We start from the raw sequence: 70,323 nt of genomic DNA on the forward strand, positions 1-70,323 counted from the left end.
CGTCACTGATGGGCCCAGAGGGTGAAAGTACCAGACACCACTGCAAGTTACACAATTGCTGCAAGGGTTTGCCCCGCCACGTTGGGCGTCGGAATGGTTCCGATGCCATTAGCTTTGTGTGTGGGCCAAGGGTAGGTTGCCAGTCTTGGCAGCAGGCCAGGAAGTCTGGCTGCAGGTGAATCTCCATTGTTCAGTCCAGGAGTTCCTCTGGTGCGTTTTGTCACCGGTCCCTACAAGCTGCTTTTGTTGGAGGTCGTCCCATTTGGCCAAGGGCCGTTCCCTTGTGGAAGATCTCAGGGACCACATTTCCCCTTGAGGGTGAATCCATTGTGTGGAAGCGTATGCGCCAGGAGTGGTTTGGTTCCCCAGAGGGCAGTGGCTCTTACGCTGAGTAATCCCAGTTCCCCTGAGGGTGTCTCAGCAGTTCAGGATGACATCCTTATGCTGTGTCGGCGGGGAGGTGGCTCAGGCAGGAAAGTTCAAGGCCCATACCGGGGGGTTGATGGACGGCCGTGCTCTTTGTGCTGATGCCCGTGCGCTCTGAAGGCATCTGTGCCACGATGCATTCACGTTTGGCTGTGGACACACAGACATGATGGACTGCAAATGAAATGTTGTGGGGAGATATAGCGCACATCGGTGGGCGGTATCACCCTTTGCCTCTGTGCGCCCGTTCACTTTTCTCAAACATCCCTGTGTTCTGTCACCCTGAGGCATGTGGTGGAGTGCCAGGGAACAAACACCTGCAGCAGCATTGGGCCCTCTGTATAGTCCATGATACCTGGCGAAGTGAGGAGAGTGCGGCAAGGTGAGGCAAGTCAAGGCAAAAGAGTCTCAGCGTGGTTTTGGCGTGAAGTCCTTGAGGATCCTCGTAGGAACCTTGTGGTGGTGAGTGGAACTTCTTTGCAGAAACCTAGATGATTGGCCATGGGGACTTGTGCACTGAGACTACACCCTCACCTTCTTGGCTCTTGCAGGGGAACCCCAGATCTGATGCCATGATCCTTAGCTCCATTTGCAGCCCCGTGGGTCGCCTCTGGCCACTGCTGACTGCTGACATGATTGAGATCGGTGGCTGCCCCGCGGTGGAGCCTGTGACTTTGAACGTGCAGCCTTTGAGCAGGTGGATTGATGATGACTCCCATAAATGCACTGCTTGGAACTCTGAACAAATGAATGGGTCTCAGGTTTCTCCGCGGTCATGTCACTGACGGGCCTGGGGGCGAAAATACAAGGCGCCAGGGCAAGTAACCCAGTTGCTGCAAGGGTTTGCCCTGCCAGTTTGGGCATCGGAATATCTCCAATGCCCATAGCTTTCTGTGTGATCCAAGGGCATCGCCTCTGGCTCGACAAGGTTCCTGGTAGAAACCTTGTGGGGGTAAACGGAACTTCTTTGAAGAAACCTAGAAGTTTGGCCACGGGGACTTGTGCCGCGAGACTACACCGTCACATTCTGGGCTCTTCCTGGGGCACCCGAGCTCCGATGCCCTGAGACGTGGGTGCACTTCCTGCCCCGTGGCTCGAGTCTGGCCGCTCCCTACTGCTGAGAGGATTGAGCTTGCTGACAGTCCGCGACTTTGCACGTCCAGCCTTTGAGCAGGAGCGTGGATCAGTGAGGACTCCCATAAATGCATTCCTTGGAAATCTAAACAAAATGAATGAGCAATACCTACCGTCTTCTCATCCTAACTGAGGTCCAGCACGTGGCTCCCAAAGGAAAATTAGGGAGAGGTCCATGTTGCATTTGCTACTGTGGGCGTGCGCAGCAACATTGTTCAAGTGGAGGGTGGCGGGCTTCTCGTGCAGAAAGAGCCATGTGGAAAGGAGCCAGGGATGTCCATCTACGTGGGAAGGCTAAGGACAACTTGACGTCTCTGGGCACCTGAGTCTAGCCAGTACTGCTATCCCCTGCCGCGGTCAGCGTGCGGGTGCGAAAGGAAGTGTGCGCCACTGGTACTCCTCTGGCTTGCCATTGAGATCTACAGGCCACCCTCAAGCTCAGGTCGTTGCCTTGTTCCCGCAAGGAAACAGAAGTCTCTGCACTCAGGGTCAGAGAAGGAGTCCTGGCCAGGCCAGGCGTCTATGTCAGGTTCAGCTTGGGAGGTGGGATATAGTTCAGGTTTGCCCTGATGTTCGGGGGAAATCAAATGGGCCACTGTCCCCGGGATTTGGGCGACGCTGATGGCGCCTCCTTGGGTTGTGTCCTGCTTGTGTGTTGTGTGTGGAGAGTTTGCAAAGTGCCTTAGGCAAATCCAGGGGATATCAAGCTACTTAGGTGAGGGGTGGATTCGTTTGGATCCTGGTGGAGAGAGCAAGGCAAGGCGAGTGGGAAATACACGGGAGAGTGTTGGCTAAGCCCACAGGCTTACTGTTGGGTGGATAGATCGGTATGGGTGGATATGTCGGTGGACATAGGGTTCCCGGAACTCTTTTGGGATATCTTCAGGAGCATTTGGAGCCCCGTGTAGGGAAGGAATACAGGTGCACATTCGTGGACCATCCCAAACTTTTCCTCTCCTTTCTCAATGTGCTTCACGGCGGGTCCTTGTTCCAGCGAATGGTGCCTTCACGGCACAGTATGGTGTCTTCTCACTGGGACCGATTTGGAGCCGTTGGGATGTTTTGTCCCTGTGTGGCCTCATTGCCCCTATGTTGAGGATGTTAAGGTGTTCCTTAGGACAGCCCAGCGTCATTGCTATACCAGGTCGGCATAGCATTCCCTGAGGTTTGGAGCTCTTCCCGGAGGTCTTTGGGCCCAACCATGCAGAAAGAAGGGAGTCGGCTGCCAAGGCAACGCTACAGGTTTAAGGGCTGGAGTGAATGTGTGCTGCAGCGGTCATTTTGTCCTGCCACCTTCTGGTGCTGCGAGCCTGTGATCTCCAGCATGCATGGCTTCAAGCCAGAGAAGCCATGCCGGTTCAAGGGTCCAGGATGTTGGGTGCGTTCTCTCATTGCACGGCTGTGGGTGACACGTTGGTTCTGGAGGACCTGGGTCTCATGGTTTCTCCAAGGTCTTGTCCTTGAAGGGAAGAATGCGAATGTGCAAGGTGCTACGATAAGTTACCCAGTTGCTGCAAGTGTTTGGCCCGCCATTTTGGGCATTGGAATGGCTCCCTTGCCATTAGCTTTGGTTGCGGTCCTAGGGAAGTTCCTCTGGCTTGGCAGGAGACCAGGAAGTATGCCTGCTGGTGAGTCTCCCTTGATCAGTCCAGGGGTTCTTCAGGTGCCCTTTGTCACGGGTCCCTACGAGCCGCTTTTGATGGAGGTCGTCTTATTCAGCCAAGGGCCCTTCCCTTATGGAAGATCTCTCCCCTTGAGGGCGTGTCCACTGTGTTTAATCATAAGGGCCAAACGCGTGTTTGTTCCCATAGAGGGCACTTGCTCTTAGGCTGAGGGGGCACAGTTGTCCTGAGGGTGTCTCAGGGGATCAGGAAGACATCCTTTTGCTGTGATGGATGGTAGATTGCTCAGGAGAGGAATTTCAGGGCCCGAGACCAGGGGGTTGTTGGTCGGTGGCACTCTTTGTCCTGATGGCCGCACGCTCTGAAGGCGCCAGTGCCACGATGCTTTCACGTTTGCCTGCGGACACACAGGCAAGATGGACAGTAAATGAAATGTTGAGGAGAGATAGAACACACAATGCTGGGTGGTATCGCCCTTCCCCTCGGTGCGCCTGTGCACCCTCCTCAAGCATGCGTGTGTTCTCTCACCCCGAGCCAGGTGGAATGCCAGGGAAGGAATGCCAGCAGCAGCCTGGGGCCATCCGTATAATCCCTGATACCTGTTGAAGTGAGGACGGTGTGGCAAGGCGAGGCCAGCCGAAGGAGTCTCAGAGGGGTGTTGGCGTGCATTCCATGAGGATCCTGCTTTAACCCTTGTTGCGGTAAGCGACACTTCTTTGCTAAACCTAAAGGTTTGGCGATGGGAATGTGTGCACCGGGGCTACACCCTCACCTTCTGGTCTTTTCTCGGGGAACACGAGCTTTGATGCCCTGAGAACTGGCTGCATTTCCTGACCCGTGGCTCGGCTCTGGCCACTTCCGTACGCTGATATGATTCAGCTCGCTGGCCGTCCCATGGTGGAATCTGCAACTTTGCATGTCCACCGTTTGAGCATGTACTTGGATCGATGATGACTCCCACAAATGCATTCCTTGGAAATCTGAACAAAATGAGTGAGAAATCCCTACCGTCTCCTCGTTGGAACTGAGGTCCAGCACGTGGCTCCCAAAAGGAAAGTAGGGAGAGGTTCACGTTGCATTTGCGGCCGTGGGTGTCTACAGCCACGTTGTTCAAGTTGAGGGTTGTGGTCATCTCCTGGGGAGAAGAGCCATTGGGAAAGGAGCCTGGGATGCCAATCCAGGTGGGAAGGCTTGGGACAGCGTGCCGTCTCTGGGTTCCTTGGTCTAGCCAGGACTGCTGTCCCCTGCCACGGTTCAGCATGCAGGTAGGAGAGGAAGCGTGAGCCATTGCTCGTCCTGCCACCTGCACTTGAGTTCTACAGGCTGCCCCACCTGCTGGTCATTGCCTTGTGGCCTCAAAGAAACAGAGGTCTGTAGGCTCAGGGTCAGAACAGGATTCCAGGCCTAGGGCAGGCTTCTTTGTCATGTTCTGCTTGGGAGACCAGATGCAGTTTAGGTTTCTCCTGATGAGGGGAGAAATCAAATGGACCACTGTTCCTGGGAGTTTGGCCAATCTGATGGCTCCTCCTCGGGTTGTGTCCTTCTTGTGTGTGCTGTGTGAAGGGGCTGGAAAATGCCTTAGTCAAACTTGGTCACGGCAAGCTTCTTTGGTGAGGGGTGGCTCTGGCATCTTGCCGTGACACGTTGGGATCCCGGTGGAGAGAGAGTAAGGCAAGGCGAGTGAAAGAGACACGTGAGATGGCTGGCTAAGCCCACAGGTTTACTGGTGGGTGGATAGATCGACGGTGGCCATGGGGTTCCCGGAACACATTTGGGATTCCCTCAGGAGCATCTGGAGGCACGTGTAGGGAGGGAATACGGGAGCACATTTGTGGACGGTCCCGCCTCTTTCCTCTCCTTGGTCGATTTGCTTCATGGCGGGTTCTTGTGCCAGCAAATGGTTGCCTTCATGGCACAGTATGGTGTCTCCTCATGGGGGCCGATTTGGAGGCCTTGGGGTGTTTTGTCCCTGTCTGACCACGTTCCCCCTGTGTTGAAGATGTGAAGGTGTTCCTGAGGACAGCCAGGCATCGTTTCTATACCCGGCCCACATAGCGTTCCCTGAGGATTGGAGCTCTACCCGGAGGTCATTGGGTGCAACCGTGCAGAAACAAGGGAGTTGGCTGCCAAGGAAAGGCTGCAGGTTTAAGGGCAGGAGAGGATGTGTGGTGTGGGTGTCATTTTTCCTGCCACCCGCTGGTGCGTCGAGACTGTGGTAACCGGCGAGCCTGGCCACAGGCTAGACAAGTCATACCGGTTCAAGTGTCTAGGCTGTTGTCTGGGTTCTGTCGTTGCATGGCTGTGGGTAACAAGTTGCTTGTAGAGGACCTGGGCCTCAGGGTTTCCCCAATGTCACGTCACTGATGGGCCCAGAGGGTGAAAGTACCAGACACCACTGCAAGTTACACAATTGCTGCAAGGGTTTGCCCCGCCACGTTGGGCGTCGGAATGGTTCCGATGCCATTAGCTTTGTGTGTGGGCCAAGGGTAGGTTGCCAGTCTTGGCAGCAGGCCAGGAAGTCTGGCTGCAGGTGAATCTCCATTGTTCAGTCCAGGAGTTCCTCTGGTGCGTTTTGTCACCGGTCCCTACAAGCTGCTTTTGTTGGAGGTCGTCCCATTTGGCCAAGGGCCGTTCCCTTGTGGAAGATCTCAGGGACCACATTTCCCCTTGCGGGTGAATCCATTGTGTGGAAGCGTATGCGCCAGGAGTGGTTTGGTTCCCCAGAGGGCAGTGGCTTTTACGCTGAGTAATCCCAGTTCCCCTGAGGGTGTCTCAGCAGTTCAGGATGACATCCTTATGCTGTGTCGGCGGGGAGGTGGCTCAGGCAGGAAAGTTCAAGGCCCATACCAGGGGGTTGATGGACGGCCGTGCTCTTTGTGCTGATGCCCGTGCGCTCTGAAGGCATCTGTGCCACGATGCATTCACGTTTGGCTGTGGACACACAGACATGATGGACTGCAAATGAAATGTTGAGGGGAGATATAGCGCACATCGGTGGGTGGTATCACCCTTTGCCTCTGTGCGCCCGTTCACTTTTCTCAAACATCCCTGTGTTCTGTCACCCTGAGGCATGTGGTGGAGTGCCAGGGAACAAACACCTGCAGCAGCATTGGGCCCTCTGTATAGTCCATGATACCTGGCGAAGTGAGGAGAGTGTGGCAAGGTGAGGCAAGTCAAGGCAAAAGAGTCTCAGCGTGGTTTTGGCGTGAAGTCCTTGAGGATCCTCGTAGGAACCTTGTGGTGGTGAGTGGAACTTCTTTGCAGAAACCTAGATGTTTGGCCATGGGGACTTGTGCACTGAGACTACACCCTCACCTTCTTGGCTCTTGCAGGGGAACCCCAGATCTGATGCCATGATCCTTAGCTCCATTTGCAGCCCCGTGGGTCGCCTCTGGCCACTCCTGACTGCTGACATGATTGAGATCGGTGGCTGCCCCGCGCTGGAGCCTGTGACTTTGAACGTGCAGCCTTTGAGCAGGTGGATTGATGATGACTCCCATAAATGCACTGCTTGGAACTCTGAACAAATGAATGGGTCTCAGGTTTCTCCGCGGTCATGTCACTGACGTGCCTGGGGGCGAAAATACAAGGCGCCAGGGCAAGTAACCCAGTTGCTGCAAGGGTTTGCCCTGCCAGTTTGGACATTGGAATATCTCCGATGCCAATAGCTTTCTGTGTGATCCAAGGGCATCGCCTCTGGCTCGACAAGGTTCCTGGTAGAAACCTTGTGGGGGTAAACGGAACTTCTTTGAAGAAACCTAGAAGTTTGGCCACGGGGACTTGTGCCGCGAGACTACACCGTCACATTCTGGGCTCTTCCTGGGGCACCCGAGCTCCGATGCCCTGAGACGTGGGTGCACTTCCTGCCCCGTGGCTCGAGTCTGGCCGCTCCCTACTGCTGAGAGGATTGAGCTTGCTGACAGTCCGCGACTTTGCACGTCCAGCCTTTGAGCAGGAGCGTGGATCAGTGAGGACTCCCATAAATGCATTCCTTGGAAATCTAAACAAAATGAATGAGCAATACCTACCGTCTTCTCATCCTAACTGAGGTCCAGCATGTGGCTCCCAAAGGAAAATTAGGGAGAGGTCCATGTTGCATTTGCTACTGTGGGCGTGCGCAGCAACATTGTTCAAGTGGAGGGTGGCGGGCTTCTCGTGCAGAAAGAGCCATGTGGAAAGGAGCCTGGGATGTCCATCTACGTGGGAAGGCTAAGGACAACTTGACGTCTCTGGGCACCTGAGTCTAGCCAGAACTGCTATCCCCTGCCGCGGTCAGCGTGCGGGTGCGAAAGGAAGCGTGAGCCACTGGTACTCCTCTGGCTTGCCATTGAGATCTACAGGCCACCCTCAAGCTCAGGTCGTTGCCTTGTTCCCGCAAGGAAACAGAAGTCTCTGCACTCAGGGTCAGAGAAGGAGTCCTGGCCAGGCCAGGCGTCTATGTCAGGTTCAGCTTGGGAGGTGGGATATAGTTCAGGTTTGCCCTGATGTTCGGGGGAAATCAAATGGGCCACTGTCCCCGGGATTTGGGCGACGCTGATGGCGCCTCCTTGGGTTGTGTCCTGCTTGTGTGTTGTGTGTGGAGAGTTTGCAAAGTGCCTTAGGCAAATCCAGGGGATATCAAGCTACTTAGATGAGGGGTGGATTCGTTTGGATCCTGGTGGAGAGAGCAAGGCAAGGCGAGTGGGAAATACACGGGAGAGTGTTGGCTAAGCCCACAGGCTTACTGTTGGGTGGATAGATCGGTATGGGTGGATATGTCGGTGGACATAGGGTTCCCGGAACTCTTTTGGGATATCTTCAGGAGCACTTGGAGCCCCGTGTAGGGAAGGAATACAGGTGCACATTCGTGGACCATCCCAACCTTTTCCTCTCCTTTCTCAATGTGCTTCACGGCGGGTCCTTGTTCCAGCGAATGGTGCCTTCACGGCACAGTATGGTGTTTTCTCACTGGGACCGATTTGGAGCCGTTGGGATGTTTTGTCCCTGTGTGGCCTCATTGCCCCTATGTTGAGGATGTTAAGGTGTTCCTTAGGACAGCCCAGCGTCATTGCTATACCAGGTCGGCATAGCATTCCCTGAGGTTTGGAGCTCTTCCCGGAGGTCTTTGGGCCCATCCATGCAGAAAGAAGGGAGTCGGCCGCCAAGGAAACGCTACAGGTTTAAGGGCTGGAGTGAATGTGTGCTGCAGGGGTCATTTTGTCCTGCCACCTTCTGGTGCTGCGAGCCTGTGATCTCCAGCATGCATGGCTTCAAGCCAGAGAAGCCATGCCGGTTCAAGGGTCCAGGATGTTGGGTGCGTTCTCTCATTGCACGGCTGTGGGTGACACGTTGGTTCTGGAGGACCTGGGTCTCATGGTTTCTCCAAGGTCTTGTCCTTGAAGGGAAGAATGCGAATGTGCAAGGTGCTACGATAAGTTACCCAGTTGCTGCAAGTGTTTGGCCCGCCATTTTGGGCATTGGAATGGCTCCCTTGCCATTAGCTTTGGTTGCGGTCCTAGGGAAGTTCCTCTGGCTTGGCAGGAGACCAGGAAGTATGCCTGCTGGTGAGTCTCCCTTGATCAGTCCAGGGGTTCTTCAGGTGCCCTTTGTCACGGGTCCCTACGAGCCGCTTTTGATGGAGGTCGTCTTATTCAGCCAAGGGCCCTTCCCTTATGGAAGATCTCTCCCCTTGAGGGCGTGTCCACTGTGTTTAATCATAAGGGCCAAACGCGTGTTTGTTCCCATAGAGGGCACTTGCTCTTAGGCTGAGGGGGCACAGTTGTCCTGAGGGTGTCTCAGGGGATCAGGAAGACATCCTTTTGCTGTGATGGATGGTAGATTGCTCAGGAGAGGAATTTCAGGGCCCGAGACCAGGGGGTTGTTGGTCGGTGGCACTCTTTGTCCTGATGGCCGCACGCTCTGAAGGCGCCAGTGCCACGATGCTTTCACGTTTGCCTGCGGACACACAGGCAAGATGGACAGTAAATGAAATGTTGAGGAGAGATAGAACACACAATGCTGGGTGGTATCGCCCTTCCCCTCGGTGCGCCTGTGCACCCTCCTCAAGCATGCGTGTGTTCTCTCACCCCGAGCCAGGTGGAATGCCAGGGAAGGAATGCCAGCAGCAGCCTGGGGCCATCCGTATAATCCCTGATACCTGTTGAAGTGAGGACGGTGTGGCAAGGCGAGGCCAGCCGAAGGAGTCTCAGAGGGGTGTTGGCGTGCATTCCATGAGGATCCTGCTTTAACCCTTGTTGCGGTAAGCGACACTTCTTTGCTAAACCTAAAGGTTTGGCGATGGGAATGTGTGCACCGGGGCTACACCCTCACCTTCTGGTCTTTTCTCGGGGAACACGAGCTTTGATGCCCTGAGAACTGGCTGCATTTCCTGACCCGTGGCTCGGCTCTGGCCACTTCCGTACGCTGATATGATTCAGCTCGCTGGCCGTCCCATGGTGGAATCTGCAACTTTGCATGTCCACCGTTTGAGCATGTACTTGGATCGATGATGACTCCCACAAATGCATTCCTTGGAAATCTGAACAAAATGAGTGAGAAATCCCTACCGTCTCCTCGTTGGAACTGAGGTCCAGCACGTGGCTCCCAAAAGGAAAGTAGGGAGAGGTTCACGTTGCATTTGCGGCCGTGGGTGTCTACAGCCACGTTGTTCAAGTTGAGGGTTGTGGTCATCTCCTGGGGAGAAGAGCCATTGGGAAAGGAGCCTGGGATGCCAATCCAGGTGGGAAGGCTTGGGACAGCGTGCCGTCTCTGGGTTCCTTGGTCTAGCCAGGACTGCTGTCCCCTGCCACGGTTCAGCATGCAGGTAGGAGAGGAAGCGTGAGCCATTGCTCGTCCTGCCACCTGCACTTGAGTTCTACAGGCTGCCCCACCTGCTGGTCATTGCCTTGTGGCCTCAAAGAAACAGAGGTCTGTAGGCTCAGGGTCAGAACAGGATTCCAGGCCTAGGGCAGGCTTCTTTGTCATGTTCTGCTTGGGAGACCAGATGCAGTTTAGGTTTCTCCTGATGAGGGGAGAAATCAAATGGACCACTGTTCCTGGGAGTTTGGCCAATCTGATGGCTCCTCCTCGGGTTGTGTCCTTCTTGTGTGTGCTGTGTGAAGGGGCTGGAAAATGCCTTAGTCAAACTTGGTCACGGCAAGCTTCTTTGGTGAGGGGTGGCTCTGGCATCTTGCCGTGACACGTTGGGATCCCGGTGGAGAGAGAGTAAGGCAAGGCGAGTGAAAGAGCCACGTGAGATGGCTGGCTAAGCCCACAGGTTTACTGGTGGGTGGATAGATCGACGGTGGCCATGGGGTTCCCGGAACACATTTGGGATTCCCTCAGGAGCATCTGGAGGCACGTGTAGGGAGGGAATACGGGAGCACATTTGTGGACGGTCCCGCCTCTTTCCTCTCCTTGGTCGATTTGCTTCATGGCGGGTTCTTGTGCCAGCAAATGGTTGCCTTCATGGCACAGTATGGTGTCTCCTCATGGGGGCCGATTTGGAGGCCTTGGGGTGTTTTGTCCCTGTCTGACCACGTTCCCCCTGTGTTGAAGATGTGAAGGTGTTCCTGAGGACAGCCAGGCATCGTTTCTATACCCGGCCCACATAGCGTTCCCTGAGGATTGGAGCTCTACCCGGAGGTCATTGGGTGCAACCGTGCAGAAACAAGGGAGTTAGCTGCCAAGGAAAGGCTGCAGGTTTAAGGGCAGGAGAGGATGTGTGGTGTGGGTGTCATTTTTCCTGCCACCCGCTGGTGCGTCGAGACTGTGGTAACCGGCGAGCCTGGCCACAGGCTAGACAAGTCATACCGGTTCAAGTGTCTAGGCTGTTGTCTGGGTTCTGTCGTTGCATGGCTGTGGGTAACAAGTTGCTTGTAGAGGACCTGGGCCTCAGGGTTTCCCCAATGTCATGTCACTGATGGGCCCAGAGGGTGAAAGTACCAGACACCACTGCAAGTTACACAATTGCTGCAAGGGTTTGCCCCGCCACGTTGGGCGTCGGAATGGTTCCGATGCCATTAGCTTTGTGTGTGGGCCAAGGGTAGGTTGCCAGTCTTGGCAGCAGGCCAGGAAGTCTGGCTGCAGGTGAATCTCCATTGTTCAGTCCAGGAGTTCCTCTGGTGCGTTTTGTCACCGGTCCCTACAAGCTGCTTTTGTTGGAGGTCGTCCCATTTGGCCAAGGGCCGTTCCCTTGTGGAAGATCTCAGGGACCACATTTCCCCTTGCGGGTGAATCCATTGTGTGGAAGCGTATGCGCCAGGAGTGGTTTGGTTCCCCAGAGGGCAGTGGCTTTTACGCTGAGTAATCCCAGTTCCCCTGAGGGTGTCTCAGCAGTTCAGGATGACATCCTTATGCTGTGTCGGCAGGGAGGTGGCTCACGCAGGAAAGTTCAAGGCCCATACCAGGGGGTTGATGGACGGCCGTGCTCTTTGTGCTGATGCCCGTGCGCTCTGAAGGCATCTGTGCCACGATGCATTCACGTTTGGCTGTGGACACACAGACATGATGGACTGCAAATGAAATGTTGAGGAGAGATAGAACACACAATGCCGGGTGGTATCGCCCTTTCCCTCGGTGCGCCTGTGCACCCTCATCAAGCATGCGTGTGTTCTCTCACCCCGAGCCAGGTGGAATGCCAGGGAAGGAATGCCAGCAGCAGCCTGGGGCCATCCGTATAATCCCTGATACCCGTTGAAGTGAGGACGGTGTGGCAAGGCGAGGCCAGCCGAAGGAGTCTCAGAGGGGTGTTGGCGTGCATTCCATGAGGATCCTGCTTTAACCCTTGTTGCGGTAAGCGACACTTCTTTGCTAAAACTAAAGGTTTGGCGATGGGAACGTGTGCACCGGGGCTACACCCTCACCTTCTGGTCTTTTCTCGGGGAACACGAGCTTTGATGTCCTGAGAACTGGCTGCATTTCCTGACCTGTGGCTCGGCTCTGCTGGCCACTTCCGTACGCTGATATGATTCAGCTCACTGGCCGTCCCATGGTGGAATCTGCAACTTTGCATGTCCACCGTTTGAGCATGTGCTTGGATCGATGATGACTCCCACAAATGCATTCCTTGGAAACCTGAACAAAATGAGTGAGAAATCCCTACCGTCTCCTCGTTGGAACTGAGGTCCAGCACGTGGCTCCCAAAAGATAAGTAAGGAGAGGTTCACGTTGCATTTGCGGCCGTGGGTGTCTACAGCCACGTTGTTCAAGTTGAGGGTTGTGGTCATCTCCTGGGGAGAAGAGCCATTGGGAGAGGAGCCTGGGATGCCAATCCAGGTGGGAAGGCTTGGGACAGCGTGCCGTCTCTGGGTTCCTTGGCCTAGCCAGGACTGCTGTCCCCTGCCACGGTTCAGCATGCAGGTAGGAGAGGAAGCGTGAGCCATTGCTCGTCCTGCCACCTGCACTTGAGTTCTACAGGCTGCCCCCACCTGCTGGTCATTGCCTTGTGGCCTCAAAGAAACAGAAGTCTGTAGGCTCAGGGTCAGAACAGGATTCCAGGCCTGGGGCAGGCTTCTTTGTCATGTTCTGCTTGGGAGACCAGATGCAGTTTAGGTTTCTCCTGATGAGGGGAGAAATCAAATGGGCCACTGTTCCTGGGAGTTTGGCCAATCTGATGGCTCCTCCTCGGGTTGTGTCCTGCTTGTGTGTGCTGTGTGAAGGGGCTGGAAAATGCCTTAGTCAAACTTGGTCACGGCAAGCTTCTTTGGTGAGGGGTGGCTCTGGCATCTTGCCGTGACACGTTGGGATCCCGGTGGAGAGAGAGTAAGGCAAGGCGAGTGAAAGAGCCACGTGAGATGGCTGGCTAAGCCCACAGGTTTACTGGTGGGTGGATAGATCGACGGTGGCCATGGGGTTCCCGGAACACATTTGGGATTCCCTCAGGAGCATCTGGAGGCACGTGTAGGGAGGGAATACGGGAGCACATTTGTGGACTGTCCCGCCTCTTTCCTCTCCCTGGTCGATTTGCTTCATGGCGGGTTCCTGTGCCAGCGAATGGTTGCCTTCATGGCACAGTATGGTGTCTCCTCATGGGGGCCGATTTGGAGGCCTTGGGGTGTTTTGTCCCTGTCTGACCACGTTCCCCCTGTGTTGAAGATGTGAAGGTGTTCCTGAGGACAGCCAGGCATCGTTTCTATACCCGGCCCACATAGCGTTCCCTGAGGATTGGAGCTCTACCCGGAGGTCATTGGGTGCAACCGTGCAGAAACAAGGGAGTTGGCTGCCAAGGAAAGGCTGCAGGTTTAAGGGCAGGAGAGGATGTGTGGTGTGGGTGTCATTTTTCCTGCCACCCGCTGGTGCGTCGAGACTGTGGTAACCGGCGAGCCTGGCCACAGGCTAGACAAGTCATACCGGTTCAAGTGTCTAGGCTGTTGTCTGGGTTCTGTCGTTGCATGGCTGTGGGTAACAAGTTGCTTGTAGAGGACCTGGGCCTCAGGGTTTCCCCAATGTCACGTCACTGATGGGCCCAGAGGGTGAAAGTACCAGACACCACTGCAAGTTACACAATTGCTGCAAGGGTTTGCCCCGCCACGTTGGGCGTCGGAATGGTTCCGATGCCATTAGCTTTGTGTGTGGGCCAAGGGTAGGTTGCCAGTCTTGGCAGCAGGCCAGGAAGTCTGGCTGCAGGTGAATCTCCATTGTTCAGTCCAGGAGTTCCTCTGGTGCGTTTTGTCACCGGTCCCTACAAGCTGCTTTTGTTGGAGGTCGTCCCATTTGGCCAAGGGCCGTTCCCTTGTGGAAGATCTCAGGGACCACATTTCCCCTTGCGGGTGAATCCATTGTGTGGAAGCGTATGCGCCAGGAGTGGTTTGGTTCCCCAGAGGGCAGTGGCTCTTACGCTGAGTAATCCCAGTTCCCCTGAGGGTGTCTCAGCAGTTCAGGATGACATCCTTATGCTGTGTCGGCGGGGAGGTGGCTCAGGCAGGAAAGTTCAAGGCCCATACCGGGGGGTTGATGGACGGCCGTGCTCTTTGTGCTGATGCCCGTGCGCTCTGAAGGCATCTGTGCCACGATGCATTCACGTTTGGCTGTGGACACACAGACATGATGGACTGCAAATGAAATGTTGAGGGGAGATATAGCGCACATCGGTGGGCGGTATCACCCTTTGCCTCTCTGCGCCCGTTCACTTTTCTCAAACATCCCTGTGTTCTGTCACCCTGAGGCATGTGGTGGAGTGCCAGGGAACAAACACCTGCAGCAGCATTGGGCCCTCTGTATAGTCCATGATACCTGGCGAAGTGAGGAGAGTGCGGCAAGGTGAGGCAAGTCAAGGCAAAAGAGTCTCAGCGTGGTTTTGGCGTGAAGTCCTTGAGGATCCTCGTAGGAACCTTGTGGTGGTGAGTGGAACTTCTTTGCAGAAACCTAGATGTTTGGCCACGGGGACTTGTGCACTGAGACTACACCCTCACCTTCTTGGCTCTTGCAGGGGAACCCCAGATCTGATGCCATGATCCTTAGCTCCATTTGCAGCCCCGTGGGTCGCCTCTGGCCACTGCTGACTGCTGACATGATTGAGATCGGTGGCTGCCCCGCGGTGGAGCCTGTGACTTTGAACGTGCAGCCTTTGAGCAGGTGGATTGATGATGACTCCCATAAATGCACTGCTTGGAACTCTGAACAAATGAATGGGTCTCAGGTTTCTCCGCGGTCATGTCACTGACGGGGCTGGGGGCGAAAATACAAGGCGCCAGGGCAAGTAACCCAGTTGCTGCAAGGGTTTGCCCTGCCAGTTTGGGCATCGGAATATCTCCGATGCCCATAGCTTTCTGTGTGATCCAAGGGCATCGCCTCTGGCTCGACAAGGTTCCTGGTAGAAACCTTGTGGGGGTAAACGGAACTTCTTTGAAGAAACCTAGAAGTTTGGCCACGGGGACTTGTGCCGCGAGACTACACCGTCACATTCTGGGCTCTTCCTGGGGCACCCGAGCTCCGATGCCCTGAGACGTGGGTGCACTTCCTGCCCCGTGGCTCGAGTCTGGCCGCTCCCTACTGCTGAGAGGATTGAGCTTGCTGACAGTCCGCGACTTTGCACGTCCAGCCTTTGAGCAGGAGCGTGGATCAGTGAGGACTCCCATAAATGCATTCCTTGGAAATCTAAACAAAATGAATGAGCAATACCTACCGTCTTCTCATCCTAACTGAGGTCCAGCACGTGGCTCCCAAAGGAAAATTAGGGAGAGGTCCATGTTGCATTTGCTACTGTGGGCGTGCGCAGCAACATTGTTCAAGTGGAGGGTGGCGGGCTTCTCGTGCAGAAAGAGCCATGTGGAAAGGAGCCTGGGATGTCCATCTATGTGGGAAGGCTAAGGACAACTTGACGTCTCTGGGCACCTGAGTCTAGCCAGTACTGCTATCCCCTGCCGCGGTCAGCGTGCGGGTGCGAAAGGAAGTGTGTGCCACTGGTACTCCTCTGGCTTGCCATTGAGATCTACAGGCCACCCTCAAGCTCAGGTCGTTGCCTTGTTCCCGCAAGGAAACAGAAGTCTCTGCACTCAGGGTCAGAGAAGGAGTCCTGGCCAGGCCAGGCGTCTATGTCAGGTTCAGCTTGGGAGGTGGGATATAGTTCAGGTTTGCCCTGATGTTCGGGGGAAATCAAATGGGCCACTGTCCCCGGGATTTGGGCGACGCTGATGGCGCCTCCTTGGGTTGTGTCCTGCTTGTGTGTTGTGTGTGGAGAGTTTGCAAAGTGCCTTAGGCAAATCCAGGGGATATCAAGCTACTTAGGTGAGGGGTGGATTCGTTTGGATCCTGGTGGAGAGAGCAAGGCAAGGCGAGTGGGAAATACACGGGAGAGTGTTGGCTAAGCCCACAGGCTTACTGTTGGGTGGATAGATCGGTATGGGTGGATATGTCGGTGGACATAGGGTTCCCGGAACTCTTTTGGGATATCTTCAGGAGCACTTGGAGCCCCGTGTAGGGAAGGAATACAGGTGCACATTCGTGGACCATCCCAACCTTTTCCTCTCCTTTCTCAATGTGCTTCACGGCGGGTCCTTGTTCCAGCGAATGGTGCCTTCATGGCACAGTATGGTGTTTTCTCACTGGGACCGATTTGGAGCCGTTGGGATGTTTTGTCCCTGTGTGGCCTCATTGCCCCTATGTTGAGGATGTTAAGGTGTTCCTTAGGACAGCCCAGCGTCATTGCTATACCAGGTCGGCATAGCATTCCCTGAGGTTTGGAGCTCTTCCCGGAGGTCTTTGGGCCCATCCATGCAGAAAGAAGGGAGTCGGCCGCCAAGGAAACGCTACAGGTTTAAGGGCTGGAGTGAATGTGTGCTGCAGGGGTCATTTTGTCCTGCCACCTTCTGGTGCTGCGAGCCTGTGATCTCCAGCATGCATGGCTTCAAGCCAGAGAAGCCATGCCGGTTCAAGGGTCCAGGATGTTGGGTGCGTTCTCTCATTGCACGGCTGTGGGTGACACGTTGGTTCTGGTGGACCTGGGTCTCATGGTTTCTCCAAGGTCTTGTCCTTGAAGGGGAGAATGCGAATGTGCAAGGTGCTACGATAAGTTACCCAGTTGCTGCAAGTGTTTGGCCCGCCATTTTGGGCATTGGAATGGCTCCCTTGCCATTAGCTTTGGTTGCAGTCCTAGGGAAGTTCCTCTGGCTTGGCAGGAGACCAGGAAGTATGCCTGCTGGTGAGTCTCCCTTGATCAGTCCAGGGGTTCTTCAGGTGCCCTTTGTCACGGGTCCCTACGAGCCGCTTTTGATGGAGGTCGTCTTATTCAGCCAAGGGCCCTTCCCTTATGGAAGATCTCTCCCCTTGAGGGCGTGTCCACTGTGTTTAATCATAAGGGCCAAACGCGTGTTTGTTCCCATAGAGGGCACTTGCTCTTAGGCTGAGGGGGCACAGTTGTCCTGAGGGTGTCTCAGGGGATCAGGAAGACATCCTTTTGCTGTGATGGAGGGCAGATTGCTCAGGAGAGGAATTTCAGGGCCCGAGACCAGGGGGTTGTTGGTCGGTGGCACTCTTTGTCCTGATGGCCGCACGCTCTGAAGGCGCCACTGCCACGATGCTTTCACGTTTGCCTGCGGACACACAGGCAAGATGGACAGTAAATGAAATGTTGAGGAGAGATAGAACACACAATGCTGGGTGGTATCACCCTTTCCCTCGGTGTGCCTGTGCACCCTCCTCAAGCATGCGTGTGTTCTCTCACCCCGAGCCAGGTGGAATGCCAGGGAAGGAATGCCAGCAGCAGCCTGGGGCCATCCGTATAATCCCTGATACCCGTTGAAGTGAGGACGGTGTGGCAAGGCGAGGCCAGCCGAAGGAGTCTCAGAGGGGTGTTGGCGTGCATTCCATGAGGATCCTGCTTTAACCCTTGTTGCGGTAAGCGACACTTCTTTGCTAAACCTAAAGGTTTGGCGATGGGAACGTGTGCACCGGGGCTACACCCTCACCTTCTGGTCTTTTCTCGGGGAACACGAGCTTTGATGCCCTGAGAACTGGCTGCATTTCCTGACCCGTGGCTCGGCTCTGCTGGCCACTTCCGTACGCTGATATGATTCAGCTCGCTGGCCGTCCCATGGTGGAATCTGCAACTTTGCATGTCCACCGTTTGAGCATGTGCTTGGATCGATCATGACTCCCACAAATGCATTCCTTGGAAACCTGAACAAAATGAGTGAGAAATCCCTACCGTCTCCTCGTTGGAACTGAGGTCCAGCACGTGGCTCCCCAAAGGAAAGTAGGGAGAGGTTCAGGTTGCATTTGCGGCCGTGGGTGTCTACAGCCACGTTGTTCAAGTTGAGGGTTGTGGTCATCTCCTGGGGAGAAGAGCCATTGGGAGAGGAGCCTGGGATGCCAATCCAGGTGGGAAGGCTTGGGACAGCGTGCCGTCTCTGGGTTCCTTGGTCTAGCCAGGACTGCTGTCCCCTGCCACGGTTCAGCATGCAGGTAGGAGAGGAAGCGTGAGCCATTGCTCGTCCTGCCACCTGCACTTGAGTTCTACAGGCTGCCCCCACCTGCTGGTCATTGCCTTGTGGCCTCAAAGAAACAGAAGTCTGTAGGCTCAGGGTCAGAACAGGATTCCAGGCCTGGGGCAGGCTTCTTTGTCATGTTCTGCTTGGGAGACCAGATGCAGTTTAGGTTTCTCCTGATGAGGGGAGAAATCAAATGGACCACTGTTCCTGGGAGTTTGGCCAATCTGATGGCTCCTCCTCGGGTTGTGTCCTGCTTGTGTGTGCTGTGTGAAGGGGCTGGAAAATGCCTTAGTCAAACTTGGTCACGGCAAGCTTCTTTGGTGAGGGGTGGCTCTGGCATCTTGCCGTGACACGTTGGGATCCCGGTGGAGAGAGAGTAAGGCAAGGCGAGTGAAAGAGACACGTGAGATGGCTGGCTAAGCCCACAGGTTTACTGGTGGGTGGATAGATCGACGGTGGCCATGGGGTTCCCGGAACACATTTGGGATTCCCTCAGGAGCATCTGGAGGCACGTGTAGGGAGGGAATACGGGGGCACATTTGTGGACTGTCCCGCCTCTTTCCTCTCCCTGGTCGATTTGCTTCATGGCGGGTTCTTGTGCCAGCGAATGGTTGCCTTCATGGCACAGTATGGTGTCTCCTCATGGGGGCCGATTTGGAGGCCTTGGGGTGTTTTGTCCCTGTCTGACCACGTTCCCCCTGTGTTGAAGATGTGAAGGTGTTCCTGAGGACAGCCAGGCATCGTTTCTATACCCGGCCCACATAGCGTTCCCTGAGGATTGGAGCTCTACCCGGAGGTCATTGGGTGCAACCGTGCAGAAACAAGGGAGTTGGCTGCCAAGGAAAGGCTGCAGGTTTAAGGGCAGGAGAGGATGTGTGGTGTGGGTGTCATTTTTCCTGCCACCCGCTGGTGCGTCGAGACTGTGGTAACCGGCGAGCCTGGCCACAGGCTAGACAAGTCATACCGGTTCAAGTGTCTAGGCTGTTGTCTGGGTTCTGTCGTTGCATGGCTGTGGGTAACAAGTTGCTTGTAGAGGACCTGGGCCTCAGGGTTTCCCCAATGTCACGTCACTGATGGGCCCAGAGGGTGAAAGTACCAGACACCACTGCAAGTTACACAATTGCTGCAAGGGTTTGCCCCGCCACGTTGGGCGTCGGAATGGTTCCGATGCCATTAGCTTTGTGTGTGGGCCAAGGGTAGGTTGCCAGTCTTGGCAGCAGGCCAGGAAGTCTGGCTGCAGGTGAATCTCCATTGTTCAGTCCAGGAGTTCCTCTGGTGCGTTTTGTCACCGGTCCCTACAAGCTGCTTTTGTTGGAGGTCGTCCCATTTGGCCAAGGGCCGTTCCCTTGTGGAAGATCTCAGGGACCACATTTCCCCTTGCGGGTGAATCCATTGTGTGGAAGCGTATGCGCCAGGAGTGGTTTGGTTCCCCAGAGGGCAGTGGCTCTTACGCTGAGTAATCCCAGTTCCCCTGAGGGTGTCTCAGCAGTTCAGGATGACATCCTTATGCTGTGTCGGCGGGGAGGTGGCTCAGGCAGGAAAGTTCAAGGCCCATACCGGGGGGTTGATGGACGGCCGTGCTCTTTGTGCTGATGCCCGTGCGCTCTGAAGGCATCTGTGCCACGATGCATTCACGTTTGGCTGTGGACACACAGACATGATGGACTGCAAATGAAATGTTGAGGGGAGATATAGCGCACATCGGTGGGCGGTATCACCCTTTGCCTCTGTGCGCCCGTTCACTTTTCTCAAACATCCCTGTGTTCTGTCACCCTGAGGCATGTGGTGGAGTGCCAGGGAACAAACACCTGCAGCAGCATTGGGCCCTCTGTATAGTCCATGATACCTGGCGAAGTGAGGAGAGTGCGGCAAGGTGAGGCAAGTCAAGGCAAAAGAGTCTCAGCGTGGTTTTGGCGTGAAGTCCTTGAGGATCCTCGTAGGAACCTTGTGGTGGTGAGTGGAACTTCTTTGCAGAAACCTAGATGTTTGGCCACGGGGACTTGTGCACTGAGACTACACCCTCACCTTCTTGGCTCTTGCAGGGGAACCCCAGATCTGATGCCATGATCCTTAGCTCCATTTGCAGCCCCGTGGGTCGCCTCTGGCCACTGCTGACTGCTGACATGATTGAGATCGGTGGCTGCCCCGCGGTGGAGCCTGTGACTTTGAACGTGCAGCCTTTGAGCAGGTGGATTGATGATGACTCCCATAAATGCACTGCTTGGAACTCTGAACAAATGAATGGGTCTCAGGTTTCTCCGCGGTCATGTCACTGACGGGCCTGGGGGCGAAAATACAAGGCGCCAGGGCAAGTAACCCAGTTGCTGCAAGGGTTTGCCCTGCCAGTTTGGGCATTGGAATATCTCCGATGCCCATAGCTTTCTGTGTGATCCAAGGGCATCGCCTCTGGCTCGACAAGGTTCCTGGTAGAAACCTTGTGGGGGTAAACGGAACTTCTTTGAAGAAACCTAGAAGTTTGGCCACGGGGACTTGTGCCGCGAGACTACACCGTCACATTCTGGGCTCTTCCTGGGGCACCCGAGCTCCGATGCCCTGAGACGTGGGTGCACTTCCTGCCCCGTGGCTCGAGTCTGGCCGCTCCCTACTGCTGAGAGGATTGAGCTTGCTGACAGTCCGCGACTTTGCACGTCCAGCCTTTGAGCAGGAGCGTGGATCAGTGAGGACTCCCATAAATGCATTCCTTGGAAATCTAAACAAAATGAATGAGCAATACCTACCGTCTTCTCATCCTAACTGAGGTCCAGCACGTGGCTCCCAAAGGAAAATTAGGGAGAGGTCCATGTTGCATTTGCTACTGTGGGCGTGCGCAGCAACATTGTTCAAGTGGAGGGTGGCGGGCTTCTCGTGCAGAAAGAGCCATGTGGAAAGGAGCCTGGGATGTCCATCTACGTGGGAAGGCTAAGGACAACTTGACGTCTCTGGGCACCTGAGTCTAGCCAGTACTGCTATCCCCTGCCGCGGTCAGCGTGCGGGTGCGAAAGGAAGTGTGCGCCACTGGTACTCCTCTGGCTTGCCATTGAGATCTACAGGCCACCCTCAAGCTCAGGTCGTTGCCTTGTTCCCGCAAGGAAACAGAAGTCTCTGCACTCAGGGTCAGAGAAGGAGTCCTGGCCAGGCCAGGCGTCTATGTCAGGTTCAGCTTGGGAGGTGGGATATAGTTCAGGTTTGCCCTGATGTTCGGGGGAAATCAAATGGGCCACTGTCCCCGGGATTTGGGCGACGCTGATGGCGCCTCCTTGGGTTGTGTCCTGCTTGTGTGTTGTGTGTGGAGAGTTTGCAAAGTGCCTTAGGCAAATCCAGGGGATATCAAGCTACTTAGGTGAGGGGTGGATTCGTTTGGATCCTGGTGGAGAGAGCAAGGCAAGGCGAGTGGGAAATACACGGGAGAGTGTTGGCTAAGCCCACAGGCTTACTGTTGGGTGGATAGATCGGTATGGGTGGATATGTCGGTGGACATAGGGTTCCCGGAACTCTTTTGGGATATCTTCAGGAGCACTTGGAGCCCCGTGTAGGGAAGGAATACAGGTGCACATTCGTGGACCATCCCAACCTTTTCCTCTCCTTTCTCAATGTGCTTCACGGCGGGTCCTTGTTCCAGCGAATGGTGCCTTCACGGCACAGTATGGTGTTTTCTCACTGGGACCGATTTGGAGCCGTTGGGATGTTTTGTCCCTGTGTGGCCTCATTGCCCCTATGTTGAGGATGTTAAGGTGTTCCTTAGGACAGCCCAGCGTCATTGCTATACCAGGTCGGCATAGCATTCCCTGAGGTTTGGAGCTCTTCCCGGAGGTCTTTGGGCCCATCCATGCAGAAAGAAGGGAGTCGGCCGCCAAGGAAACGCTACAGGTTTAAGGGCTGGAGTGAATGTGTGCTGCAGGGGTCATTTTGTCCTGCCACCTTCTGGTGCTGCGAGCCTGTGATCTCCAGCATGCATGGCTTCAAGCCAGAGAAGCCATGCCGGTTCAAGGGTCCAGGATGTTGGGTGCGTTCTCTCATTGCACGGCTGTGGGTGACACGTTGGTTCTGGAGGACCTGGGTCTCATGGTTTCTCCAAGGTCTTGTCCTTGAAGGGAAGAATGCGAATGTGCAAGGTGCTACGATAAGTTACCCAGTTGCTGCAAGTGTTTGGCCCGCCATTTTGGGCATTGGAATGGCTCCCTTGCCATTAGCTTTGGTTGCGGTCCTAGGGAAGTTCCTCTGGCTTGGCAGGAGACCAGGAAGTATGCCTGCTGGTGAGTCTCCCTTGATCAGTCCAGGGGTTCTTCAGGTGCCCTTTGTCACGGGTCCCTACGAGCCGCTTTTGATGGAGGTCGTCTTATTCAGCCAAGGGCCCTTCCCTTATGGAAGATCTCTCCCCTTGAGGGCGTGTCCACTGTGTTTAATCATAAGGGCCAAACGCGTGTTTGTTCCCATAGAGGGCACTTGCTCTTAGGCTGAGGGGGCACAGTTGTCCTGAGGGTGTCTCAGGGGATCAGGAAGACATCCTTTTGCTGTGATGGATGGTAGATTGCTCAGGAGAGGAATTTCAGGGCCCGAGACCAGGGGGTTGTTGGTCGGTGGCACTCTTTGTCCTGATGGCCGCACGCTCTGAAGGCGCCAGTGCCACGATGCTTTCACGTTTGCCTGCGGACACACAGGCAAGATGGACAGTAAATGAAATGTTGAGGAGAGATAGAACACACAATGCTGGGTGGTATCGCCCTTCCCCTCGGTGCGCCTGTGCACCCTCCTCAAGCATGCGTGTGTTCTCTCACCCCGAGCCAGGTGGAATGCCAGGGAAGGAATGCCAGCAGCAGCCTGGGGCCATCCGTATAATCCCTGATACCCGTTGAAGTGAGGACGGTGTGGCAAGGCGAGGCCAGCCGAAGGAGTCTCAGAGGGGTGTTGGCGTGCATTCCATGAGGATCCTGCTTTAACCCTTGTTGCGGTAAGCGACACTTCTTTGCTAAACCTAAAGGTTTGGCGATGGGAACGTGTGCACCGGGGCTACACCCTCACCTTCTGGTCTTTTCTCGGGGAACACGAGCTTTGATGCCCTGAGAACTGGCTGCATTTCCTGACCCGTGGCTCGGCTCTGCTGGCCACTTCCGTACGCTGATATGATTCAGCTCGCTGGCCGTCCCATGGTGGAATCTGCAACTTTGCATGTCCACCGTTTGAGCATGTGCTTGGATCGATCATGACTCCCACAAATGCATTCCTTGGAAACCTGAACAAAATGAGTGAGAAATCCCTACCGTCTCCTCGTTGGAACTGAGGTCCAGCACGTGGCTCCCCAAAGGAAAGTAGGGAGAGGTTCAGGTTGCATTTGCGGCCGTGGGTGTCTACAGCCACGTTGTTCAAGTTGAGGGTTGTGGTCATCTCCTGGGGAGAAGAGCCATTGGGAGAGGAGCCTGGGATGCCAATCCAGGTGGGAAGGCTTGGGACAGCGTGCCGTCTCTGGGTTCCTTGGTCTAGCCAGGACTGCTGTCCCCTGCCACGGTTCAGCATGCAGGTAGGAGAGGAAGCGTGAGCCATTGCTCGTCCTGCCACCTGCACTTGAGTTCTACAGGCTGCCCCCACCTGCTGGTCATTGCCTTGTGGCCTCAAAGAAACAGAAGTCTGTAGGCTCAGGGTCAGAACAGGATTCCAGGCCTGGGGCAGGCTTCTTTGTCATGTTCTGCTTGGGAGACCAGATGCAGTTTAGGTTTCTCCTGATGAGGGGAGAAATCAAATGGGCCACTGTTCCTGGGAGTTTGGCCAATCTGATGGCTCCTCCTCGGGTTGTGTCCTGCTTGTGTGTGCTGTGTGAAGGGGCTGGAAAATGCCTTAGTCAAACTTGGTCACGGCAAGCTTCTTTGGTGAGGGGTGGCTCTGGCATCTTGCCGTGACACGTTGGGATCCCGGTGGAGAGAGAGTAAGGCAAGGCGAGTGAAAGAGCCACGTGAGATGGCTGGCTAAGCCCACAGGTTTACTGGTGGGTGGATAGATCGACGGTGGCCATGGGGTTCCCGGAACACATTTGGGATTCCCTCAGGAGCATCTGGAGGCACGTGTAGGGAGGGAATACGGGGGCACATTTGTGGACTGTCCCGCCTCTTTCCTCTCCCTGGTCGATTTGCTTCATGGCGGGTTCTTGTGCCAGCGAATGGTTGCCTTCATGGCACAGTATGGTGTCTCCTCATGGGGGCCGATTTGGAGGCCTTGGGGTGTTTTGTCCCTGTCTGACCACGTTCCCCCTGTGTTGAAGATGTGAAGGTGTTCCTGAGGACAGCCAGGCATCGTTTCTATACCCGGCCCACATAGCGTTCCCGGAGGATTGGAGCTCTACCCGGAGGTCATTGGGTGCAACCGTGCAGAAACAAGGGAGTTGGCTGCCAAGGAAAGGCTGCAGGTTTAAGGGCAGGAGAGGATGTGTGGTGTGGGTGTCATTTTTCCTGCCACCCGCTGGTGCGTCGAGACTGTGGTAACCGGCGAGCCTGGCCACAGGCTAGACAAGTCATACCGGTTCAAGTGTCTAGGCTGTTGTCTGGGTTCTGTCGTTGCATGGCTGTGGGTAACAAGTTGCTTGTAGAGGACCTGGGCCTCAGGGTTTCCCCAATGTCACGTCACTGATGGGCCCAGAGGGTGAAAGTACCAGACACCACTGCAAGTTACACAATTGCTGCAAGGGTTTGCCCCGCCACGTTGGGCGTCGGAATGGTTCTGATGCCATTAGCTTTGTGTGTGGGCCAAGGGTAGGTTGCCAGTCTTGGCAGCAGGCCAGGAAGTCTGGCTGCAGGTGAATCTCCATTGTTCAGTCCAGGAGTTCCTCTGGTGCGTTTTGTCACCGGTCCCTACAAGCTGCTTTTGTTGGAGGTCGTCCCATTTGGCCAAGGGCCGTTCCCTTGTGGAAGATCTCAGGGACCACATTTCCCCTTGCGGGTGAATCCATTGTGTGGAAGCGTATGCGCCAGGAGTGGTTTGGTTCCCCAGAGGGCAGTGGCTCTTACGCTGAGTAATCCCAGTTCCCCTGAGGGTGTCTCAGCAGTTCAGGATGACATCCTTATGCTGTGTCGGCGGGGAGGTGGCTCAGGCAGGAAAGTTCAAGGCCCATACCGGGGGGTTGATGGACGGCCGTGCTCTTTGTGCTGATGCCCGTGCGCTCTGAAGGCATCTGTGCCACGATGCATTCACGTTTGGCTGTGGACACACAGACATGATGGACTGCAAATGAAATGTTGAGGGGAGATATAGCGCACATCGGTGGGCGGTATCACCCTTTGCCTCTGTGCGCCCGTTCACTTTTCTCAAACATCCCTGTGTTCTGTCACCCTGAGGCATGTGGTGGAGTGCCAGGGAACAAACACCTGCAGCAGCATTGGGCCCTCTGTATAGTCCATGATACCTGGCGAAGTGAGGAGAGTGCGGCAAGGTGAGGCAAGTCAAGGCAAAAGAGTCTCAGCGTGGTTTTGGCGTGAAGTCCTTGAGGATCCTCGTAGGAACCTTGTGGTGGTGAGTGGAACTTCTTTGCAGAAACCTAGATGTTTGGCCACGGGGACTTGTGCACTGAGACTACACCCTCACCTTCTTGGCTCTTGCAGGGGAACCCCAGATCTGATGCCATGATCCTTAGCTCCATTTGCAGCCCCGTGGGTCGCCTCTGGCCACTGCTGACTGCTGACATGATTGAGATCGGTGGCTGCCCCGCGGTGGAGCCTGTGACTTTGAACGTGCAGCCTTTGAGCAGGTGGATTGATGATGACTCCCATAAATGCACTGCTTGGAACTCTGAACAAATGAATGGGTCTCAGGTTTCTCCGCGGTCATGTCACTGACGGGCCTGGGGGCGAAAATACAAGGCGCCAGGGCAAGTAACCCAGTTGCTGCAAGGGTTTGCCCTGCCAGTTTGGGCATCGGAATATCTCCGATGCCCATAGCTTTCTGTGTGATCCAAGGGCATCGCCTCTGGCTCGACAAGGTTCCTGGTAGAAACCTTGTGGGGGTAAACGGAACTTCTTTGAAGAAACCTAGAAGTTTGGCCACGGGGACTTGTGCCGCGAGACTACACCGTCACATTCTGGGCTCTTCCTGGGGCACCCGAGCTCCGATGCCCTGAGACGTGGGTGCACTTCCTGCCCCGTGGCTCGAGTCTGGCCGCTCCCTACTGCTGAGAGGATTGAGCTTGCTGACAGTCCGCGACTTTGCACGTCCAGCCTTTGAGCAGGAGCGTGGATCAGTGAGGACTCCCATAAATGCATTCCTTGGAAATCTAAACAAAATGAATGAGCAATACCTACCGTCTTCTCATCCTAACTGAGGTCCAGCACGTGGCTCCCAAAGGAAAATTAGGGAGAGGTCCATGTTGCATTTGCTACTGTGGGCGTGCGCAGCAACATTGTTCAAGTGGAGGGTGGCGGGCTTCTCGTGCAGAAAGAGCCATGTGGAAAGGAGCCTGGGATGTCCATCTACGTGGGAAGGCTAAGGACAACTTGACGTCTCTGGGCACCTGAGTCTAGCCAGTACTGCTATCCCCTGCCGCGGTCAGCGTGCGGGTGCGAAAGGAAGTGTGCGCCACTGGTACTCCTCTGGCTTGCCATTGAGATCTACAGGCCACCCTCAAGCTCAGGTCGTTGCCTTGTTCCCGCAAGGAAACAGAAGTCTCTGCACTCAGGGTCAGAGAAGGAGTCCTGGCCAGGCCAGGCGTCTATGTCAGGTTCAGCTTGGGAGGTGGGATATAGTTCAGGTTTGCCCTGATGTTCGGGGGAAATCAAATGGGCCACTGTCCCCGGGATTTGGGCGACGCTGATGGCGCCTCCTTGGGTTGTGTCCTGCTTGTGTGTTGTGTGTGGAGAGTTTGCAAAGTGCCTTAGGCAAATCCAGGGGATATCAAGCTACTTAGGTGAGGGGTGGATTCGTTTGGATCCTGGTGGAGAGAGCAAGGCAAGGCGAGCGGGAAATACACGGGAGAGTGTTGGCTAAGCCCACAGGCTTACTGTTGGGTGGATAGATCGGTATGGGTGGATATGTCGGTGGACATAGGGTTCCCGGAACTCTTTTGGGATATCTTCAGGAGCACTTGGAGCCCCGTGTAGGGAAGGAATACAGGTGCACATTCGTGGACCATCCCAACCTTTTCCTCTCCTTTCTCAATGTGCTTCACGGCGGGTCCTTGTTCCAGCGAATGGTGCCTTCACGGCACAGTATGGTGTTTTCTCACTGGGACCGATTTGGAGCCGTTGGGATGTTTTGTCCCTGTGTGGCCTCATTGCCCCTATGTTGAGGATGTTAAGGTGTTCCTTAGGACAGCCCAGCGTCATTGCTATACCAGGTCGGCATAGCATTCCCTGAGGTTTGGAGCTCTTCCCGGAGGTCTTTGGGCCCATCCATGCAGAAAGAAGGGAGTCGGCCGCCAAGGAAACGCTACAGGTTTAAGGGCTGGAGTGAATGTGTGCTGCAGGGGTCATTTTGTCCTGCCACCTTCTGGTGCTGCGAGCCTGTGATCTCCAGCATGCATGGCTTCAAGCCAGAGAAGCCATGCCGGTTCAAGGGTCCAGGATGTTGGGTGCATTCTCTCATTGCACGGCTGTGGGTGACACGTTGGTTCTGGAGGACCTGGGTCTCATGGTTTCTCCAAGGTCTTGTCCTTGAAGGGGAGAATGCGAATGTGCAAGGTGCTACGATAAGTTACCCAGTTGCTGCAAGTGTTTGGCCCGCCATTTTGGGCATTGGAATGGCTCCCTTGCCATTAGCTTTGGTTGCAGTCCTAGGGAAGTTCCTCTGGCTTGGCAGGAGACCAGGAAGTATGCCTGCTGGTGAGTCTCCCTTGATCAGTCCAGGGGTTCTTCAGGTGCCCTTTGTCACGGGTCCCTACGAGCCGCTTTTGATGGAGGTCGTCTTATTCAGCCAAGGGCCCTTCCCTTATGGAAGATCTCTCCCCTTGAGGGCGTGTCCACTGTGTTTAATCATAAGGGCCAAACGCGTGTTTGTTCCCATAGAGGGCACTTGCTCTTAGGCTGAGGGGGCACAGTTGTCCTGAGGGTGTCTCAGGGGATCAGGAAGACATGCTTTTGCTGTGATGGAGGGCAGATTGCTCAGGAGAGGAATTTCAGGGCCCGAGACCAGGGGGTTGTTGGTCGGTGGCACTCTTTGTCCTGATGGCCGCACGCTCTGAAGGCGCCACTGCCACGATGCTTTCACGTTTGCCTGCGGACACACAGGCAAGATGGACAGTAAATGAAATGTTGAGGAGAGATAGAACACACAATGCTGGGTGGTATCACCCTTTCCCTCGGTGTGCCTGTGCACCCTCCTCAAGCATGCGTGTGTTCTCTCACCCCGAGCCAGGTGGAATGCCAGGGAAGGAATGCCAGCAGCAGCCTGGGGCCATCCGTATAATCCCTGATACCCGTTGAAGTGAGGACGGTGTGGCAAGGCGAGGCCAGCCGAAGGAGTCTCAGAGGGGTGTTGGCGTGCATTCCATGAGGATCCTGCTTTAACCCTTGTTGCGGTAAGCGACACTTCTTTGCTAAACCTAAAGTTTTGGCGATGGGAACGTGTGCACCGGGGCTACACCCTCACCTTCTGGTCTTTTCTCGGGGAACACGAGCTTTGATGCCCTGAGAACTGGCTGCATTTCCTGACCCGTGGCTCGGCTCTGCTGGCCACTTCCGTACGCTGATATGATTCAGCTCGCTGGCCGTCCCATGGTGGAATCTGCAACTTTGCATGTCCACCGTTTGAGCATGTGCTTGGATCGATCATGACTCCCACAAATGCATTCCTTGGAAACCTGAACAAAATGAGTGAGAAATCCCTACCGTCTCCTCGTTGGAACTGAGGTCCAGCACGTGGCTCCCCAAAGGAAAGTAGGGAGAGGTTCAGGTTGCATTTGCGGCCGTGGGTGTCTACAGCCACGTTGTTCAAGTTGAGGGTTGTGGTCATCTCCTGGGGAGAAGAGCCATTGGGAGAGGAGCCTGGGATGCCAATCCAGGTGGGAAGGCTTGGGACAGCGTGCCGTCTCTGGGTTCCTTGGTCTAGCCAGGACTGCTGTCCCCTGCCACGGTTCAGCATGCAGGTAGGAGAGGAAGCGTGAGCCATTGCTCGTCCTGCCACCTGCACTTGAGTTCTACAGGCTGCCCCCACCTGCTGGTCATTGCCTTGTGGCCTCAAAGAAACAGAAGTCTGTAGGCTCAGGGTCAGAACAGGATTCCAGGCCTGGGGCAGGCTTCTTTGTCATGTTCTGCTTGGGAGACCAGATGCAGTTTAGGTTTCTCCTGCTGAGGGGAGAAATCAAATGGGCCACTGTTCCTGGGAGTTTGGCCAATCTGATGGCTCCTCCTCGGGTTGTGTCCTGCTTGTGTGTGCTGTGTGAAGGGGCTGGAAAATGCCTTAGTCAAACTTGGTCACGGCAAGCTTCTTTGGTGAGGGGTGGCTCTGGCATCTTGCCGTGACACGTTGGGATCCCGGTGGAGAGAGAGTAAGGCAAGGCGAGTGAAAGAGACACGTGAGATGGCTGGCTAAGCCCACAGGTTTACTGGTGGGTGGATAGATCGACGGTGGCCATGGGGTTCCCGGAACACATTTGGGATTCCCTCAGGAGCATCTGGAGGCACGTGTAGGGAGGGAATACGGGGGCACATTTGTGGACTGTCCCGCCTCTTTCCTCTCCCTGGTCGATTTGCTTCATGGCGGGTTCTTGTGCCAGCGAATGGTTGCCTTCATGGCACAGTATGGTGTCTCCTCATGGGGGCCGATTTGGAGGCCTTGGGGTGTTTTGTCCCTGTCTGACCACGTTCCCCCTGTGTTGAAGATGTGAAGGTGTTCCTGAGGACAGCCAGGCATCGTTTCTATACCCGGCCCACATAGCGTTCCCTGAGGATTGGAGCTCTACCCGGAGGTCATTGGGTGCAACCGTGCAGAAACAAGGGAGTTGGCTGCCAAGGAAAGGCTGCAGGTTTAAGGGCAGGAGAGGATGTGTGGTGTGGGTGTCATTTTTCCTGCCACCCGCTGGTGCGTCGAGACTGTGGTAACCGGCGAGCCTGGCCACAGGCTAGACAAGTCATACCGGTTCAAGTGTCTAGGCTGTTGTCTGGGTTCTGTCGTTGCATGGCTGTGGGTAACAAGTTGCTTGTAGAGGACCTGGGCCTCAGGGTTTCCCCAATGTCACGTCACTGATGGGCCCAGAGGGTGAAAGTACCAGACACCACTGCAAGTTACACAATTGCTGCAAGGGTTTGCCCCGCCACGTTGGGCGTCGGAATGGTTCCGATGCCATTAGCTTTGTGTGTGGGCCAAGGGTAGGTTGCCAGTCTTGGCAGCAGGCCAGGAAGTCTGGCTGCAGGTGAATCTCCATTGTTCAGTCCAGGAGTTCCTCTGGTGCGTTTTGTCACCGGTCCCTACAAGCTGCTTTTGTTGGAGGTCGTCCCATTTGGCCAAGGGCCGTTCCCTTGTGGAAGATCTCAGGGACCACATTTCCCCTTGAGGGTGAATCCATGGTGTGGAAGCGTATGCGCCAGGAGTGGTTTGGTTCCCCAGAGGGCAGTGGCTCTTACGCTGAGTAATCCCAGTTCCCCTGAGGGTGTCTCAGCAGTTCAGGATGACATCCTTATGCTGTGTCGGCGGGGAGGTGGCTCAGGCAGGAAAGTTCAAGGCCCATACCGGGGGGTTGATGGACGGCCGTGCTCTTTGTGCTGATGCCCGTGCGCTCTGAAGGCATCTGTGCCACGATGCATTCACGTTTGGCTGTGGACACACAGACATGATGGACTGCAAATGAAATGTTGAGGGGAGATATAGCGCACATCGGTGGGCGGTATCACCCTTTGCCTCTGTGCGCCCGTTCACTTTTCTCAAACATCCCTGTGTTCTGTCACCCTGAGGCATGTGGTGGAGTGCCAGGGAACAAACACCTGCAGCAGCATTGGGCCCTCTGTATAGTCCATGATACCTGGCGAAGTGAGGAGAGTGCGGCAAGGTGAGGCAAGTCAAGGCAAAAGAGTCTCAGCGTGGTTTTGGCGTGAAGTCCTTGAGGATCCTCGTAGGAACCTTGTGGTGGTGAGTGGAACTTCTTTGCAGAAACCTAGATGTTTGGCCACGGGGACTTGTGCACTGAGACTACACCCTCACCTTCTTGGCTCTTGCAGGGGAACCCCAGATCTGATGCCATGATCCTTAGCTCCATTTGCAGCCCCGTGGGTCGCCTCTGGCCACTGCTGACTGCTGACATGATTGAGATCGGTGGCTGCCCCGCGGTGGAGCCTGCGACTTTGAACGTGCAGCCTTTGAGCAGGTGGATTGATGATGACTCCCATAAATGCACTGCTTGGAACTCTGAACAAATGAATGGGTCTCAGGTTTCTCCGCGGTCATGTCACTGACGGGCCTGGGGGCGAAAATACAAGGCGCCAGGGCAAGTAACCCAGTTGCTGCAAGGGTTTGCCCTGCCAGTTTGGGCATCGGAATATCTCCGATGCCCATAGCTTTCTGTGTGATCCAAGGGCATCGCCTCTGGCTCGACAAGGTTCCTGGTAGAAACCTTGTGGGGGTAAACGGAACTTCTTTGAAGAAACCTAGAAGTTTGGCCACGGGGACTTGTGCCGCGAGACTACACCGTCACATTCTGGTCTCTTCCTGGGGCACCCGAGCTCCGATGCCCTGAGACGTGGGTGCACTTCCTGCCCCGTGGCTCGAGTCTGGCCGCTCCCTACTGCTGAGAGGATTGAGCTTGCTGACAGTCCGCGACTTTGCACGTCCAGCCTTTGAGCAGGAGCGTGGATCAGTGAGGACTCCCATAAATGCATTCCTTGGAAATCTAAACAAAATGAATGAGCAATACCTACCGTCTTCTCATCCTAACTGAGGTCCAGCACGTGGCTCCCAAAGGAAAATTAGGGAGAGGTCCATGTTGCATTTGCTACTGTGGGCGTGCGCAGCAACATTGTTCAAGTGGAGGGTGGCGGGGTTCTCGTGCAGAAAGAGCCATGTGGAAAGGAGCCTGGGATGTCCATCTACGTGGGAAGGCTAAGGACAACTTGACGTCTCTGGGCACCTGAGTCTAGCCAGTACTGCTATCCCCTGCCGCGGTCAGCGTGCAGGTGCGAAAGGAAGCGTGCGCCACTGGTACTCCTCTGGCTTCCCATTGAGATCTACAGGCCACCCTCAAGCTCAGGTCGTTGCCTTGTTCCCGCAAGGAAACAGAAGTCTCTGCACTCAGGGTCAGAGAAGGAGTCCTGGCCAGGCCAGGCGTCTATGTCAGGTTCAGCTTGGGAGGTGGGATATAGTTCAGGTTTGCCCTGATGTTCGGGGGAAATCAAATGGGCCACTGTCCCCGGGATTTGGGCGACGCTGATGGCGCCTCCTTGGGTTGTGTCCTGCTTGTGTGTTGTGTGTGGAGAGTTTGCAAAGTGCCTTAGGCAAATCCAGGGGATATCAAGCTACTTAGGTGAGGGGTGGATTCGTTTGGATCCTGGTGGAGAGAGCAAGGCAAGGCGAGCGGGAAATACACGGGAGAGTGTTGGCTAAGCCCACAGGCTTACTGTTGGGTGGATAGATCGGTATGGGTGGATATGTCGGTGGACATAGGGTTCCCGGAACTCTTTTGGGATATCTTCAGGAGCACTTGGAGCCCCGTGTAGGGAAGGAATACAGGTGCACATTCGTGGACCATCCCAACCTTTTCCTCTCCTTTCTCAATGTGCTTCACGGCGGGTCCTTGTTCCAGCGAATGGTGCCTTCACGGCACAGTATGGTGTTTTCTCACTGGGACCGATTTGGAGCCGTTGGGATGTTTTGTCCCTGTGTGGCCTCATTGCCCCTATGTTGAGGATGTTAAGGTGTTCCTTAGGACAGCCCAGCGTCATTGCTATACCAGGTCGGCATAGCATTCCCTGAGGTTTGGAGCTCTTCCCGGAGGTCTTTGGGCCCAACCATGCAAAAAGAAGGGAGTCGGCCGCCAAGGCAACGCTACAGGTTTAAGGGCTGGAGTGAATGTGTGCTGCAGCGGTCATTTTGTCCTGCCACCTTCTGGTGCTGCGAGCCTGTGATCTCCAGCATGCATGGCTTCAAGCCAGAGAAGCCATGCCAGTTCAAGGGTCCAGGATGTTGGGTGCGTTCTCTCATTGCACGGCTGTGGGTGACACGTTGGTTCTGGAGGACCTGGGTCTCATGGTTTCTCCAAGGTCTTGTCCTTGAAGGGGAGAATGCGAATGTGCAAGGTGCTACGATAAGTTACCCAGTTGCTGCAAGTGTTTGGCCCGCCATTTTGGGCATTGGAATGGCTCCCTTGCCATTAGCTTTGGTTGCGGTCCTAGGGAAGTTCCTCTGGCTTGGCAGGAGACCAGGAAGTATGCCTGCTGGTGAGTCTCCCTTGATCAGTCCAGGGGTTCTTCAGGTGCCCTTTGTCACGGGTCCCTACGAGCCGCTTTTGATGGAGGTCGTCTTATTCAGCCAAGGGCCCTTCCCTTATGGAAGATCTCTCCCCTTGAGGGCGTGTCCACTGTGTTTAATCATAAGGGCCAAACGCGTGTTTGTTCCCATAGAGGGCACTTGCTCTTAGGCTGAGGGGGCACAGTTGTCCTGAGGGTGTCTCAGGGGATCAGGAAGACATCCTTTTGCTGTGATGGAGGGCAGATTGCTCAGGAGAGGAATTTCAGGGCCCGAGACCAGGGGGTTGTTGGTCGGTGGCACTCTTTGTCCTGATGGCCGCACGCTCTGAAGGCGCCAGTGCCACGATGCTTTCACGTTTGCCTGCGGACACACAGGCAAGATGGACAGTAAATGAAATGTTGAGGAGAGATAGAACACACAATGCCGGGTGGTATCGCCCTTTCCCTCGGTGCGCCTGTGCACCCTCCTCAAGCATGCGTGTGTTCTCTCACCCCGAGCCAGGTGGAATGCCAGGGAAGGAATGCCAGCAGCAGCCTGGGGCCATCCGTATAATCCCTGATACCCGTTGAAGTGAGGACGGTGTGGCAAGGCGAGGCCAGCCGAAGGAGTCTCAGAGGGGTGTTGGCGTGCATTCCATGAGGATCCTGCTTTAACCCTTGTTGCGGTAAGCGACACTTCTTTGCTAAACCTAAAGGTTTGGCGATGGGAACGTGTGCACCGGGGCTACACCCTCACCTTCTGGTCTTTTCTCGGGGAACACGAGCTTTGATGCCCTGAGAACTGGCTGCATTTCCTGACCCGTGGCTCGGCTCTGCTGGCCACTTCCGTACGCTGATATGATTCAGCTCGCTGGCCGTCCCATGGTGGAATCTGCAACTTTGCATGTCCACCGTTTGAGCATGTGCTTGGATCGATGATGACTCCCACAAATGCATTCCTTGGAAACCTGAACAAAATGAGTGAGAAATCCCTACCGTCTCCTCGTTGGAACTGAGGTCCAGCACGTGGCTCCCCAAAGGAAAGTAGGGAGAGGTTCAGGTTGCATTTGCGGCCGTGGGTGTCTACAGCCACGTTGTTCAAGTTGAGGGTTGTGGTCATCTCCTGGGGAGAAGAGCCATTGGGAGAGGAGCCTGGGATGCCAATCCAGGTGGGAAGGCTTGGGACAGCGTGCCGTCTCTGGGTTCCTTGGTCTAGCCAGGACTGCTGTCCCCTGCCACGGTTCAGCATGCAGGTAGGAGAGGAAGCGTGAGCCATTGCTCGTCCTGCCACCTGCACTTGAGTTCTACAGGCTGCCCCCACCTGCTGGTCATTGCCTTGTGGCCTCAAAGAAACAGAAGTCTGTAGGCTCAGGGTCAGAACAGGATTCCAGGCCTGGGGCAGGCTTCTTTGTCATGTTCTGCTTGGGAGACCAGATGCAGTTTAGGTTTCTCCTGATGAGGGGAGAAATCAAATGGGCCACTGTTCCTGGGAGTTTGGCCAATCTGATGGCTCCTCCTCGGGTTGTGTCCTGCTTGTGTGTGCTGTGTGAAGGGGCTGGAAAATGCCTTAGTCAAACTTGGTCACGGCAAGCTTCTTTGGTGAGGGGTGGCTCTGGCATCTTGCCGTGACACGTTGGGATCCCGGTGGAGAGAGAGTAAGGCAAGGCGAGTGAAAGAGACACGTGAGATGGCTGGCTAAGCCCACAGGTTTACTGGTGGGTGGATAGATCGACGGTGGCCATGGGGTTCCCGGAACACATTTGAGATTCCCTCAGGAGCATCTGGAGGCACGTGTAGGGAGGGAATACGGGAGCACATTTGTGGACGGTCCCGCCTCTTTCCTCTCCTTGGTCGATTTGCTTCATGGCGGGTTCTTGTGCCAGCAAATGGTTGCCTTCATGGCACAGTATGGTGTCTCCTCATGGGGGCCGATTTGGAGGCCTTGGGGTGTTTTGTCCCTGTCTGACCACGTTCCCCCTGTGTTGAAGATGTGAAGGTGTTCCTGAGGACAGCCAGGCATCGTTTCTATACCCGGCCCACATAGCGTTCCCTGAGGATTGGAGCTCTACCCGGAGGTCATTGGGTGCAACCGTGCAGAAACAAGGGAGTTGGCTGCCAAGGAAAGGCTGCAGGTTTAAGGGCAGGAGAGGATGTGTGGTGTGGGTGTCATTTTTCCTGCCACCCGCTGGTGCGTCGAGACTGTGGTAACCGGCGAGCCTGGCCACAGGCTAGACAAGTCATACCGGTTCAAGTGTCTAGGCTGTTGTCTGGGTTCTGTCGTTGCATGGCTGTGGGTAACAAGTTGCTTGTAGAGGACCTGGGCCTCAGGGTTTCCCCAATGTCACGTCACTGATGGGCCCAGAGGGTGAAAGTACCAGACACCACTGCAAGTTACACAATTGCTGCAAGGGTTTGCCCCGCCACGTTGGGCGTCGGAATGGTTCCGATGCCATTAGCTTTGTGTGTGGGCCAAGGGTAGGTTGCCAGTCTTGGCAGCAGGCCAGGAAGTCTGGCTGCAGGTGAATCTCCATTGTTCAGTCCAGGAGTTCCTCTGGTGCGTTTTGTCACCGGTCCCTACAAGCTGCTTTTGTTGGAGGTCGTCCCATTTGGCCAAGGGCCGTTCCCTTGTGGAAGATCTCAGGGACCACATTTCCCCTTGAGGGTGAATCCATGGTGTGGAAGCGTATGCGCCAGGAGTGGTTTGGTTCCCCAGAGGGCAGTGGCTCTTACGCTGAGTAATCCCAGTTCCCCTGAGGGTGTCTCAGCAGTTCAGGATGACATCCTTATGCTGTGTCGGCGGGGAGGTGGCTCAGGCAGGAAAGTTCAAGGCCCATACCGGGGGGTTGATGGACGGCCGTGCTCTTTGTGCTGATGCCCGTGCGCTCTGAAGGCATCTGTGCCACGATGCATTCACGTTTGGCTGTGGACACACAGACATGATGGACTGCAAATGAAATGTTGAGGGGAGATATAGCGCACATCGGTGGGCGGTATCACCCTTTGCCTCTGTGCGCCCGTTCACTTTTCTCAAACATCCCTGTGTTCTGTCACCCTGAGGCATGTGGTGGAGTGCCAGGGAACAAACACCTGCAGCAGCATTGGGCCCTCTGTATAGTCCATGATACCTGGCGAAGTGAGGAGAGTGCGGCAAGGTGAGGCAAGTCAAGGCAAAAGAGTCTCAGCGTGGTTTTGGCGTGAAGTCCTTGAGGATCCTCGTAGGAACCTTGTGGTGGTGAGTGGAACTTCTTTGCAGAAACCTAGATGTTTGGCCACGGGGACTTGTGCACTGAGACTACACCCTCACCTTCTTGGCTCTTGCAGGGGAACCCCAGATCTGATGCCATGATCCTTAGCTCCATTTGCAGCCCCGTGGGTCGCCTCTGGCCACTGCTGACTGCTGACATGATTGAGATCGGTGGCTGCCCCGCGGTGGAGCCTGTGACTTTGAACGTGCAGCCTTTGAGCAGGTGGATTGATGATGACTCCCATAAATGCACTGCTTGGAACTCTGAACAAATGAATGGGTCTCAGGTTTCTCCGCGGTCATGTCACTGACGGGCCTTTGGGCGAAAATACAAGGCGCCAGGGCAAGTAACCCAGTTGCTGCAAGGGTTTGCCCTGCCAGTTTGGGCATTGGAATATCTCCGATGCCCATAGCTTTCTGTGTGATCCAAGGGCATCGCCTCTGGCTCGACAAGGTTCCTGGTAGAAACCTTGTGGGGGTAAACGGAACTTCTTTGAAGAAACCTAGAAGTTTGGCCACGGGGACTTGTGCCGCGAGACTACACCGTCACATTCTGGGCTCTTCCTGGGGCACCCGAGCTCCGATGCCCTGAGACGTGGGTGCACTTCCTGCCCCGTGGCTCGAGTCTGGCCGCTCCCTACTGCTGAGAGGATTGAGCTTGCTGACAGTCCGCGACTTTGCACGTCCAGCCTTTGAGCAGGAGCGTGGATCAGTGAGGACTCCCATAAATGCATTCCTTGGAAATCTAAACAAAATGAATGAGCAATACCTACCGTCTTCTCATCCTAACTGAGGTCCAGCACGTGGCTCCCAAAGGAAAATTAGGGAGAGGTCCATGTTGCATTTGCTACTGTGGGCGTGCGCAGCAACATTGTTCAAGTGGAGGGTGGCGGGCTTCTCGTGCAGAAAGAGCCATGTGGAAAGGAGCCTGGGATGTCCATCTACGTGGGAAGGCTAAGGACAACTTGACGTCTCTGGGCACCTGAGTCTAGCCAGTACTGCTATCCCCTGCCGCGGTCAGCGTGCGGGTGCGAAAGGAAGTGTGCGCCACTGGTACTCCTCTGGCTTGCCATTGAGATCTACAGGCCACCCTCAAGCTCAGGTCGTTGCCTTGTTCCCGCAAGGAAACAAAAGTCTCTGCACTCAGGGTCAGAGAAGGAGTCCTGGCCAGGCCAGGCGTCTATGTCAGGTTCAGCTTGGGAGGTGGGATATAGTTCAGGTTTGCCCTGATGTTCGGGGGAAATCAAATGGGCCAATGTCCCCGGGATTTGGGCGACGCTGATGGCGCCTCCTTGGGTTGTGTCCTGCTTGTGTGTTGTGTGTGGAGAGTTTGCAAAGTGCCTTAGGCAAATCCAGGGGATATCAAGCTACTTAGGTGAGGGGTGGATTCGTTTGGATCCTGGTGGAGAGAGCAAGGCAAGGCGAGCGGGAAATACACGGGAGAGTGTTGGCTAAGCCCACAGGCTTACTGTTGGGTGGATAGATCGGTATGGGTGGATATGTCGGTGGACATAGGGTTCCCGGAACTCTTTTGGGATATCTTCAGGAGCACTTGGAGCCCCGTGTAGGGAAGGAATACAGGTGCACATTCGTGGACCATCCCAACCTTTTCCTCTCCTTTCTCAATGTGCTTCACGGCGGGTCCTTGTTCCAGCGAATGGTGCCTTCACGGCACAGTATGGTGTTTTCTCACTGGGACCGATTTGGAGCCGTTGGGATGTTTTGTCCCTGTGTGGCCTCATTGCCCCTATGTTGAGGATGTTAAGGTGTTCCTTAGGACAGCCCAGCGTCATTGCTATACCAGGTCGGCATAGCATTCCCTGAGGTTTGGAGCTCTTCCCGGAGGTCTTTGGGCCCAACCATGCAGAAAGAAGGGAGTCGGCCGCCAAGGAAACGCTACAGGTTTAAGGGCTGGAGTGAATGTGTGCTGCAGGGGTCATTTTGTCCTGCCACCTTCTGGTGCTGCGAGCCTGTGATCTCCAGCATGCATGGCTTCAAGCCAGAGAAGCCATGCCGGTTCAAGGGTCCAGGATGTTGGGTGCGTTCTCTCATTGCACGGCTGTGGGTGACACGTTGGTTCTGGAGGACCTGGGTCTCATGGTTTCTCCAAGGTCTTGTCCTTGAAGGGGAGAATGCGAATGTGCAAGGTGCTACGATAAGTTACCCAGTTGCTGCAAGTGTTTGGCCCGCCATTTTGGGCATTGGAATGGCTCCCTTGCCATTAGCTTTGGTTGCGGTCCTAGGGAAGTTCCTCTGGCTTGGCAGGAGACCAGGAAGTATGCCTGCTGGTGAGTCTCCCTTGATCAGTCCAGGGGTTCTTCAGGTGCCCTTTGTCACGGGTCCCTACGAGCCGCTTTTGATGGAGGTCGTCTTATTCAGCCAAGGGCCCTTCCCTTATGGAAGATCTCTCCCCTTGAGGGCGTGTCCACTGTGTTTAATCATAAGGGCCAAACGCGTGTTTGTTCCCATAGAGGGCACTTGCTCTTAGGCTGAGGGGGCACAGTTGTCCTGAGGGTGTCTCAGGGGATCAGGAAGACATCCTTTTGCTGTGATGGAGGGCAGATTGCTCAGGAGAGGAATTTCAGGGCCCGAGACCAGGGGGTTGTTGGTCGGTGGCACTCTTTGTCCTGATGGCCGCACGCTCTGAAGGCGCCACTGCCACGATGCTTTCACGTTTGCCTGCGGACACACAGGCAAGATGGACAGTAAATGAAATGTTGAGGAGAGATAGAACACACAATGCTGGGTGGTATCACCCTTTCCCTCGGTGTGCCTGTGCACCCTCCTCAAGCATGCGTGTGTTCTCTCACCCCGAGCCAGGTGGAATGCCAGGGAAGGAATGCCAGCAGCAGCCTGGGGCCATCCGTATAATCCCTGATACCCGTTGAAGTGAGGACGGTGTGGCAAGGCGAGGCCAGCCGAAGGAGTCTCAGAGGGGTGTTGGCGTGCATTCCATGAGGATCCTGCTTTAACCCTTGTTGCGGTAAGCGACACTTCTTTGCTAAACCTAAAGGTTTGGCGATGGGAACGTGTGCACCGGGGCTACACCCTCACCTTCTGGTCTTTTCTCGGGGAACACGAGCTTTGATGCCCTGAGAACTGGCTGCATTTCCTGACCCGTGGCTCGGCTCTGCTGGCCACTTCCGTACGCTGATATGATTCAGCTCGCTGGCCGTCCCATGGTGGAATCTGCAACTTTGCATGTCCACCGTTTGAGCATGTGCTTGGATCGATGATGACTCCCACAAATGCATTCCTTGGAAATCTGAACAAAATGAGTGAGAAATCCCTACCGTCTCCTCGTTGGAACTGAGGTCCAGCACGTGGCTCCCCAAAGGAAAGTAGGGAGAGGTTCACGTTGCATTTGCGGCCGTGGGTGTCTACAGCCACGTTGTTCAAGTTGAGGGTTGTGGTCATCTCCTGGGGAGAAGAGCCATTGGGAAAGGAGCCTGGGATGCCAATCCAGGTGGGAAGGCTTGGGACAGCGTGCCGTCTCTGGGTTCCTTGGTCTAGCCAGGACTGCTGTCCCCTGCCACGGTTCAGCATGCAGGTAGGAGAGGAAGCGTGAGCCATTGCTCGTCCTGCCACCTGCACTTGAGTTCTACAGGCTGCCCCCACCTGCTGGTCATTGCCTTGTGGCCTCAAAGAAACAGAAGTCTGTAGGCTCAGGGTCAGAACAGGATTCCAGGCCTGGGGCAGGCTTCTTTGTCATGTTCTGCTTGGGAGACCAGATGCAGTTTAGGTTTCTCCTGATGAGGGGAGAAATCAAATGGGCCACTGTTCCTGGGAGTTTGGCCAATCTGATGGCTCCTCCTCGGGTTGTGTCCTGCTTGTGTGTGCTGTGTGAAGGGGCTGGAAAATGCCTTAGTCAAACTTGGTCACGGCAAGCTTCTTTGGTGAGGGGTGGCTCTGGCATCTTGCCGTGACACGTTGGGATCCCGGTGGAGAGAGAGTAAGGCAAGGCGAGTGAAAGAGACACGTGAGATGGCTGGCTAAGCCCACAGGTTTACTGGTGGGTGGATAGATCGACGGTGGCCATGGGGTTCCCGGAACACATTTGAGATTCCCTCAGGAGCATCTGGAGGCACGTGTAGGGAGGGAATACGGGAGCACATTTGTGGACGGTCCCGCCTCTTTCCTCTCCTTGGTCGATTTGCTTCATGGCGGGTTCTTGTGCCAGCAAATGGTTGCCTTCATGGCACAGTATGGTGTCTCCTCATGGGGGCCGATTTGGAGGCCTTGGGGTGTTTTGTCCCTGTCTGACCACGTTCCCCCTGTGTTGAAGATGTGAAGGTGTTCCTGAGGACAGCCAGGCATCGTTTCTATACCCGGCCCACATAGCGTTCCCTGAGGATTGGAGCTCTACCCGGAGGTCATTGGGTGCAACCGTGCAGAAACAAGGGAGTTGGCTGCCAAGGAAAGGCTGCAGGTTTAAGGGCAGGAGAGGATGTGTGGTGTGGGTGTCATTTTTCCTGCCACCCGCTGGTGCGTCGAGACTGTGGTAACCGGCGAGCCTGGCCACAGGCTAGACAAGTCATACCGGTTCAAGTGTCTAGGCTGTTGTCTGGGTTCTGTCGTTGCATGGCTGTGGGTAACAAGTTGCTTGTAGAGGACCTGGGCCTCAGGGTTTCCCCAATGTCACGTCACTGATGGGCCCAGAGGGTGAAAGTACCAGACACCACTGCAAGTTACACAATTGCTGCAAGGGTTTGCCCCGCCACGTTGGGCGTCGGAATGGTTCCGATGCCATTAGCTTTGTGTGTGGGCCAAGGGTAGGTTGCCAGTCTTGGCAGCAGGCCAGGAAGTCTGGCTGCAGGTGAATCTCCATTGTTCAGTCCAGGAGTTCCTCTGGTGCGTTTTGTCACCGGTCCCTACAAGCTGCTTTTGTTGGAGGTCGTCCCATTTGGCCAAGGGCCGTTCCCTTGTGGAAGATCTCAGGGACCACATTTCCCCTTGAGGGTGAATCCATGGTGTGGAAGCGTATGCGCCAGGAGTGGTTTGGTTCCCCAGAGGGCAGTGGCTCTTACGCTGAGTAATCCCAGTTCCCCTGAGGGTGTCTCAGCAGTTCAGGATGACATCCTTATGCTGTGTCGGCGGGGAGGTGGCTCAGGCAGGAAAGTTCAAGGCCCATACCGGGGGGTTGATGGACGGCCGTGCTCTTTGTGCTGATGCCCGTGCGCTCTGAAGGCATCTGTGCCACGATGCATTCACGTTTGGCTGTGGACACACAGACATGATGGACTGCAAATGAAATGTTGAGGGGAGATATAGCGCACATCGGTGGGCGGTATCACCCTTTGCCTCTGTGCGCCCGTTCACTTTTCTCAAACATCCCTGTGTTCTGTCACCCTGAGGCATGTGGTGGAGTGCCAGGGAACAAACACCTGCAGCAGCATTGGGCCCTCTGTATAGTCCATGATACCTGGCGAAGTGAGGAGAGTGCGGCAAGGTGAGGCAAGTCAAGGCAAAAGAGTCTCAGCGTGGTTTTGGCGTGAAGTCCTTGAGGATCCTCGTAGGAACCTTGTGGTGGTGAGTGGAACTTCTTTGCAGAAACCTAGATGATTGGCCATGGGGACTTGTGCACTGAGACTACACCCTCACCTTCTTGGCTCTTGCAGGGGAACCCCAGATCTGATGCCATGATCCTTAGCTCCATTTGCAGCCCCGTGGGTCGCCTCTGGCCACTCCTGACTGCTGACATGATTGAGATCGGTGGCTGCCCCGCGGTGGAGCCTGCGACTTTGAACGTGCAGCCTTTGAGCAGGTGGATTGATGATGACTCCCATAAATGCACTGCTTGGAACTCTGAACAAATGAATGGGTCTCAGGTTTCTCCGCGGTCATGTCACTGACGGGCCTGGGGGCGAAAATACAAGGCGCCAGGGCAAGTAACCCAGTTGCTGCAAGGGTTTGCCCTGCCAGTTTGGGCATTGGAATATCTCCGATGCCAATAGCTTTCTGTGTGATCCAAGGGCATCGCCTCTGGCTCGACAAGGTTCCTGGTAGACACCTTGTGGGGGTAAAGGGAACTTCTTTGAAGAAACCTAGAAGTTTGGCCACGGGGACTTGTGCCGCGAGACTACACCGTCACATTCTGGGCTCTTCCTGGGGCACCCGAGCTCCGATGCCCTGAGACGTGGGTGCACTTCCTGCCCCGTGGCTCGAGTCTGGCCGCTCCCTACTGCTGAGAGGATTGAGCTTGCTGACAGTCCGCGACTTTGCACGTCCAGCCTTTCAGCAGGAGCGTGGATCAGTGAGGACTCCCATAAATGCATTCCTTGGAAATCTAAACAAAATGAATGAGCAATACCTACCGTCTTCTCATCCTAACTGAGGTCCAGCACGTGGCTCCCAAAGGAAAATTAGGGAGAGGTCCATGTTGCATTTGCTACTGTGGGCGTGCGCAGCAACATTGTTCAAGTGGAGGGTGGCGGGGTTCTCGTGCAGAAAGAGCCATGTGGAAAGGAGCCTGGGATGTCCATCTACGTGGGAAGGCTAAGGACAACTTGACGTCTCTGGGCACCTGAGTCTAGCCAGTACTGCTATCCCCTGCCGCGGTCAGCGTGCGGGTGCGAAAGGAAGTGTGCGCCACTGGTACTCCTCTGGCTTGCCATTGAGATCTACAGGCCACCCTCAAGCTCAGGTCGTTGCCTTGTTCCCGCAAGGAAACAAAAGTCTCTGCACTCAGGGTCAGAGAAGGAGTCCTGGCCAGGCCAGGCGTCTATGTCAGGTTCAGCTTGGGAGGTGGGATATAGTTCAGGTTTGCCCTGATGTTCGGGGGAAATCAAATGGGCCACTGTCCCCGGGATTTGGGCGACGCTGATGGCGCCTCCTTGGGTTGTGTCCTGCTTGTGTGTTGTGTGTGGAGAGTTTGCAAAGTGCCTTAGGCAAATCCAGGGGATATCAAGCTACTTAGGTGAGGGGTGGATTCGTTTGGATCCTGGTGGAGAGAGCAAGGCAAGGCGAGCGGGAAATACACGGGAGAGTGTTGGCTAAGCCCACAGGCTTACTGTTGGGTGGATAGATCGGTATGGGTGGATATGTCGGTGGACATAGGGTTCCCGGAACTCTTTTGGGATATCTTCAGGAGCACTTGGAGCCCCGTGTAGGGAAGGAATACAGGTGCACATTCGTGGACCATCCCAACCTTTTCCTCTCCTTTCTCAATGTGCTTCACGGCGGGTCCTTGTTCCAGCGAATGGTGCCTTCACGGCACAGTATGGTGTTTTCTCACTGGGACCGATTTGGAGCCGTTGGGATGTTTTGTCCCTGTGTGGCCTCATTGCCCCTATGTTGAGGATGTTAAGGTGTTCCTTAGGACAGCCCAGCGTCATTGCTATACCAGGTCGGCATAGCATTCCCTGAGGTTTGGAGCTCTTCCCGGAGGTCTTTGGGCCCAACCATGCAGAAAGAAGGGAGTCGGCCGACAAGGAAACGCTACAGGTTTAAGGGCTGGAGTGAATGTGTGCTGCAGCGGTCATTTTGTCCTGCCACCTTCTGGTGCTGCGAGCCTGTGATCTCCAGCATGCATGGCTTCAAGCCAGAGAAGCCATGCCGGTTCAAGGGTCCAGGATGTTGGGTGCGTTCTCTCATTGCACGGCTGTGGGTGACACGTTGGTTCTGGAGGACCTGGGTCTCATGGTTTCTCCAAGGTCTTGTCCTTGAAGGGGAGAATGCGAATGTGCAAGGTGCTACGATAAGTTACCCAGTTGCTGCAAGTGTTTGGCCCGCCATTTTGGGCATTGGAATGGCTCCCTTGCCATTAGCTTTGGTTGCGGTCCTAGGGAAGTTCCTCTGGCTTGGCAGGAGACCAGGAAGTATGCCTGCTGGTGAGTCTCCCTTGATCAGTCCAGGGGTTCTTCAGGTGCCCTTTGTCACGGGTCCCTACGAGCCGCTTTTGATGGAGGTCGTCTTATTCAGCCAAGGGCCCTTCCCTTATGGAAGATCTCTCCCCTTGAGGGCGTGTCCACTGTGTTTAATCATAAGGGCCAAACGCGTGTTTGTTCCCATAGAGGGCACTTGCTCTTAGGCTGAGGGGGCACAGTTGTCCTGAGGGTGTCTCAGGGGATCAGGAAGACATGCTTTTGCTGTGATGGAGGGCAGATTGCTCAGGAGAGGAATTTCAGGGCCCGAGACCAGGGGGTTGTTGGTCGGTGGCACTCTTTGTCCTGATGGCCGCACGCTCTGAAGGCGCCACTGCCACGATGCTTCCACGTTTGCCTGCGGACACACAGGCAAGATGGACAGTAAATGAAATGTTGAGGAGAGATAGAACACACAATGCTGGGTGGTATCACCCTTTCCCTCGGTGTGCCTGTGCACCCTCCTCAAGCATGCGTGTGTTCTCTCACCCCGAGCCAGGTGGAATGCCAGGGAAGGAATGCCAGCAGCAGCCTGGGGCCATCCGTATAATCCCTGATACCCGTTGAAGTGAGGACGGTGTGGCAAGGCGAGGCCAGCCGAAGGAGTCTCAGAGGGGTGTTGGCGTGCATTCCATGAGGATCCTGCTTTAACCCTTGTTGCGGTAAGCGACACTTCTTTGCTAAACCTAAAGGTTTGGCGATGGGAACGTGTGCACCGGGGCTACACCCTCACCTTCTGGTCTTTTCTCGGGGAACACGAGCTTTGATGCCCTGAGAACTGGCTGCATTTCCTGACCCGTGGCTCGGCTCTGCTGGCCACTTCCGTACGCTGATATGATTCAGCTCGCTGGCCGTCCCATGGTGGAATCTGCAACTTTGCATGTCCACCGTTTGAGCATGTGCTTGGATCGATGATGACTCCCACAAATGCATTCCTTGGAAACCTTAACAAAATGAGTGAGAAATCCCTACCGTCTCCTCGTTGGAACTGAGGTCCAGCACGTGGCTCCCAAAAGGAAAGTAGGGAGAGGTTCATGTTGCATTTGCGGCCGTGGGTGTCTACAGCCACGTTGTTCAAGTTGAGGGTTGTGGTCATCTCCTGGGGAGAAGAGCCATTGGGAGAGGAGCCTGGGATGCCAATCCAGGTGGGAAGGCTTGGGACAGCGTGCCGTCTCTGGGTTCCTTGGTCTAGCCAGGACTGCTGTCCCCTGCCACGGTTCAGCATGCAGGTAGGAGAGGAAGCGTGAGCCATTGCTCGTCCTGCCACCTGCACTTGAGTTCTACAGGCTGCCCCCACCTGCTGGTCATTGCCTTGTGGCCTCAAAGAAACAGAAGTCTGTAGGCTCAGGGTCAGAACAGGATTCCAGGCCTGGGGCAGGCTTCTTTGTCATGTTCTGCTTGGGAGACCAGATGCAGTTTAGGTTTCTCCTGATGAGGGGAGAAATCAAATGGGCCACTGTTCCTGGGAGTTTGGCCAATCTGATGGCTCCTCCTCGGGTTGTGTCCTGCTTGTGTGTGCTGTGTGAAGGGGCTGGAAAATGCCTTAGTCAAACTTGGTCACGGCAAGCTTCTTTGGTGAGGGGTGGCTCTGGCATCTTGCCGTGACACGTTGGGATCCTGGTGGAGAGAGAGTAAGGCAAGGCGAGTGAAAGAGCCACGTGAGATGGCTGGCTAAGCCCACAGGTTTACTGGTGGGTGGATAGATCGACGGTGGCCATGGGGTTCCCGGAACACATTTGGGATTCCCTCAGGAGCATCTGGAGGCACGTGTAGGGAGGGAATACGGGAGCACATTTGTGGACTGTCCCGCCTCTTTCCTCTCCCTGGTCGATTTGCTTCATGGCGGGTTCTTGTGCCAGCGAATGGTTGCCTTCATGGCACAGTATGGTGTCTCCTCATGGGGGCCGATTTGGAGGCCTTGGGGTGTTTTGTCCCTGTCTGACCACGTTCCCCCTGTGTTGAAGATGTGAAGGTGTTCCTGAGGACAGCCAGGCATCGTTTCTATACCCGGCCCACATAGCGTTCCCTGAGGATTGGAGCTCTACCCGGAGGTCATTGGGTGCAACCGTGCAGAAACAAGGGAGTTGGCTGCCAAGGAAAGGCTGCAGGTTTAAGGGCAGGAGAGGATGTGTGGTGTGGGTGTCATTTTTCCTGCCACCCGCTGGTGCGTCGAGACTGTGGTAACCGGCGAGCCTGGCCACAGGCTAGACAAGTCATACCGGTTCAAGTGTCTAGGCTGTTGTCTGGGTTCTGTCGTTGCATGGCTGTGGGTAACAAGTTGCTTGTAGAGGACCTGGGCCTCAGGGTTTCCCCAATGTCACGTCACTGATGGGCCCAGAGGGTGAAAGTACCAGACACCACTGCAAGTTACACAATTGCTGCAAGGGTTTGCCCCGCCACGTTGGGCGTCGGAATGGTTCCGATGCCATTAGCTTTGTGTGTGGGCCAAGGGTAGGTTGCCAGTCTTGGCAGCAGGCCAGGAAGTCTGGCTGCAGGTGAATCTCCATTGTTCAGTCCAGGAGTTCCTCTGGTGCGTTTTGTCACCGGTCCCTACAAGCTGCTTTTGTTGGAGGTCGTCCCATTTGGCCAAGGGCCGTTCCCTTGTGGAAGATCTCAGGGACCACATTTCCCCTTGAGGGTGAATCCATGGTGTGGAAGCGTATGCGCCAGGAGTGGTTTGGTTCCCCAGAGGGCAGTGGCTCTTACGCTGAGTAATCCCAGTTCCCCTGAGGGTGTCTCAGCAGTTCAGGATGACATCCTTATGCTGTGTCGGCGGGGAGGTGGCTCAGGCAGGAAAGTTCAAGGCCCATACCGGGGGGTTGATGGACGGCCGTGCTCTTTGTGCTGATGCCCGTGCGCTCTGAAGGCATCTGTGCCACGATGCATTCACGTTTGGCTGTGGACACACAGACATGATGGACTGCAAATGAAATGTTGAGGGGAGATATAGCGCACATCGGTGGGCGGTATCACCCTTTGCCTCTGTGCGCCCGTTCACTTTTCTCAAACATCCCTGTGTTCTGTCACCCTGAGGCATGTGGTGGAGTGCCAGGGAACAAACACCTGCAGCAGCATTGGGCCCTCTGTATAGTCCATGATACCTGGCGAAGTGAGGAGAGTGCGGCAAGGTGAGGCAAGTCAAGGCAAAAGAGTCTCAGCGTGGTTTTGGCGTGAAGTCCTTGAGGATCCTCGTAGGAACCTTGTGGTGGTGAGTGGAACTTCTTTGCAGAAACCTAGATGATTGGCCATGGGGACTTGTGCACTGAGACTACACCCTCACCTTCTTGGCTCTTGCAGGGGAACCCCAGATCTGATGCCATGATCCTTAGCTCCATTTGCAGCCCCGTGGGTCGCCTCTGGCCACTCCTGACTGCTGACATGATTGAGATCGGTGGCTGCCCCGCGGTGGAGCCTGCGACTTTGAACGTGCAGCCTTTGAGCAGGTGGATTGATGATGACTCCCATAAATGCACTGCTTGGAACTCTGAACAAATGAATGGGTCTCAGGTTTCTCCACGGTCATGTCACTGACGGGCCTGGGGGCGAAAATACAAGGCGCCAGGGCAAGTAACCCAGTTGCTGCAAGGGTTTGCCCTGCCAGTTTGGGCATTGGAATATCTCCGATGCCAATAGCTTTCTGTGTGATCCAAGGGCATCGCCTCTGGCTCGACAAGGTTCCTGGTAGAAACCTTGTGGGGGTAAACGGAACTTCTTTGAAGAAACCTAGAAGTTTGGCCACGGGGACTTGTGCCGCGAGACTACACCGTCACATTCTGGGCTCTTCCTGGGGCACCCGAGCTCCGATGCCCTGAGACGTGGGTGCACTTCCTGCCCCGTGGCTCGAGTCTGGCCGCTCCCTACTGCTGAGAGGATTGAGCTTGCTGACAGTCCGCGACTTTGCACGTCCAGCCTTTGAGCAGGAGCGTGGATCAGTGAGGACTCCCATAAATGCATTCCTTGGAAATCTAAACAAAATGAATGAGCAATACCTACCGTCTTCTCATCCTAACTGAGGTCCAGCACATGGCTCCCAAAGGAAAATTAGGGAGAGGTCCATGTTGCATTTGCTACTGTGGGCGTGCGCAGCAACATTGTTCAAGTGGAGGGTGGCGGGCTTCTCGTGCAGAAAGAGCCATGTGGAAAGGAGCCTGGGATGTCCATCTACGTGGGAAGGCTAAGGACAACTTGACGTCTCTGGGCACCTGAGTCTAGCCAGTACTGCTATCCCCTGCCGCGGTCAGCGTGCGGGTGCGAAAGGAAGTGTGCGCCACTGGTACTCCTCTGGCTTGCCATTGAGATCTACAGGCCACCCTCAAGCTCAGGTCGTTGCCTTGTTCCCGCAAGGAAACAGAAGTCTCTGCACTCAGGGTCAGAGAAGGAGTCCTGGCCAGGCCAGGCGTCTATGTCAGGTTCAGCTTGGGAGGTGGGATATAGTTCAGGTTTGCCCTGATGGTCGGGGGAAATCAAATGGGCCACTGTCCCCGGGATTTGGGCGACGCTGATGGCGCCTCCTTGGGTTGTGTCCTGCTTGTGTGTTGTGTGTGGAGAGTTTGCAAAGTGCCTTAGGCAAATCCAGGGGATATCAAGCTACTTAGGTGAGGGGTGGATTCGTTTGGATCCTGGTGGAGAGAGCAAGGCAAGGCGAGCGGGAAATACACGGGAGAGTGTTGGCTAAGCCCACAGGCTTACTGTTGGGTGGATAGATCGGTATGGGTGGATATGTCGGTGGACATAGGGTTCCCGGAACTCTTTTGGGATATCTCCAGGAGCACTTGGAGCCCCGTGTAGGGAAGGAATACAGGTGCACATTCGTGGACCATCCCAACCTTTTCCTCTCCTTTCTCAATGTGCTTCACGGCGGGTCCTTGTTCCAGCGAATGGTGCCTTCACGGCACAGTATGGTGTTTTCTCACTGGGACCGATTTGGAGCCGTTGGGATGTTTTGTCCCTGTGTGGCCTCATTGCCCCTATGTTGAGGATGTTAAGGTGTTCCTTAGGACAGCCCAGCGTCATTGCTATACCAGGTCGGCATAGCATTCCCTGAGGTTTGGAGCTCTTCCCGGAGGTCTTTGGGCCCAACCATGCAGAAAGAAGGGAGTCGGCCGCCAAGGCAACGCTACAGGTTTAAGGGCTGGAGTGAATGTGTGCTGCAGGGGTCATTTTGTCCTGCCACCTTCTGGTGCTGCGAGCCTGTGATCTCCAGCATGCATGGCTTCAAGCCAGAGAAGCCATGCCGGTTCAAGGGTCCAGGATGTTGGGTGCGTTCTCTCATTGCACGGCTGTGGGTGACACGTTGGTTCTGGAGGACCTGGGTCTCATGGTTTCTCCAAGGTCTTGTCCTTGAAGGGGAGAATGCGAATGTGCAAGGTGCTACGATAAGTTACCCAGTTGCTGCAAGTGTTTGGCCCGCCATTTTGGGCATTGGAATGGCTCCCTTGCCATTAGCTTTGGTTGCGGTCCTAGGGAAGTTCCTCTGGCTTGGCAGGAGACCAGGAAGTATGCCTGCTGGTGAGTCTCCCTTGATCAGTCCAGGGGTTCTTCAGGTGCCCTTTGTCACGGGTCCCTACGAGCCGCTTTTGATGGAGGTCGTCTTATTCAGCCAAGGGCCCTTCCCTTATGGAAGATCTCTCCCCTTGAGGGCGTGTCCACTGTGTTTAATCATAAGGGCCAAACGCGTGTTTGTTCCCATAGAGGGCACTTGCTCTTAGGCTGAGGGGGCACAGTTGTCCTGAGGGTGTCTCAGGGGATCAGGAAGACATCCTTTTGCTGTGATGGAGGGCAGATTGCTCAGGAGAGGAATTTCAGGGCCCGAGACCAGGGGGTTGTTGGTCGGTGGCACTCTTTGTCCTGATGGCCGCACGCTCTGAAGGCGCCACTGCCACGATGCTTCCACGTTTGCCTGCGGACACACAGGCAAGATGGACAGTAAATGAAATGTTGAGGAGAGATAGAACACACAATGCTGGGTGGTATCACCCTTTCCCTCGGTGTGCCTGTGCACCCTCCTCAAGCATGCGTGTGTTCTCTCACCCCGAGCCAGGTGGAATGCCAGGGAAGGAATGCCAGCAGCAGCCTGGGGCCATCCGTATAATCCCTGATACCCGTTGAAGTGAGGACGGTGTGGCAAGGCGAGGCCAGCCGAAGGAGTCTCAGAGGGGTGTTGGCGTGCATTCCATGAGGATCCTGCTTTAACCCTTGTTGCGGTAAGCGACACTTCTTTGCTAAACCTAAAGGTTTGGCGATGGGAACGTGTGCACCGGGGCTACACCCTCACCTTCTGGTCTTTTCTCGGGGAACACGAGCTTTGATGCCCTGAGAACTGGCTGCATTTCCTGACCCGTGGCTCGGCTCTGCTGGCCACTTCCGTACGCTGATATGATTCAGCTCGCTGGCCGTCCCATGGTGGAATCTGCAACTTTGCATGTCCACCGTTTGAGCATGTGCTTGGATCGATGATGACTCCCACAAATGCATTCCTTGGAAACCTGAACAAAATGAGTGAGAAATCCCTACCGTCTCCTCGTTGGAACTGAGGTCCAGCACGTGGCTCCCAAAAGGAAAGTAGGGAGAGGTTCAGGTTGCATTTGCGGCCGTGGGTGTCTACAGCCACGTTGTTCAAGTTGAGGGTTGTGGTCATCTCCTGGGGAGAAGAGCCATTGGGAGAGGAGCCTGGGATGCCAATCCAGGTGGGAAGGCTTGGGACAGCGTGCCGTCTCTGGGTTCCTTGGTCTAGCCAGGACTGCTGTCCCCTGCCACGGTTCAGCATGCAGGTAGGAGAGGAAGCGTGAGCCATTGCTCGTCCTGCCACCTGCACTTGAGTTCTACAGGCTGCCCCCACCTGCTGGTCATTGCCTTGTGGCCTCAAAGAAACAGAAGTCTGTAGGCTCAGGGTCAGAACAGGATTCCAGGCCTGGGGCAGGCTTCTTTGTCATGTTCTGCTTGGGAGACCAGATGCAGTTTAGGTTTCTCCTGATGAGGGGAGAAATCAAATGGGCCACTGTTCCTGGGAGTTTGGCCAATCTGATGGCTCCTCCTCGGGTTGTGTCCTGCTTGTGTGTGCTGTGTGAAGGGGCTGGAAAATGCCTTAGTCAAACTTGGTCACGGCAAGCTTCTTTGGTGAGGGGTGGCTCTGGCATCTTGCCGTGACACGTTGGGATCCCGGTGGAGAGAGAGTAAGGCAAGGCGAGTGAAAGAGCCACGTGAGATGGCTGGCTAAGCCCACAGGTTTACTGGTGGGTGGATAGATCGACGGTGGCCATGGGGTTCCCGGAACACATTTGGGATTCCCTCAGGAGCATCTGGAGGCACGTGTAGGGAGGGAATACGGGAGCACATTTGTGGACTGTCCCGCCTCTTTCCTCTCCCTGGTCGATTTGCTTCATGGCGGGTTCTTGTGCCAGCGAATGGTTGCCTTCATGGCACAGTATGGTGTCTCCTCATGGGGGCCGATTTGGAGGCCTTGGGGTGTTTTGTCCCTGTCTGACCACGTTCCCCCTGTGTTGAAGATGTGAAGGTGTTCCTGAGGACAGCCAGGCATCGTTTCTATACCCGGCCCACATAGCGTTCCCTGAGGATTGGAGCTCTACCCGGAGGTCATTGGGTGCAACCGTGCAGAAACAAGGGAGTTGGCTGCCAAGGAAAGGCTGCAGGTTTAAGGGCAGGAGAGGATGTGTGGTGTGGGTGTCATTTTTCCTGCCACCCGCTGGTGCGTCGAGACTGTGGTAACCGGCGAGCCTGGCCACAGGCTAGACAAGTCATACCGGTTCAAGTGTCTAGGCTGTTGTCTGGGTTCTGTCGTTGCATGGCTGTGGGTAACAAGTTGCTTGTAGAGGACCTGGGCCTCAGGGTTTCCCCAATGTCACGTCACTGATGGGCCCAGAGGGTGAAAGTACCAGACACCACTGCAAGTTACACAATTGCTGCAAGGGTTTGCCCCACCACGTTGGGCGTCGGAATGGTTCCGATGCCATTAGCTTTGTGTGTGGGCCAAGGGTAGGTTGCCAGTCTTGGCAGCAGGCCAGGAAGTCTGGCTGCAGGTGAATCTCCATTGTTCAGTCCAGGAGTTCCTCTGGTGCGTTTTGTCACCGGTCCCTACAAGCTGCTTTTGTTGGAGGTCGTCCCATTTGGCCAAGGGCCGTTCCCTTGTGGAAGATCTCAGGGACCACATTTCCCCTTGAGGGTGAATCCATGGTGTGGAAGCGTATGCGCCAGGAGTGGTTTGGTTCCCCAGAGGGCAGTGGCTCTTACGCTGAGTAATCCCAGTTCCCCTGAGGGTGTCTCAGCAGTTCAGGATGACATCCTTATGCTGTGTCGGCGGGGAGGTGGCTCAGGCAGGAAAGTTCAAGGCCCATACCGGGGGGTTGATGGACGGCCGTGCTCTTTGTGCTGATGCCCGTGCGCTCTGAAGGCATCTGTGCCACGATGCATTCACGTTTGGCTGTGGACACACAGACATGATGGACTGCAAATGAAATGTTGAGGGGAGATATAGCGCACATCGGTGGGCGGTATCACCCTTTGCCTCTGTGCGCCCGTTCACTTTTCTCAAACATCCCTGTGTTCTGTCACCCTGAGGCATGTGGTGGAGTGCCAGGGAACAAACACCTGCAGCAGCATTGGGCCCTCTGTATAGTCCATGATACCTGGCGAAGTGAGGAGAGTGCGGCAAGGTGAGGCAAGTCAAGGCAAAAGAGTCTCAGCGTGGTTTTGGCGTGAAGTCCTTGAGGATCCTCGTAGGAACCTTGTGGTGGTGAGTGGAACTTCTTTGCAGAAACCTAGATGATTGGCCATGGGGACTTGTGCACTGAGACTACACCCTCACCTTCTTGGCTCTTGCAGGGGAACCCCAGATCTGATGCCATGATCCTTAGCTCCATTTGCAGCCCCGTGGGTCGCCTCTGGCCACTCCTGACTGCTGACATGATTGAGATCGGTGGCTGCCCCGCGGTGGAGCCTGCGACTTTGAACGTGCAGCCTTTGAGCAGGTGGATTGATGATGACTCCCATAAATGCACTGCTTGGAACTCTGAACAAATGAATGGGTCTCAGGTTTCTCCGCGGTCATGTCACTGACGGGCCTGGGGGCGAAAATACAAGGCGCCAGGGCAAGTAACCCAGTTGCTGCAAGGGTTTGCCCTGCCAGTTTGGGCATTGGAATATCTCCGATGCCAATAGCTTTCTGTGTGATCCAAGGGCATCGCCTCTGGCTCGACAAGGTTCCTGGTAGAAACCTTGTGGGGGTAAACGGAACTTCTTTGAAGAAACCTAGAAGTTTGGCCACGGGGACTTGTGCCGCGAGACTACACCGTCACATTCTGGGCTCTTCCTGGGGCACCCGAGCTCCGATGCCCTGAGACGTGGGTGCACTTCCTGCCCCGTGGCTCGAGTCTGGCCGCTCCCTACTGCTGAGAGGATTGAGCTTGCTGACAGTCCGCGACTTTGCACGTCCAGCCTTTGAGCAGGAGCGTGGATCAGTGAGGACTCCCATAAATGCATTCCTTGGAAATCTAAACAAAATGAATGAGCAATACCTACCGTCTTCTCATCCTAACTGAGGTCCAGCACGTGGCTCCCAAAGGAAAATTAGGGAGAGGTCCATGTTGCATTTGCTACTGTGGGCGTGCGCAGCAACATTGTTCAAGTGGAGGGTGGCGGGCTTCTCGTGCAGAAAGAGCCATGTGGAAAGGAGCCTGGGATGTCCATCTACGTGGGAAGGCTAAGGACAACTTGACGTCTCTGGGCACCTGAGTCTAGCCAGTACTGCTATCCCCTGCCGCGGTCAGCGTGCGGGTGCGAAAGGAAGTGTGCGCCACTGGTACTCCTCTGGCTTGCCATTGAGATCTACAGGCCACCCTCAAGCTCAGGTCGTTGCCTTGTTCCCGCAAGGAAACAGAAGTCTCTGCACTCAGGGTCAGAGAAGGAGTCCTGGCCAGGCCAGGCGTCTATGTCAGGTTCAGCTTGGGAGGTGGGATATAGTTCAGGTTTGCCCTGATGGTCGGGGGAAATCAAATGGGCCACTGTCCCCGGGATTTGGGCGACGCTGATGGCGCCTCCTTGGGTTGTGTCCTGCTTGTGTGTTGTGTGTGGAGAGTTTGCAAAGTGCCTTAGGCAAATCCAGGGGATATCAAGCTACTTAGGTGAGGGGTGGATTCGTTTGGATCCTGGTGGAGAGAGCAAGGCAAGGCGAGTGGGAAATACACGGGAGAGTGTTGGCTAAGCCCACAGGCTTACTGTTGGGTGGATAGATCGGTATGGGTGGATATGTCGGTGGACATAGGGTTCCCGGAACTCTTTTGGGATATCTTCAGGAGCACTTGGAGCCCCGTGTAGGGAAGGAATACAGGTGCACATTCGTGGACCATCCCAACCTTTTCCTCTCCTTTCTCAATGTGCTTCACGGCGGGTCCTTGTTCCAGCGAATGGTGCCTTCACGGCACAGTATGGTGTTTTCTCACTGGGACCGATTTGGAGCCGTTGGGATGTTTTGTCCCTGTGTGGCCTCATTGCCCCTATGTTGAGGATGTTAAGGTGTTCCTTAGGACAGCCCAGCGTCATTGCTATACCAGGTCGGCATAGCATTCCCTGAGGTTTGGAGCTCTTCCCGGAGGTCTTTGGGCCCAACCATGCAGAAAGAAGGGAGTCGGCCGACAAGGAAACGCTACAGGTTTAAGGGCTGGAGTGAATGTGTGCTGCAGCGGTCATTTTGTCCTGCCACCTTCTGGTGCTGCGAGCCTGTGATCTCCAGCATGCATGGCTTCAAGCCAGAGAAGCCATGCCGGTTCAAGGGTCCAGGATGTTGGGTGCGTTCTCTCATTGCACGGCTGTGGGTGACACGTTGGTTCTGGAGGACCTGGGTCTCATGGTTTCTCCAAGGTCTTGTCCTTGAAGGGGAGAATGCGAATGTGCAAGGTGCTACGATAAGTTACCCAGTTGCTGCAAGTGTTTGGCCCGCCATTTTGGGCATTGGAATGGCTCCCTTGCCATTAGCTTTGGTTGCGGTCCTAGGGAAGTTCCTCTGGCTTGGCAGGAGACCAGGAAGTATGCCTGCTGGTGAGTCTCCCTTGATCAGTCCAGGGGTTCTTCAGGTGCCCTTTGTCACGGGTCCCTACGAGCCGCTTTTGATGGAGGTCGTCTTATTCAGCCAAGGGCCCTTCCCTTATGGAAGATCTCTCCCCTTGAGGGCGTGTCCACTGTGTTTAATCATAAGGGCCAAACGCGTGTTTGTTCCCATAGAGGGCACTTGCTCTTAGGCTGAGGGGGCACAGTTGTCCTGAGGGTGTCTCAGGGGATCAGGAAGACATCCTTTTGCTGTGATGGAGGGCAGATTGCTCAGGAGAGGAATTTCAGGGCCCGAGACCAGGGGGTTGTTGGTCGGTGGCACTCTTTGTCCTGATGGCCGCACGCTCTGAAGGCGCCACTGCCACGATGCTTTCACGTTTGCCTGCGGACACACAGGCAAGATGGACAGTAAATGAAATGTTGAGGAGAGATAGAACACACAATGCTGGGTGGTATCACCCTTTCCCTCGGTGTGCCTGTGCACCCTCCTCAAGCATGCGTGTGTTCTCTCACCCCGAGCCAGGTGGAATGCCAGGGAAGGAATGCCAGCAGCAGCCTGGGGCCATCCGTATAATCCCTGATACCCGTTGAAGTGAGGACGATGTGGCAAGGCGAGGCCAGCCGAAGGAGTCTCAGAGGGGTGTTGGCGTGCATTCCATGAGGATCCTGCTTTAACCCTTGTTGCGGTAAGCGACACTTCTTTGCTAAACCTAAAGGTTTGGCGATGGGAACGTGTGCACCGGGGCTACACCCTCACCTTCTGGTCTTTTCTCGGGGAACACGAGCTTTGATGCCCTGAGAACTGGCTGCATTTCCTGACCCGTGGCTCGGCTCTGCTGGCCACTTCCGTACGCTGATATGATTCAGCTCGCTGGCCGTCCCATGGTGGAATCTGCAACTTTGCATGTCCACCGTTTGAGCATGTGCTTGGATCGATGATGACTCCCACAAATGCATTCCTTGGAAACCTTAACAAAATGAGTGAGAAATCCCTACCGTCTCCTCGTTGGAACTGAGGTCCAGCACGTGGCTCCCCAAAGGAAAGTAGGGAGAGGTTCACGTTGCATTTGCGGCCGTGGGTGTCTACAGCCACGTTGTTCAAGTTGAGGGTTGTGGTCATCTCCTGGGGAGAAGAGCCATTGGGAGAGGAGCCTGGGATGCCAATCCAGGTGGGAAGGCTTGGGACAGCGTGCCGTCTCTGGGTTCCTTGGTCTAGCCAGGACTGCTGTCCCCTGCCACGGTTCAGCATGCAGGTAGGAGAGGAAGCGTGAGCCATTGCTCGTCCTGCCACCTGCACTTGAGTTCTACAGGCTGCCCCCACCTGCTGGTCATTGCCTTGTGGCCTCAAAGAAACAGAAGTCTGTAGGCTCAGGGTCAGAACAGGATTCCAGGCCTGGGGCAGGCTTCTTTGTCATGTTCTGCTTGGGAGACCAGATGCAGTTTAGGTTTCTCCTGATGAGGGGAGAAATCAAATGGGCCACTGTTCCTGGGAGTTTGGCCAATCTGATGGCTCCTCCTCGGGTTGTGTCCTGCTTGTGTGTGCTGTGTGAAGGGGCTGGAAAATGCCTTAGTCAAACTTGGTCACGGCAAGCTTCTTTGGTGAGGGGTGGCTCTGGCATCTTGCCGTGACACGTTGGGATCCCGGTGGAGAGAGAGTAAGGCAAGGCGAGTGAAAGAGCCACGTGAGATGGCTGGCTAAGCCCACAGGTTTACTGGTGGGTGGATAGATCGACGGTGGCCATGGGGTTCCCGGAACACATTTGGGATTCCCTCAGGAGCATCTGGAGGCACGTGTAGGGAGGGAATACGGGAGCACATTTGTGGACTGTCCCGCCTCTTTCCTCTCCCTGGTCGATTTGCTTCATGGCGGGTTCTTGTGCCAGCGAATGGTTGCCTTCATGGCACAGTATGGTGTCTCCTCATGGGGGCCGATTTGGAGGCCTTGGGGTGTTTTGTCCCTGTCTGACCACGTTCCCCCTGTGTTGAAGATGTGAAGGTGTTCCTGAGGACAGCCAGGCATCGTTTCTATACCCGGCCCACATAGCGTTCCCTGAGGATTGGAGCTCTACCCGGAGGTCATTGGGTGCAACCGTGCAGAAACAAGGGAGTTGGCTGCCAAGGAAAGGCTGCAGGTTTAAGGGCAGGAGAGGATGTGTGGTGTGGGTGTCATTTTTCCTGCCACCCGCTGGTGCGTCGAGACTGTGGTAACCGGCGAGCCTGGCCACAGGCTAGACAAGTCATACCGGTTCAAGTGTCTAGGCTGTTGTCTGGGTTCTGTCGTTGCATGGCTGTGGGTAACAAGTTGCTTGTAGAGGACCTGGGCCTCAGGGTTTCCCCAATGTCACGTCACTGATGGGCCCAGAGGGTGAAAGTACCAGACACCACTGCAAGTTACACAATTGCTGCAAGGGTTTGCCCCGCCACGTTGGGCGTCGGAATGGTTCCGATGCCATTAGCTTTGTGTGTGGGCCAAGGGTAGGTTGCCAGTCTTGGCAGCAGGCCAGGAAGTCTGGCTGCAGGTGAATCTCCATTGTTCAGTCCAGGAGTTCCTCTGGTGCGTTTTGTCACCGGTCCCTACAAGCTGCTTTTGTTGGAGGTCGTCCCATTTGGCCAAGGGCCGTTCCCTTGTGGAAGATCTCAGGGACCACATTTCCCCTTGAGGGTGAATCCATGGTGTGGAAGCGTATGCGCCAGGAGTGGTTTGGTTCCCCAGAGGGCAGTGGCTCTTACGCTGAGTAATCCCAGTTCCCCTGAGGGTGTCTCAGCAGTTCAGGATGACATCCTTATGCTGTGTCGGCGGGGAGGTGGCTCAGGCAGGAAAGTTCAAGGCCCATACCGGGGGGTTGATGGACGGCCGTGCTCTTTGTGCTGATGCCCGTGCGCTCTGAAGGCATCTGTGCCACGATGCATTCACGTTTGGCTGTGGACACACAGACATGATGGACTGCAAATGAAATGTTGAGGGGAGATATAGCGCACATCGGTGGGCGGTATCACCCTTTGCCTCTGTGCGCCCGTTCACTTTTCTCAAACATCCCTGTGTTCTGTCACCCTGAGGCATGTGGTGGAGTGCCAGGGAACAAACACCTGCAGCAGCATTGGGCCCTCTGTATAGTCCATGATACCTGGCGAAGTGAGGAGAGTGCGGCAAGGTGAGGCAAGTCAAGGCAAAAGAGTCTCAGCGTGGTTTTGGCGTGAAGTCCTTGAGGATCCTCGTAGGAACCTTGTGGTGGTGAGTGGAACTTCTTTGCAGAAACCTAGATGATTGGCCATGGGGACTTGTGCACTGAGACTACACCCTCACCTTCTTGGCTCTTGCAGGGGAACCCCAGATCTGATGCCATGATCCTTAGCTCCATTTGCAGCCCCGTGGGTCGCCTCTGGCCACTCCTGACTGCTGACATGATTGAGATCGGTGGCTGCCCCGCGGTGGAGCCTGCGACTTTGAACGTGCAGCCTTTGAGCAGGTGGATTGATGATGACTCCCATAAATGCACTGCTTGGAACTCTGAACAAATGAATGGGTCTCAGGTTTCTCCGCGGTCATGTCACTGACGGGCCTGGGGGCGAAAATACAAGGCGCCAGGGCAAGTAACCCAGTTGCTGCAAGGGTTTGCCCTGCCAGTTTGGGCATTGGAATATCTCCGATGCCAATAGCTTTCTGTGTGATCCAAGGGCATCGCCTCTGGCTCGACAAGGTTCCTGGTAGAAACCTTGTGGGGGTAAACGGAACTTCTTTGAAGAAACCTAGAAGTTTGGCCACGGGGACTTGTGCCGCGAGACTACACCGTCACATTCTGGGCTCTTCTTGGGGCACCCGAGCTCCGATGCCCTGAGACGTGGGTGCACTTCCTGCCCCGTGGCTCGAGTCTGGCCGCTCCCTACTGCTGAGAGGATTGAGCTTGCTGACAGTCTGCGACTTTGCACGTCCAGCCTTTGAGCAGGAGCGTGGATCAGTGAGGACTCCCATAAATGCATTCCTTGGAAATCTAAACAAAATGAATGAGCAATACCTACCGTCTTCTCATCCTAACTGAGGTCCAGCACGTGGCTCCCAAAGGAAAATTAGGGAGAGGTCCATGTTGCATTTGCTACTGTGGGCGTGCGCAGCAACATTGTTCAAGTGGAGGGTGGCGGGCTTCTCGTGCAGAAAGAGCCATGTGGAAAGGAGCCTGGGATGTCCATCTACGTGGGAAGGCTAAGGACAACTTGACGTCTCTGGGCACCTGAGTCTAGCCAGTACTGCTATCCCCTGCCGCGGTCAGCGTGCGGGTGCGAAAGGAAGTGTGCGCCACTGGTACTCCTCTGGCTTGCCATTGAGATCTACAGGCCACCCTCAAGCTCAGGTCGTTGCCTTGTTCCCGCAAGGAAACAGAAGTCTCTGCACTCAGGGTCAGAGAAGGAGTCCTGGCCAGGCCAGGCGTCTATGTCAGGTTCAGCTTGGGAGGTGGGATATAGTTCAGGTTTGCCCTGATGGTCGGGGGAAATCAAATGGGCCACTGTCCCCGGGATTTGGGCGACGCTGATGGCGCCTCCTTGGGTTGTGTCCTGCTTGTGTGTTGTGTGTGGAGAGTTTGCAAAGTGCCTTAGGCAAATCCAGGGGATATCAAGCTACTTAGGTGAGGGGTGGATTCGTTTGGATCCTGGTGGAGAGAGCAAGGCAAGGCGAGCGGGAAATACACGGGAGAGTGTTGGCTAAGCCCACAGGCTTACTGTTGGGTGGATAGATCGGTATGGGTGGATATGTCGGTGGACATAGGGTTCCCGGAACTCTTTTGGGATATCTTCAGGAGCACTTGGAGCCCCGTGTAGGGAAGGAATACAGGTGCACATTCGTGGACCATCCCAACCTTTTCCTCTCCTTTCTCAATGTGCTTCACGGCGGGTCCTTGTTCCAGCGAATGGTGCCTTCACGGCACAGTATGGTGTTTTCTCACTGGGACCGATTTGGAGCCGTTGGGATGTTTTGTCCCTGTGTGGCCTCATTGCCCCTATGTTGAGGATGTTAAGGTGTTCCTTAGGACAGCCCAGCGTCATTGCTATACCAGGTCGGCATAGCATTCCCTGAGGTTTGGAGCTCTTCCCGGAGGTCTTTGGGCCCAACCATGCAGAAAGAAGGGAGTCGGCCGCCAAGGCAACGCTACAGGTTTAAGGGCTGGAGTGAATGTGTGCTGCAGGGGTCATTTTGTCCTGCCACCTTCTGGTGCTGCGAGCCTGTGATCTCCAGCATGCATGGCTTCAAGCCAGAGAAGCCATGCCGGTTCAAGGGTCCAGGATGTTGGGTGCGTTCTCTCATTGCACGGCTGTGGGTGACACGTTGGTTCTGGAGGACCTGGGTCTCATGGTTTCTCCAAGGTCTTGTCCTTGAAGGGGAGAATGCAAATGTGCAAGGTGCTACGATAAGTTACCCAGTTGCTGCAAGTGTTTGGCCCGCCATTTTGGGCATTGGAATGGCTCCCTTGCCATTAGCTTTGGTTGCGGTCCTAGGGAAGTTCCTCTGGCTTGGCAGGAGACCAGGAAGTATGCCTGCTGGTGAGTCTCCCTTGATCAGTCCAGGGGTTCTTCAGGTGCCCTTTGTCACGGGTCCCTACGAGCCGCTTTTGATGGAGGTCGTCTTATTCAGCCAAGGGCCCTTCCCTTATGGAAGATCTCTCCCCTTGAGGGCGTGTCCACTGTGTTTAATCATAAGGGCCAAACGCGTGTTTGTTCCCATAGAGGGCACTTGCTCTTAGGCTGAGGGGGCACAGTTGTCCTGAGGGTGTCTCAGGGGATCAGGAAGACATCCTTTTGCTGTGATGGAGGGCAGATTGCTCAGGAGAGGAATTTCAGGGCCCGAGACCAGGGGGTTGTTGGTCGGTGGCACTCTTTGTCCTGATGGCCGCACGCTCTGAAGGCGCCACTGCCACGATGCTTCCACGTTTGCCTGCGGACACACAGGCAAGATGGACAGTAAATGAAATGTTGAGGAGAGATAGAACACACAATGCTGGGTGGTATCACCCTTTCCCTCGGTGTGCCTGTGCACCCTCCTCAAGCATGCGTGTGTTCTCTCACCCCGAGCCAGGTGGAATGCCAGGGAAGGAATGCCAGCAGCAGCCTGGGGCCATCCGTATAATCCCTGATACCCGTTGAAGTGAGGACGGTGTGGCAAGGCGAGGCCAGCCGAAGGAGTCTCAGAGGGGTGTTGGCGTGCATTCCATGAGGATCCTGCTTTAACCCTTGTTGCGGTAAGCGACACTTCTTTGCTAAACCTAAAGGTTTGGCGATGGGAACGTGTGCACCGGGGCTACACCCTCACCTTCTGGTCTTTTCTCGGGGAACACGAGCTTTGATGCCCTGAGAACTGGCTGCATTTCCTGACCCGTGGCTCGGCTCTGCTGGCCACTTCCGTACGCTGATATGATTCAGCTCGCTGGCCGTCCCATGGTGGAATCTGCAACTTTGCATGTCCACCGTTTGAGCATGTGCTTGGATCGATGATGACTCCCACAAATGCATTCCTTGGAAACCTTAACAAAATGAGTGAGAAATCCCTACCGTCTCCTCGTTGGAACTGAGGTCCAGCACGTGGCTCCCAAAAGGAAAGTAGGGAGAGGTTCATGTTGCATTTGCGGCCGTGGGTGTCTACAGCCACGTTGTTCAAGTTGAGGGTTGTGGTCATCTCCTGGGGAGAAGAGCCATTGGGAGAGGAGCCTGGGATGCCAATCCAGGTGGGAAGGCTTGGGACAGCGTGCCGTCTCTGGGTTCCTTGGTCTAGCCAGGACTGCTGTCCCCTGCCACGGTTCAGCATGCAGGTAGGAGAGGAAGCGTGAGCCATTGCTCGTCCTGCCACCTGCACTTGAGTTCTACAGGCTGCCCCCACCTGCTGGTCATTGCCTTGTGGCCTCAAAGAAACAGAAGTCTGTAGGCTCAGGGTCAGAACAGGATTCCAGGCCTGGGGCAGGCTTCTTTGTCATGTTCTGCTTGGGAGACCAGATGCAGTTTAGGTTTCTCCTGATGAGGGGAGAAATCAAATGGGCCACTGTTCCTGGGAGTTTGGCCAATCTGATGGCTCCTCCTCGGGTTGTGTCCTGCTTGTGTGTGCTGTGTGAAGGGGCTGGAAAATGCCTTAGTCAAACTTGGTCACGGCAAGCTTCTTTGGTGAGGGGTGGCTCTGGCATCTTGCCGTGACACGTTGGGATCCCGGTGGAGAGAGAGTAAGGCAAGGCGAGTGAAAGAGCCACGTGAGATGGCTGGCTAAGCCCACAGGTTTACTGGTGGGTGGATAGATCGACGGTGGCCATGGGGTTCCCGGAACACATTTGGGATTCCCTCAGGAGCATCTGGAGGCACGTGTAGGGAGGGAATACGGGAGCACATTTGTGGACTGTCCCGCCTCTTTCCTCTCCCTGGTCGATTTGCTTCATGGCGGGTTCTTGTGCCAGCGAATGGTTGCCTTCATGGCACAGTATGGTGTCTCCTCATGGGGGCCGATTTGGAGGCCTTGGGGTGTTTTGTCCCTGTCTGACCACGTTCCCCCTGTGTTGAAGATGTGAAGGTGTTCCTGAGGACAGCCAGGCATCGTTTCTATACCCGGCCCACATAGCGTTCCCTGAGGATTGGAGCTCTACCCGGAGGTCATTGGGTGCAACCGTGCAGAAACAAGGGAGTTGGCTGCCAAGGAAAGGCTGCAGGTTTAAGGGCAGGAGAGGATGTGTGGTGTGGGTGTCATTTTTCCTGCCACCCGCTGGTGCGTCGAGACTGTGGTAACCGGCGAGCCTGGCCACAGGCTAGACAAGTCATACCGGTTCAAGTGTCTAGGCTGTTGTCTGGGTTCTGTCGTTGCATGGCTGTGGGTAACAAGTTGCTTGTAGAGGACCTGGGCCTCAGGGTTTCCCCAATGTCACGTCACTGATGGGCCCAGAGGGTGAAAGTACCAGACACCACTGCAAGTTACACAATTGCTGCAAGGGTTTGCCCCGCCACGTTGGGCGTCGGAATGGTTCCGATGCCATTAGCTTTGTGTGTGGGCCAAGGGTAGGTTGCCAGTCTTGGCAGCAGGCCAGGAAGTCTGGCTGCAGGTGAATCTCCATTGTTCAGTCCAGGAGTTCCTCTGGTGCGTTTTGTCACCGGTCCCTACAAGCTGCTTTTGTTGGAGGTCGTCCCATTTGGCCAAGGGCCGTTCCCTTGTGGAAGATCTCAGGGACCACATTTCCCCTTGAGGGTGAATCCATTGTGTGGAAGCGTATGCGCCAGGAGTGGTTTGGTTCCCCAGAGGGCAGTGGCTCTTACGCTGAGTAATCCCAGTTCCCCTGAGGGTGTCTCAGCAGTTCAGGATGACATCCTTATGCTGTGTCGGCGGGGAGGTGGCTCAGGCAGGAAAGTTCAAGGCCCATACCGGGGGGTTGATGGACGGCCGTGCTCTTTGTGCTGATGCCCGTGCGCTCTGAAGGCATCTGTGCCACGATGCATTCACGTTTGGCTGTGGACACACAGACATGATGGACTGCAAATGAAATGTTGAGGGGAGATATAGCGCACATCGGTGGGCGGTATCACCCTTTGCCTCTGTGCGCCCGTTCACTTTTCTCAAACATCCCTGTGTTCTGTCACCCTGAGGCATGTGGTGGAGTGCCAGGGAACAAACACCTGCAGCAGCATTGGGCCCTCTGTATAGTCCATGATACCTGGCGAAGTGAGGAGAGTGCGGCAAGGTGAGGCAAGTCAAGGCAAAAGAGTCTCAGCGTGGTTTTGGCGTGAAGTCCTTGAGGATCCTCGTAGGAACCTTGTGGTGGTGAGTGGAACTTCTTTGCAGAAACCTAGATGATTGGCCATGGGGACTTGTGCACTGAGACTACACCCTCACCTTCTTGGCTCTTGCAGGGGAACCCCAGATCTGATGCCATGATCCTTAGCTCCATTTGCAGCCCCGTGGGTCGCCTCTGGCCACTCCTGACTGCTGACATGATTGAGATCGGTGGCTGCCCCGCGGTGGAGCCTGCGACTTTGAACGTGCAGCCTTTGAGCAGGTGGATTGATGATGACTCCCATAAATGCACTGCTTGGAACTCTGAACAAATGAATGGGTCTCAGGTTTCTCCGCGGTCATGTCACTGACGGGCCTGGGGGCGAAAATACAAGGCGCCAGGGCAAGTAACCCAGTTGCTGCAAGGGTTTGCCCTGCCAGTTTGGGCATTGGAATATCTCCGATGCCAATAGCTTTCTGTGTGATCCAAGGGCATCGCCTCTGGCTCGACAAGGTTCCTGGTAGAAACCTTGTGGGGGTAAACGGAACTTCTTTGAAGAAACCTAGAAGTTTGGCCACGGGGACTTGTGCCGCGAGACTACACCGTCACATTCTGGGCTCTTCCTGGGGCACCCGAGCTCCGATGCCCTGAGACGTGGGTGCACTTCCTGCCCCGTGGCTCGAGTCTGGCCGCTCCCTACTGCTGAGAGGATTGAGCTTGCTGACAGTCCGCGACTTTGCACGTCCAGCCTTTGAGCAGGAGCGTGGATCAGTGAGGACTCCCATAAATGCATTCCTTGGAAATCTAAACAAAATGAATGAGCAATACCTACCGTCTTCTCATCCTAACTGAGGTCCAGCACGTGGCTCCCAAAGGAAAATTAGGGAGAGGTCCATGTTGCATTTGCTACTGTGGGCGTGCGCAGCAACATTGTTCAAGTGGAGGGTGGCGGGCTTCTCGTGCAGAAAGAGCCATGTGGAAAGGAGCCTGGGATGTCCATCTACGTGGGAAGGCTAAGGACAACTTGACGTCTCTGGGCACCTGAGTCTAGCCAGTACTGCTATCCCCTGCCGCGGTCAGCGTGCGGGTGCGAAAGGAAGTGTGCGCCACTGGTACTCCTCTGGCTTGCCATTGAGATCTACAGGCCACCCTCAAGCTCAGGTCGTTGCCTTGTTCCCGCAAGGAAACAGAAGTCTCTGCACTCAGGGTCAGAGAAGGAGTCCTGGCCAGGCCAGGCGTCTATGTCAGGTTCAGCTTGGGAGGTGGGATATAGTTCAGGTTTGCCCTGATGGTCGGGGGAAATCAAATGGGCCACTGTCCCCGGGATTTGGGCGACGCTGATGGCGCCTCCTTGGGTTGTGTCCTGCTTGTGTGTTGTGTGTGGAGAGTTTGCAAAGTGCCTTAGGCAAATCCAGGGGATATCAAGCTACTTAGGTGAGGGGTGGATTCGTTTGGATCCTGGTGGAGAGAGCAAGGCAAGGCGAGCGGGAAATACACGGGAGAGTGTTGGCTAAGCCCACAGGCTTACTGTTGGGTGGATAGATCGGTATGGGTGGATATGTCGGTGGACATAGGGTTCCCGGAACTCTTTTGGGATATCTCCAGGAGCACTTGGAGCCCCGTGTAGGGAAGGAATACAGGTGCACATTCGTGGACCATCCCAACCTTTTCCTCTCCTTTCTCAATGTGCTTCACGGCGGGTCCTTGTTCCAGCGAATGGTGCCTTCACGGCACAGTATGGTGTTTTCTCACTGGGACCGATTTGGAGCCGTTGGGATGTTTTGTCCCTGTGTGGCCTCATTGCCCCTATGTTGAGGATGTTAAGGTGTTCCTTAGGACAGCCCAGCGTCATTGCTATACCAGGTCGGCATAGCATTCCCTGAGGTTTGGAGCTCTTCCCGGAGGTCTTTGGGCCCAACCATGCAGAAAGAAGGGAGTCGGCCGCCAAGGCAACGCTACAGGTTTAAGGGCTGGAGTGAATGTGTGCTGCAGGGGTCATTTTGTCCTGCCACCTTCTGGTGCTGCGAGCCTGTGATCTCCAGCATGCATGGCTTCAAGCCAGAGAAGCCATGCCGGTTCAAGGGTCCAGGATGTTGGGTGCGTTCTCTCATTGCACGGCTGTGGGTGACACGTTGGTTCTGGAGGACCTGGGTCTCATGGTTTCTCCAAGGTCTTGTCCTTGAAGGGGAGAATGCGAATGTGCAAGGTGCTACGATAAGTTACCCAGTTGCTGCAAGTGTTTGGCCCGCCATTTTGGGCATTGGAATGGCTCCCTTGCCATTAGCTTTGGTTGCGGTCCTAGGGAAGTTCCTCTGGCTTGGCAGGAGACCAGGAAGTATGCCTGCTGGTGAGTCTCCCTTGATCAGTCCAGGGGTTCTTCAGGTGCCCTTTGTCACGGGTCCCTACGAGCCGCTTTTGATGGAGGTCGTCTTATTCAGCCAAGGGCCCTTCCCTTATGGAAGATCTCTCCCCTTGAGGGCGTGTCCACTGTGTTTAATCATAAGGGCCAAACGCGTCTTTGTTCCCATAGAGGGCACTTGCTCTTAGGCTGAGGGGGCACAGTTGTCCTGAGGGTGTCTCAGGGGATCAGGAATACATGCTTTTGCTGTGATGGAGGGCAGATTGCTCAGGAGAGGAATTTCAGGGCCCGAGACCAGGGGGTTGTTGGTCGGTGGCACTCTTTGTCCTGATGGCCGCACGCTCTGAAGGCGCCAGTGCCACGATGCTTTCACGTTTGCCTGCGGACACACAGGCAAGATGGACAGTAAATGAAATGTTGAGGAGAGATAGAACACACAATGCTGGGTGGTATCGCCCTTTCCCTCGGTGCGCCTGTGCACCCTCCTCAAGCATGCGTGTGTTCTCTCACCCCGAGCCAGGTGGAATGCCAGGGAAGGAATGCCAGCAGCAGCCTGGGGCCATCCGTATAATCCCTGATACCCGTTGAAGTGAGGACGGTGTGGCAAGGCGAGGCCAGCCGAAGGAGTCTCAGAGGGGTGTTGGCGTGCATTCCATGAGGATCCTGCTTTAACCCTTGTTGCGGTAAGCGACACTTCTTTGCTAAACCTAAAGGTTTGGCGATGGGAACGTGTGCACCGGGGCTACACCCTCACCTTCTGGTCTTTTCTCGGGGAACACGAGCTTTGATGCCCTGAGAACTGGCTGCATTTCCTGACCCGTGGCTCGGCTCTGCTGGCCACTTCCGTACGCTGATATGATTCAGCTCGCTGGCCGTCCCATGGTGGAATCTGCAACTTTGCATGTCCACCGTTTGAGCATGTGCTTGGATCGATGATGACTCCCACAAATGCATTCCTTGGAAATCTGAACAAAATGAGTGAGAAATCCCTACCGTCTCCTCGTTGGAACTGAGGTCCAGCACGTGGCTCCCCAAAGGAAAGTAGGGAGAGGTTCACGTTGCATTTGCGGCCGTGGGTGTCTACAGCCACGTTGTTCAAGTTGAGGGTTGTGGTCATCTCCTGGGGAGAAGAGCCATTGGGAAAGGAGCCTGGGATGCCAATCCAGGTGGGAAGGCTTGGGACAGCGTGCCGTCTCTGGGTTCCTTGGTCTAGCCAGGACTGCTGTCCCCTGCCACGGTTCAGCATGCAGGTAGGAGAGGAAGCGTGAGCCATTGCTCGTCCTGCCACCTGCACTTGAGTTCTACAGGCTGCCCCCACCTGCTGGTCATTGCCTTGTGGCCTCAAAGAAACAGAAGTCTGTAGGCTCAGGGTCAGAACAGGATTCCAGGCCTAGGGCAGGCTTCTTTGTCATGTTCTGCTTGGGAGACCAGATGCAGTTTAGGTTTCTCCTGCTGAGGGGAGAAATCAAATGGGCCACTGTTCCTGGGAGTTTGGCCAATCTGATGGCTCCTCCTCGGGTTGTGTCCTGCTTGTGTGTGCTGTGTGAAGGGGCTGGAAAATGCCTTAGTCAAACTTGGTCACAGCAAGCTTCTTTGGTGAGGGGTGGCTCTGGCATCTTGCCGTGACACGTTGGGATCCCGGTGGAGAGAGAGTAAGGCAAGGCGAGTGAAAGAGCCACGTGAGATGGCTGGCTAAGCCCACAGGTTTACTGGTGGGTGGATAGATCGACGGTGGCCATGGGGTTCCCGGAACACATTTGGGATTCCCTCAGGAGCATCTGGAGGCACGTGTAGGGAGGGAATACGGGAGCACATTTGTGGACTGTCCCGCCTCTTTCCTCTCCCTGGTCGATTTGCTTCATGGCGGGTTCTTGTGCCAGCGAATGGTTGCCTTCATGGCACAGTATGGTGTCTCCTCATGGGGGCCGATTTGGAGGCCTTGGGGTGTTTTGTCCCTGTCTGACCACGTTGCCCCTGTGTTGAAGATGTGAAGGTGTTCCTGAGGACAGCCAGGCATCGTTTCTATACCCGGCCCACATAGCGTTCCCTGAGGATTGGAGCTCTACCCGGAGGTCATTGGGTGCAACCGTGCAGAAACAAGGGAGTTGGCTGCCAAGGAAAGGCTGCAGGTTTAAGGGCAGGAGAGGATGTGTGGTGTGGGTGTCATTTTTCCTGCCACCCGCTGGTGCGTCGAGACTGTGGTAACCGGCGAGCCTGGCCACAGGCTAGACAAGTCATACCGGTTCAAGTGTCTAGGCTGTTGTCTGGGTTCTGTCGTTGCATGGCTGTGGGTAACAAGTTGCTTGTAGAGGACCTGGGCCTCAGGGTTTCCCCAATGTCACGTCACTGATGGGCCCAGAGGGTGAAAGTACCAGACACCACTGCAAGTTACACAATTGCTGCAAGGGTTTGCCCCGCCACGTTGGGCGTCGGAATGGTTCCGATGCCATTAGCTTTGTGTGTGGGCCAAGGGTAGGTTGCCAGTCTTGGCAGCAGGCCAGGAAGTCTGGCTGCAGGTGAATCTCCATTGTTCAGTCCAGGAGTTCCTCTGGTGCGTTTTGTCACCGGTCCCTACAAGCTGCTTTTGTTGGAGGTCGTCCCATTTGGCCAAGGGCCGTTCCCTTGTGGAAGATCTCAGGGACCACATTTCCCCTTGAGGGTGAATCCATTGTGTGGAAGCGTATGCGCCAGGAGTGGTTTGGTTCCCCAGAGGGCAGTGGCTCTTACGCTGAGTAATCCCAGTTCCCCTGAGGGTGTCTCAGCAGTTCAGGATGACATCCTTATGCTGTGTCGGCGGGGAGGTGGCTCAGGCAGGAAAGTTCAAGGCCCATACCGGGGGGTTGATGGACGGCCGTGCTCTTTGTGCTGATGCCCGTGCGCTCTGAAGGCATCTGTGCCACGATGCATTCACGTTTGGCTGTGGACACACAGACATGATGGACTGCAAATGAAATGTTGAGGGGAGATATAGCGCACATCGGTGGGCGGTATCACCCTTTGCCTCTCTGCGCCCGTTCACTTTTCTCAAACATCCCTGTGTTCTGTCACCCTGAGGCATGTGGTGGAGTGCCAGGGAACAAACACCTGCAGCAGCATTGGGCCCTCTGTATAGTCCATGATACCTGGCGAAGTGAGGAGAGTGCGGCAAGGTGAGGCAAGTCAAGGCAAAAGAGTCTCAGCGTGGTTTTGGCGTGAAGTCCTTGAGGATCCTCGTAGGAACCTTGTGGTGGTGAGTGGAACTTCTTTGCAGAAACCTAGATGTTTGGCCACGGGGACTTGTGCACTGAGACTACACCCTCACCTTCTTGGCTCTTGCAGGGGAACCCCAGATCTGATGCCATGATCCTTAGCTCCATTTGCAGCCCCGTGGGTCGCCTCTGGCCACTCCTGACTGCTGACATGATTGAGATCGGTGGCTGCCCCGCGGTGGAGCCTGCGACTTTGAACGTGCAGCCTTTGAGCAGGTGGATTGATGATGACTCCCATAAATGCACTGCTTGGAACTCTGAACAAATGAATGGGTCTCAGGTTTCTCCACGGTCATGTCACTGACGGGCCTGGGGGCGAAAATACAAGGCGCCAGGGCAAGTAACCCAGTTGCTGCAAGGGTTTGCCCTGCCAGTTTGGGCATTGGAATATCTC

This window comes from Balaenoptera borealis, assembly GCF_965194805.1.
Source record: "Balaenoptera borealis genome assembly, chromosome: 3".
NCBI lineage: Eukaryota > Metazoa > Chordata > Mammalia > Artiodactyla > Balaenopteridae > Balaenoptera > Balaenoptera borealis.